Source organism: Cryptomeria japonica, chromosome 5, assembly GCF_030272615.1.
Source record: "Cryptomeria japonica chromosome 5, Sugi_1.0, whole genome shotgun sequence".
Classification (NCBI taxonomy): Eukaryota; Viridiplantae; Streptophyta; class Pinopsida; order Cupressales; family Cupressaceae; genus Cryptomeria; species Cryptomeria japonica.
In genome coordinates, this window is record NC_081409.1 from 624,674,024 (window position 1) to 624,746,112 (window position 72,089).

General features: G+C 36.3%; 1 protein-coding gene across 1 annotated transcript; it reads left to right on the forward strand.

The window, feature by feature from the left end:
* Positions 1-41,895: 41,895 nt before the first annotated feature.
* On the forward strand, positions 41,896-55,150 carry LOC131055055 (Golgi SNAP receptor complex member 1-1). The gene is made up of 5 exons (XM_057989678.2): positions 41,896-42,326; positions 53,202-53,429; positions 53,622-53,789; positions 54,574-54,687; positions 54,827-55,150. Exons 1-5 carry the CDS (start codon positions 42,288-42,290, stop codon positions 54,938-54,940), a joined length of 663 nt encoding a protein of 220 aa, XP_057845661.2. The 5' UTR covers positions 41,896-42,287; the 3' UTR covers positions 54,941-55,150.
* The last annotated feature ends 16,939 nt before the right edge of the window (positions 55,151-72,089 follow it).

The following is a 72,089-nucleotide window of genomic DNA, read 5'->3' on the forward strand; positions in this document are numbered from 1 at the left end:
CCATTTCTCCATCGCTTTCACTAGTTCCTATTTTCTAGGCCTAGTAGCTTTAAGAGCCCCTTTTAGCCCTACCTTCATGGTTTTTTCTCAATTGCTCATAAATCTTAAAAAAGACCCCCTAAAATATTTAGAGATCTAGATACCCTTTTGGACATTCTTTGAAATTCAGGGGGTGAGGTTTTTTAATACGTCCGTACAGGTACGGACCCCAAAATGGCATTTTTTAAAGGGTTTAAGGTTTAGAGTGTTCTCCAATAGGGTTTACTATTCTCCACACCATGTCACACCCCCATCATTTCTATGAGACTCTTATAGGATTATTTCTTCCATGCCAAACACTTGGCAAAAACACATTTGATCAGCCTTGCAAGCAAAAGTACACATAACAGTCAAGTTCCCTAGCGGGGCTATGGCAAAGCTCGCCTAGGGCTTGATAGAAAATTTCTCCAATGAAAATTACAAGGAAAAAAAATGAATACACACACTATAAATAGGATCCATGAATTGAATCCCAGAGCCCACTGAGAAAACACAATGGGATTTCAAGTTGGAGCCATTGCTAGGGTCTTAATCCCTTTGCTTAAGCCGAGAGCAGTGCAGTTCAAGAAAAAATTTAAACAAAGCACTAAACCAGCACAATGATGGAGTATAATCACTTTCAAAGAACAAAAAAAATGAATTCTAAACCACCATGAAAGAACAGTACTAAGATCAAACCATCTAGTATGGACTGCTATAGACAAAATTATAAGTTTTTATGCAAAATTTGGAAATTGCCTTCAAATATTATTCAAAATTTTCTCTTTGGATATTCCAACCCATTTACAATGATTTAAAAAGAATTATATATTCCTACTTTCTCATAACCAACCACCCATCGGTTCCTTAACCACCGATTTGATCATTTTTGAAAAGTTGCTCCAAAAGTTGCAAAAAGTTGTCCAGCAACAATGACAACTTTTGCTCCACCATGCATTTTTGAACCTTATACATTTTTATTCACTCTAAACACCCTAGGATGGTTCCCTAACATCAAACCAACATGTCCAAAATCCTTATGAGGCCTTACAAAGAGTTTTAGCCTATTTTGCAAAATGATGTCATTTTTGGCTTACAAAGGCACATTGGCCAAAACTGAGAAAACAAGCTAACCCTAGAGACAAAAAAACTAAAAATCACCCTAAGACACACATGTGGACCTACCAACAATCCATTATTCATTCATTGATCCTATTGAGGATCATGCATTCCAAAATTGTGAAAATTTAGCAAGAAATCAAGGTGCTCCTGCACCATACTCCCCTAATGAGAAAGAAGTCAAGTGACTCCTTTAGGAAACAAAGAGAGGGAAATTCCAAGCTTTCGAAAGTCTGCTTCAGGTACCCAATTGGCCTCAAATTCTGGAAGATGTTGCCACTTAACCAAATGCTCCATATAGGCGGTATGCCTAGTCTTCTTGAGGATTCTTGAATCCAACACCTTCTCGGCTTGGAGCATAGGTGGAGGGGGAAAATGTAGGTTTCAAAGTGATTGAAAAACCTCTGAGACTCTATTGCATTCCTCTAGTAGTGTGCCTTTGTATTGCACCAAGTCTGCAACATTAAAAATAGGAGACAAAGCTATGTCCCCGGGTAGATCAATTTTGTAGGCATTTTGCCCATACTTAGCCAAGACCTTACAAGGTCCAATCCTCCTCATTTGAAGTTTTCTAGGGACACCTTTATGAAGCCTTGATTTTCTTAAATGAACCATTACCAAGTCACCAATAGAAAATTGTACATCCCTCCTTTTTTCATCCACTTTGACCTTGATTCTTTCAGAGTTGTCTTGTAAAGCCTACCTAACTTGCTCATGAATCTCCTTCATGGATTGAGCCATGTCAAAAATATTCCCACTCTTTTTTTCCATACTCCCAATGTCTCTAAGCTCAAACACACCTCTTGGATGAAGCCCATAGACTACTTGAAAAGGACTCTTACCGGATGACCTATTCACATTGTCATTGTAAGCAAATTCAGCTTGATGGATGATCTGATCCCAAGCTTATCCATACTCCTTTGTCAAACATTTGAGAAGGTTCCCAAGTGTCTTATTTACCACCTCTATTTATCCATCTATTTGGGGATGGTAGGCTAAGCTAAAAGACAAGTTAGTACCCAATCTCTGCCATAAAGTTTTCCAAAAATGACTAATGAATTTTATATCTCTATCTGACAATATACTAATTGGTAAGCCATGAATCCTAATGACTTTCTTGAAAAAAAAAAAGAGAAATATGACTAGCATCATGAGTCACCTTACATGGAATGAAATCGGCCATTTTACTAAATCTATCTACCACAACATAGATGCTATCAAATCTAGATTTGGTCTTGGGTAACCCAACAATAAAATCCATACTTACAGACTCCCATGGTCAGTTTGGAATGGGTAATGGCTGAGAGAGTCCAGCATTAGAAGAGGTTCATTTTTCTCTTTGACAAACAACACATTGCTCAACATATTTTTTGATATCCCTTTGCATCTTTGGCCAATAGTAGAATCTTTGAACAAGTTCCAAAGTCTTAGTCAACCCAAAATGACCACTTAAGAAACCATTGTGCTTCTCTTGCATCAAGTTCTCACTCATGGAACCTCTTGGCACACAAAGTTGTCCTCCTTTAAATAAAAGACCATCTTGAAAAGTAAAATTTGTATATTCACCATGAAAGTGATTCCTAAACTCTTGACAAACCTTGTAGATGGTAGCAAAATCTTCATCATCTTGACATAGCCCTTTGAAACTATCAACTCCAATGCTCTTGAGTTTCACTTCTTGAATTGTTAGCAACCTTCTACTTAATGTGTCAACAACCTTATTACATTGACCTTTCTTATGCTTAATGGTAAAAGTATAGGATTGCATATACTCCACCCATTTGATATGCCTATGATTCAACATTTCTTGGGAGTTGAGAAAACTAAGAGCTTGGTTATCACTATAAACCACAAATTCTTTAGGTAATAAATAATGCCTCCATTTCCTAAGTGATTTAACAAGTGCATATAACTCCAAATTATAGGAAGAATACCTTTTCTTGGCTTCATTGATCTTTTCACTGAAAAATGCAACTAGTCTATTGTCTTGATTGAGGACTCCTCCAACTGCTATGTTGCTTGCATCACATTCTATGGTGAAGAGTTTGTCAAAACTTGGAAGAACAAGGACAGGTTGAGTATCCACCTTTGTCTTCAAGAGTTCAAATCCTTTTTGTTCCTCTTTTGTCCATTGAAACTTAGTCTTTACACCTCCTTTGATTGTATCAAGCATAGGTGCACATATCTCACTGAACCCCCTAATGAACTTCCTGTAAAATTGTACCAAAACATGAAAACTCCTCACTTCACTTGTTGTTTTAGGTGTAGGACAACTGATTATGGCTTCCACCTTCGAGGTATCCATCTTCAAATCACCATTTGAGATGGCAAACCCAAGATATACCAATTCTTGTTTCATGAAATCACATTTCTCCAAATTGATACTTAGCTGCTCATCACATAATTGCTTCAATACAATCTCTATATGCTTAAGGTTTTATTCTTTAAACTTACTAAAATTCAATATGTCATCTAAATAAACAATAACAAATTTACCAATGTAATCCTTGAGTACTTCATTCATGAGTCTCATGAATGTGGTAAGGGGCATTTGTGAGTCCAAATGGCATAACAAGCCATTCATAAAGTCCTTATGTGGTCTTGAATGCTATCTTCCATTCATCTCCCTCCTTGATTCTGATTTGGTGGTATCCACTCTTGAGGTCCATCTTGGTAAAATACTTAGCACCTCCTAAACAATCCATCAAATCTTAAATTCTTTGAATAGGAAACCTATACCCAATTGTAATCCGGTTAATGGCTCTTGAATTAGTGCAAAGTCTCCAAGTACCTCCCTTCTTTGCTGCCAAAATAGTAGAAACTGCACATGGGCTAATGCTCTTTCTTATCAAACCATTGTCCAATAGTTCTTGGATTTGTTTAGCCACTTCTTTATTCTACTCTGATGTCATTTTGTAGGCTACTTTATTAGGCAATGAGGCTCCAGGTATGAAGTCAATTTGATGACTTATGGCACGTTGAGGAGGCAAAGTAGCAGGTGTTCTATCACTTGTGATCTCCTTGAATTGATTTAGTATATGTTGCACTTCTTGTCCTTTTTTTTTTTCCTCTTTTGGTTTCACAACAAGTGTAAATCCCACTCCCTCTCCTTCCTTGAGAGTGTTTATGAACTCCTTCTCACCAACTAGTAGCACATTGGAATCTTTAGATCTTCTCTCTTATTGATCCCCTATGGACTAAATTTTTTAGGTAACTCCATCTGTTTGAAAGGTATAGGAGTTCTTTTCCCCATGGTGTATTTCTTTCCTATCAAATTGTCAAGGCCTACCTAGGAGTAGGTGGCATGTATCCATTGGCAAGATGTCACACAAGATCTTTTATTTGTAGCCTCTTATGGTGAACTCCACCCAAGTTTTCTCATTCACCAAAACATGTTGCCCCTTGTTGAGCCAAGTAACCCTATAAGGATCACTATGTGGAATTATTTGCAGGTTGAGTTTGCTTACTGCTTCTTCTAACACTATGTTATCAGTGGATCTTAAATCCACCACCACTCTACACACTTTACCCATGATCTTGCACTTTATCCTAAACAAGGCTCTTCTTTGACTAGGTTCCTCCTTAACCAGTTCTTTGATCAAAACTCTTCTCATCATGAGATTCTCTCCAACCTCAAAATCTAAACTTACTTCTGATGTCTTCACATTTGCTACATCTTCTTGAACACAACTTACTCTCCTCTCACCTCCTTGGGATTAAGAAGACTTCTCAGGGAATCTATAGATTGGGTGTCCAAGTTGATGGCAATTGTAGCACATCATTTTGGAGAAATAGGACCCTCTTCCAAATCCACTGGACCTTCATCTATTAGAGTTTCTAGATCCCCTTCCTCTATAGTTTCTCTTGCTATTTGAATCCCCACTTTGCTCTACCAACTTGGATTCCCCTTGGGATCTTTGGTCTACACCTCTTCCACCATAGCAACCTCTATGACCTCTACCATCCCCCTTGGGATCTTTGGTCTACACCTCTTCCACCATAGCAACCTCTATGACCTCTGCCATCTCTTCCCCTACCTCTGCCTCTATTGCTTTGCTCTTGCTTCTTTTTACTCTTCTCTTCCACCTTGAGTGCCAATTGATAGCACTTGTGGACAGTATTAGGACACAACACACTTAACTCTTCTTGGATATTCCACCATAAATTATTCAAGTACTTGGCAACCTTGATGCTTTCATCTTCCACCACCTTAGATCTCAAACACAACTTCTGAAATTCTTCAGTGTAGCTGCTCACATCTAGTTCTCTTTGTCTCAAATTTTGTCTCCTCTTGTGTAATTGAATTTCATAATCTTCAAGGATATAGGCTTCTCTCACTTTGGCTAGCATTCCTTTCCAAGTGGTAATTAGGTTCTTACCCTCCTTTTGTCTCTCCTAGTGTGTTTGTCACAAAATACAAAGAAACATGCGAATGATTTCCTTACTCAATTTGTCTAGGCATTTGAGAGGACAACAGGGCTCATATTCAGAATACAGTATTTGGAGGGAGTTTGGGAAGGATTCAGACCTATTTAGGAGAAGACTATTCCACGCCTCAAAGCATTGAAGAGGATTCCTAAGTCCACATTGGTTAGGGAAAATTTTGTGCACAATGGAGATAGATACGATTTCCATGGCTGGTATTGTTCATTAGCCATGAAGAAATCAACTTATGAGAGCATACAATTGAGTTGTGTAGAGATGGAAGGATCAATTCATGATATTTAGTAAAGGATCCTTGCCTCAATTGAGGAGTTATTGGGGGTTGATGTTAGTGAGGCCAGTGGTTTACACTTAGCAAAATTAAGAGCCAAAATGAAATTCATGTATTTCAATCACTTGGACTTTTTGAAGAAGAGTTAGACAGATGATTTGGTCTCTTTGTTGATTCATGTTCATAATTCGCACAAGCTTATGCCAGATTGGGAGAACACTTTGGATGCCTGCTTGGATGCATTGGACATGATTGATTTACAACTGGATACCTTACCCAACATTTCCATGGAGGAGTTAGATTCTATATTGGCTAGATTCTTGGAGTATACTAGGAGAGAGAGAGATGTAGGGAGGAATCTTCTAGAAGATTCCCTATTTGATGACTAGGTATCTTTCTATTGGGCCATATGTTGGTGGCTCCATTTTTTATGTAAACCCTAATTAGGACAACTCTAGGGTTCTATTGGCATGATCTTGGCCTTTGATTTAGTTTTAATCTTGGCCATCCATTTTGTATGAGACTCTATATATACCTCATTGCCTCTCATTTGTAAGAGAGAGTTTTTGTAGAATTGTTGGTATATGTTTCAGCTATTTGAATATAAATAATTGTTCGACTTGATGGTGATTTTGTCTTTCAAGTGTTGTTTTGCATTCAAGGTTCTCAATTCCTCCAAGTTAGATTAGAAAGTTAGATTAGAATTTTCTTTTAATGTTTGTTAGATTGAATGAAAGAATTGTTGAGTATATTTGTGTGGAATCTATGCATCCATATCACTAGCCTCTTGCTGATTGTAAGTGTGTCATGCATGGTTTACTAGAAATATATGCAAACTTAACTTCAATTATTACATATCCATTGTTATGCATCAACTTGGATGGTCTCAATGCTTGATGGTAATAGTTTGAAAATCTATGAAGTATACCTTAGATGATTGCACTAAGCTCGTGTCAAAATCTGTTCGACTTGATGGTGAGACCTTGCCCAGTTTGATTCCACTGAATTTGTTCATCATTTCCTACATTCCTAGGCTCAGAATAGATTTCCTGAACTCTATTCCCTTTTGCCATTTTTTTTAAGTAAGACTTGTTAGAACTGAGTCCAAAACTACATTGCCATATCCTAAGTTATCAGCACACCCATTCCATGTACATGATAAACAAAGTTAATTCGAACAATTGTGTAAGTCCTGAAGTGAAAACAACAATTCACATCGACCATTGAGTTACCCACTCATCAAGACCTGACTGTAGAAACCTTGGAATCATTTTAGTTGATCTTACCCTTAACATCTGAGGTGATTTTGTTCAAGATAGGGTAAAGTGCTTTGGTATTTTATTTTGAATGTTATGTGCATAAAACACACATCATCTTTTGGTGCTGGAAGGAGGGCCTCTTTTTGCAAACAATTTTGAAGATCATGTTCTTGAATGGTGTTGCCTGAAGAAGATTTTTTTAAGGTGAACAAAAGAGATATCATTTCATAGTTCAACACTCTTGCTTGGAGAAACCAAATTAGTCATGCTGAATTCAGACAAGTAAGAGTAGTGATAGATAGTGAATTCAGATCAAGCTCGTTACTTCAGTGAGAACCAGTCCACCAATCAACAAAGAATAAATTGGAACAGTTGAAGATTTCCAAGTCTAGTATGAATCACAATGGTGCTTCCTAATCCTGATAGAAGTAACAATCTTGATCTAGACGAACTTGAGTTTGAGCAGCCGAACCTGGGAGATGAAAGAAAGATCATATCCAGTTTGAACAATCTTGCCTGGGAAGTGAAAACAAGTGCACCACAATACATTGGAGTTTCTTTTGTGCTAGATGAAGAAGAAGAGATAGCTAAATGAATTGACGCACAAATTGAAGCACAAATTCAAAGGGATCTACTCACTCAAAGATTACAACAAATCCAGATTGATCCTAGATAGATCACGTTGGATCGCATCAATTCCTTTTCACCTGAGAGACTTCAGAGAATTCTAAGTTTAGCTCCAGGAGAACGAAGACATTGCGAGTTGGGCACTCCTCGTAGATCTAGATTTGGAAGGCGGGAGGCTTCACGAAGCTCTAACGTAGCAGATAGAAATAGATTGTTCAATCAAGAGAACGTGCAAGGAGGAGATAATATTTTTCAAAATCCTCCATTTCAAGAGGAAGAACAACAATTTCTAGAAGAAGACCAAGAGATGGCTCAGAATCAAAGTCCACCTCCAAACGGTGCTACCTGGTTGGTCACCAACCCGTCACCGCTTTCTTTTGATGACATACATGATATGTTGAAGAACCTGGACAATTTTTCATTCCAAGTACAATGCGAATGATTCGAACCAGATGACAAAAGATCATATCAAGATGTTTGAAGACCATTTGAGAAATAGCTGATTGAGTATGGAGATGTGGCTTGCATACTTTTTTCTTGTTCCTTGGGAGAAGAGGCATATCATTGGTTCATCCATTTACTTGCAGGATCCATCACCTCATGGGAAGCATTGAAGGATGCATTCATTGAAAAGTTTGGTATCCAAATTTCCCCATCGGAGTTGCATAGACAGTTTGTTGAATGTAAAAGACAAGAGAATGAACCTATTACTTCTTTCAACAATCGATTTCAGAAGGCCTATACAAGGTTGTAGACTCCTTATCTTATTCCAGATGCTTGAGAGATATATTATCATGCTCTATATCCACTTACAACAATGTTTGTGCAAACTAATCCCTCTTCGGCAAATTTGAATGAAGCATATGCAAAGGCCATAGAAGTTAGTAAAATATTGCATCAGAACCTTAGTGGACCTTTGCTCAATTTGGGTTTTCCCGTGGCCACAAATCAAATTTAGAATTTAAGTCAAGCTTTGGTGCATCATACGATGTATCCAGTAGTTCAACCATCTATTAGCATTGAACATAATTGATGATTAGATGAGAAGATAATCGGTAAAGTTGGTAAAGTTGATGGAGATTGTTGGCTAGATGATGATGATATAGTTGTAAGTTGTTTGATGACTTTATTTATGTTGCCATTGATTGCAACCATCTTTGTTGAGTCATCTAAGTCATCTAGGCCTACCGGCAAAGCCTGACCGGTAGAAGAATGTGTTAGACAACAAAATTGCTAAACCGGTTTACAACAAGGTAAGAAGGAACAGTGTGATGATCAAGACACCGATATGGACGACTGGTGGTGATTTAGATGTTGCGGTGTGGAATATATGTTTGTGGCATTGGCATCAGTCTGTGATTGCAATCGCATCAACAAATTCAGTATATTGAGTGAGTTATGATTGACTATCATAAACTCTGTGAAGAAGAATGTATACTGGTAACAGATTTAACCGGTAATGATTTATGGTTTGGCAGTGAATCTTATCATGTTCATTACTTAGTGATGATGTGTTAGAAACCATGTGTGATGATAAGATTGCATTTAAGTGCATACAAGGATCAGATTTCTTGGGAAACAATGAAGTGCAGCAGAATGTGACAAGGTTTTAATGGCTTATTAAATCGATGTGCGATGATGAGCGGTGATCATTCAACGGTGTAAATTGTTTTGAAATTTGTTGTAATGATCTGTAATGTATTTTGGTGGATTGTTTTTCCGTTCTTTTTGTAAATTCAATGTATTTTGAATGTTGTTAGGGTTTTGTAACTGACCTAGTTGAAAAGAGTATTCAGGTCGAGTTTGAGAAGAGATTGTGTGTCGGTGATTTGAGAAGAAAAATTTGTCGAACCAAATTTGAGTGTCTGTGTGTGTGTAGCAGAATTAAGCTAAAAAGGATCTGTACTATCAAGCAAGGAAGTGTTGTGATTAGCTCATTTTGCCCTATTCTTCCCTAACAGTTACAACAGTTGAAATCCCTTAACTAGGTAGACTTTAACAGGTCTTATATGTAAAATCCCTTCACCAGGTGGCTAATTAACTTGAGTTCTAAATCCTCTAGCAAGGTTACTCCTAACAAGGTAGAGCTCCTAATAGGGCTAATATTGTAAATCCCTTCACTGGGTGACTCCTAACAGGGTCTACTCTTAACTGGGCATATTGTTAAGCTCCTAACTGGGCTAGGCCTTTAATCGAGCATATTCCAAAATAGTGCAAATATTTTGTGGGTGCTAATTCCCACCATGGTTTTTCCCATTTGGGTTTCCACGTGAAAAATCTCTGTGGTCATGTGGTAATGCATTGTTGATGTGTGGATTTGAACTGTTTGAGTAGTTACCGGTACTAGTTTTTGAAGTATTATCTGAGTTGTTTAACTACTGATTCACCCCCCCCCCCTCTCAGTAGTTACTGGATCCTCATAATAACACCATCAAATCAGTTGGTACTCCATCCTGGAGCACCCATTCCTCAAGCTCCACAGATGCATCCAGTGTACCTACAAAATGTTGTGACATCCACGAGGACACAGGAGGAGAAGGAAGAAATGAAAGAGTTGATAGACCAAGTAAAGAAATTATCTATAGAGGTTACTCATTTGAGGAATCCGAACAATCAGCTCTACAGTATGCATAGAAATCACCAAGGTGGTAACCAAAACTGTCAGAGCAACAATCAAAATTATCAAAATAACAATCAAGGTTACAAAAGCAACAATCAGAATAATCAAAGTGGTAACAACCAAGGATATCGTGGAAATAATTAGAACTATCAGAAGAGAACGTGGAATACTGCACCCAACAATAGAAATGTGCCATCACCTCTTGACAATCTGCCAACTTTTGAATGAAACAAGTCGCTCAAGGATCAAATTTCAACATCAAGATTAAGATGCAAGGAAGACATCCTCAAGGGAACTTCATAGACAAATACAAGGTGATTACATAAGATGCATTCATTTACACAAAGGCTTGATCCATAACATCAACGACATGAAGGAAGTCATAAGAGAAGGAATTCCGAAGGAGAGAGATAGTGGTGACATCAAAGTTCATTCTAAGGCAAATTCAATACTTCAAAACTAAGATCTATACCTTGCACCTCAATGATTGAAGCATTCAAGAGGATATATTCATAAGAGTTAATCAAAGCTAGAAGATCATCATCATCATCGTGAAAGCCATATAATGTTGAGTATCAAGAAATATTCCTTCATGATGATCTATCAAGCCTACAAGTACAAGTTGAGGTGGAATCCTAGTCATTATCCCAGTCAGCACTCACCAATTAGAGAAGTTCCACATCAGCATGTCTTGATTCAATGAACTTGACTCATCCATGATGGCGCAAACTTGGAGGTACCTACCCTTTTCATCTATTGGTCATGCCAAAGTGTTGTAATTATTTCATTGGCCAAATTGAGTTTGTTTTAACAAACCCTAATTAGGGTTTTCATTATAAAATCTCGGTCATTGATCTCAAATTGATATGAGCCATTGAATTGTATTGAGAGCACTATAAAAGGCTCAAGTCTTTCATTTGTAAAGGTTAATAGTTAATAGCAAAAGAGAAATAGATAGTTTTTGAGGAATAGAATAATGAATAGCAATTAGAGTAGAAGTTAGATTAGAAGGCAAAGATTGTTGCCAAACCTTGTTGTAAAGAACAATTGATTTCATTGAAGTTATGGTGAATTTGATTTTTTACTTCAACAACTTGCATGATCTTTACTTTTCAATTTGTTTTCTTTTTATTAGATTGAATGGAGGAATTTGTTGAATGCATTTGTGTGGAATTGGTTTGGTCCATACCACTAGCCTCTTGCTGATTGTAAGTGTGTCTTGCATGGTCAACGGGAATGTTATGAACCTAACCTCAAATTGTTGTGTGTCCATTGTTTATGCATTAACTTGAATGGTGAGAAATGTTTGATGGTAACGATTTGAACATCTTTGAAATGTTCTTATAAGATTACATTGAGCTTGTGTCAAATTGTTCAAGTTGATGGTGAGACCTCGCCTAGTAGGATTCCATCTAATCATTCATCCATCTTCTTACATTCTAGGCCTTATAATATCAATAGACTCTCTCAACCCTTGTCTTTTTCCATTTTTTCAAACTTAAGCTAGTTTAGGACAAAAAGTATCACCAAATTGCAACATCAAATGATCAAGTTCCAACGATTCAAGCATTCAACAATTCAACATAAGTTCCTTTGTGATACCAACAATCATATCAACCAACAAAGCTTATCCACATGTCAAGATCTGACATTTATGAATCTTGGAGTTATCTCAAGTGATCCTTAAACCAATCTTCAGCATTTGGGAAGCTTTGTTCAAGAGAGGATAAGATACTTTTGGGTATTTTATTTTGTGTTTGCATGTGCATAAAAAACACATCAACAGGTTCCATCTAAACAAAGACTACTAACGACCTTCAAAGCTTCCTTTGTAATCTCATATGGTTTGTCTAGCCAAATACAATCATCATGAATTATGTTGAGTACAATCTTGACCACTTCTTCATCAATTAGCATTGGAAATTCACTCCAAATGTCCAAACCTTTATGCCCTAACTTGACAATTAACTGTAAATTTTGCCTAGAAATAGAGTCTTCAAGATTCTTGATTTTATCTGGAGTGTTCACCCTAGTCTACGATTTAATGTACTTCTTTGTAACAGACTTCCATACTTTGTAGCCAAGAGAAATTAGGTAACCTTGCATCTTCACTTTCCAGAAAGCATAGTCGGATCCATCGAACATAGGGATTGTCAATTTGTGCACCATCAAGATCTCCTCAAGCGGTTAAGCTCTTCTCCAAGGAACCAAAGCTCTGATACCGATTGTTGAACGACTAGAATACTGAGAAGTGGGGGGGGTGAATCAATATTCCCTAAAGATATTTTAAAACAATCTTGTAATTACTTCTTTGCAGATTTACTTCAATCAGATAAATATAAGTGATTAAATGAGCAGAAAAATAGAGATATCATCCACATCAACACACACAAAAGAGCACCAATTTTTTTTGCGTGGAAACCCCTTAGGGAAAAACCATGGAGAGGGTTAATTCTCAATATAATATAACTAGTTGTAGAATATTACAAGTGCTCACTGCCAAAAAGAAAAGGGCTCACTACCAAGAGGACTTATCACCCAAAAGAGAACAAACAAAATGAACTGCTAAGATTGCATCTTACACATGCATGAATTATGGTTCCAATTAAGCTCAGTGGATAGACTTCTTACACTTCACCTTCTCTTCAACTATCCACTTTAATCACATCTTATTACTGTGTCGCACTTCTATCTCTATATCTTGATTTTCTTCTATATCTCTATTGCATACATACATCTCCTTGTCTCATCAAAGGAATACATCTCATATATATACCAATTCATATATCAAGTTGAATATACATGCCTTACATGATGTTACAATATACATCATACATTTCACTTGCATAGGTCGGCCAAAGATATAACAAAAATTAAAGCCAACTAGGATATAGATGTTATATATAAATTTTAACCATATCCCAAAACCATAAGGTCAAAATCAATCAATTAAAGAAATACATATATCAAAACCAACTATTCTATTTTTGAGGAACATAGCAACTGATAGACTGAATTGCCCAACCAAGCATCCCACCTTCCGGAGATCTAAAACACATGAAATTTGGAGTATAGGTACCTTTGTTATATGTGTACTACCCAAACCACAAAACTGTATCTGCAATTGTGGAGCAACGCAAAGCAAAACATGATGGACATAAACACCAAAAAGCTAGAGTAGTAATAGAACAAGTCAACAGAAATGTGTTGACATCAATGACAACCGGTAGCCAAAACAACATTATTCTTCATCAACGACAACTGGTAGCCAATACAACATTCTCCTTCATCAATGACAAAGTTCCAACAAAAAAACCCTCCCATCGCCAAAAAATGTAATGTCCCCAATTTGGAGCTAAGGAAAAATTTAATAAAGAATGAGTGAATAATTAAAATAAGGCCAAAAAGCTCAAGTATTGTGCATTATATTTTAATTATTCATTATGACTTAAGTTGGGGCCATTTTTAAGTTATAAAATTACATCTCCTAGGCGACTTTACTTGGGGGCCATTTAATAATTGAAACAACTTATATTATTTACCTAAGTTGCTAATGAGGAATCTTCTAGAGGCATCAAAGATTTTTGGTAGTGACTGGGTTCTTATTTAAAGGGTTCGATTGAGGAATTGGATTCATTCTATTGATCATTTATTTATGAGTTTTCTCTATGCAAGAAGGTGTGTTTATGCTTTTTCCTCATGACAAAACCCCTGAGCCTGGAACTTGGATGCAACCCCAAGGTTCTAGTTCGAATCTATTTTAGTTTGTCATACCTTTGCTAGCTACAACTACAGTCTTATATTAGAGGAAGGAAGAGCCAAAAATCAGAATTCTTACACCAAGATTGAAGGGTTTCAAAGTGCAAATCAAACTTATTTCTCATATCAGAATCACACCTCACAAATCAGCATCCCATCTCATTTAGAAAGCTCAGGGAATCACAACATATCAAGGGATTGGGAATGTTAAAAAGGCAGATTGAAACCCACATCAAGTATGGTTTGATAACAACCCATAATTCGACCCATGTATGTAAAAACTCTATTTTTTTTTAGTCAATAAGAGCTCAGTAGTGTTGAACCTTTAGAAAGCACCTTGTTTATATAATCTTTTTGATTGCATGTACAAATTTACTTATGTTGAGAATTAAATCTGAGTTTAAAATTAGTAAAATCCATACTTTCTATCAAAAATCACTAGTTAGGATATTTCAATGGTATCAGAGTTGGTGATCTTCCCAGCCTGTTAGGGTTTCAGCGTTGCATGTCAATTTGGTGAATACCCAGATTAGTGCATTTCAATTTGGTGAACTTGCATGTTAGTTTGGAAACTACGTAGATCTTGCATTAGTTTGGAAACCACCTAGATCTTGCATGTCAGTTTAGTGAACTTGCATGTGAGTTTTGGCAACTACCTAGATCTTACATGTCAGTTTGGTGACTACCAAGATAGTTGCATGTGAAAATCTAAGCAGTTTTGGTTAGAGGATTTGTGTTGCATGTTAGATTTAATTGTTTGCATGCCAGTTTGAATCAATCTTATGCACTCTAGAGGAGCTAGTCTGCATAGATATTTCACTAGAAGTAGATCGGGTCATCAAGAAGAGGAAGCACTTGACATGTAGGATCCATTATTTGAAGGAATGGTTGAGTAACGAAATGATGGTATTGGGCAAGCCAATATTCAAGACGTGTTGGCTCAAATTGTAAAACAACAACAACAGATGATGCAAACCTTTATGCAGTTACAACAGCAACTCGTGGTTGCCATTGGGAACCTGCAAGTACAACAACCGCGGGTGCAAAATCAGAATGGAAATTGAAGTGATAATGAACGTGAAACACAAGGTGCATCTAATGTTGTTTGAACAACATCAACATGGTTTGATCACCCCATGAGACCTGTATTCCTTCCAAGGCTTGTAGAAGAAGAGGTGGCACCAGAGGTGGAAGAAGATGTAACCAACATCACTTGTGATGTTATGGTTGCATATAATGAATATATAATGCTTCGAGCTGATGTAAGGCAGCTAATGAATCTAAATCAATTTATGAACCAATGAAGAGATAAAGCCAGATTCTGCCTGAAAAGATAGGAGAGGAGACCTAGGGGCCAACCAAGCATGGCACTCCGCCTCAAGAATTTAAAGATGCGTTCAATAAGATCTCTCTACCAACCTTTGATGGAAGTGGAAAGATTAGTGCCCGGTCATGGATTCACAAGCTTGACACATTTTTGTCTTTGAAACCAATGGAAGAGGAGAAGGTGATCCAGTTTGCTACCATGCATCTTGAAGGCATAGCCTATGATTGGTGGCACCACATACTGGTTTCACAAGACCATGGATCGATACACTCGTATGAGGACTTTGTGAGAAAATTGATAGCCCGATTTGATAGAAAAGATGTGGAAGTCTATTATAGAGACCTAGCACAACTGAAGCAACTAGGACATGTGGAATCCTATATCAATGAGTTCTAGAATATAGCGGTAATGGTTCCAGATATGTCATAAAAATGAGGCACCATGCTATTTTTTGAAGGCCTAAGTGAAAATATAAGGGGTTTGGTCAAGGCGTATAAGTCTAATACCTTGCACGTTGACATTGGGTTGGCTCTTCATCTTGAGACCTCGTCATCTTTTCAGCCACACAAGAACTTTAGGAATAAGAAATTGGATGATGAATCAAATGAGAAGGCTCCCATTCTCTTAAGGTAGAAAAAGAGTCAAGAAATGAGTTAAGAAGAAAGAACCTTTGCTTTAATTGCAAATAACCTTGGGAACTAGGGCATAGATGTCTTGGTAAGGGCAAGGTTCATCTTATTGAGGTGATATCTGATGTGGACAACAATGAGGATAATTAGCATGATGACAGAACACGTGATACTTTTGCTTCCCTATCTGGTGGATCTAGAGATCATCTTTTCATGTTAAATGGGATTGTCAAAGGACAAAAAGTTGTGTATGGTAGACAACGGTGCTACACATAACTTTATTAATGAGGACTTTGTAGTCAGGGAAGGACTACAAGTAGATGACTTTTTCGGGTTCAACGTCATGTTGGCAGATGGATCTAAAATCAATTGCATAAGAAGAATACCAAGGTTGAGCATTCAATTAGATAATTTTACTTTTGAAGATAAGTACTATGTTGCTGGAATTGATGGGTCTGAAATAGTTTTGGGAGTACCATGGTTGAAGTCTCTTGGTAGGCACATCCAAGGTTTCAATAAAATGGAGCTTGAATTTACTTTTGAAGGTAAACAAATTGTGTTGAAAGCTACCCAAAGTGATAACCCAAAAGTTGGGGAAGCCAAGTGTTTGCAAGCTTACATGGATGATGAAAATACCATTGAGAGGTAGGGGAATAAATCAGAGTATCCTATTGATGACAGCAACAACATATCTCCTTCTATTCATGTCATGACATCCATGGTACATGGAGATAATAGAGATATAATATCTTCATGTGATGATACTTCATGCTTCGCAATGGGACTTGACAAAGGTATACACTCAGAGAAGTCCTCGGTAGCAAAAGAAATACATCATCATTTTACAACCTTAGTAGATTCATCTCTTGAATCGGCCCTTGGTGTAATCAGTATGCATGATCACATTATTGTTCCAGATTCATCTGACTATATGGATACATATGTGGGATCATATATGACCAATGTTCTTCAAGGAGAAGGGGCTGTAAATGTTGATATTGGCATACAGTTGAGTAATGATACCTGGAATGATGGTTTGGTTTTACAGACAGTAGATGTTTGGTCAAATTTGAGTGCACTTCAATAGTGGGATTATGGTAGTATGCTTCATAGTTTTGGGCATCATCATGTTTACCTTGGTTTAGAGCAGTGGAGATTTGAAGTGGAAGCACCAAGACTTATTTGGGATCTAGGTATTGCTTGGTGTTCCTGATCTGAATCAGATTTGGACCTTGTGATTGCTTGGGGCAAGCAATCTCGAGGTGTGAAGAATTGTAATGTCCCCAATTTGGAGCTAAGGCAAAATTTAATAAAGAATGAGAATAATTAAAATAAGGCCAAAAAGCTTAAGTATTGTGCATTATATTTTAAATATTCGTTATGACTTAAGTTCGGGCCATTTTTAAGTTATAAAGTTATCTCTCCTAGGTGACTTTACTTGGGGGCCATTTAATAATTGAAACAACTTATATTATTTGCCTAAGTTGCTAATGAGGAATCTTCTAGAAGCATCGAAGCTTTTTGGCTGTGGCTGGGTTATTATTTGAAGGGTTCGATTGAGGAATTGGATTCATTCTATTGATCATTTATTTATGAGTTTTCTCTCTGCAAGAAGGCATGTTTATGCTTTTTCCTTAGGACAAAACCCCTGAGCCTGGAACGTGGATGCAACCCCAAGGTTCTAGTTCGAATCTATTTCAATTTGTCATACCTTTGCCAGCTGCAACTACAGTCTCATATCGGAGGATGGAAGAGCCAAAAATCATAATTCATACACCAAGATTGAAGGGTTTCAAAGTGCAAATCAGGCATATTTCTCAGATCAGAATCGCACCTCACAAATCAACATCCCAACTCATTCAAAAATCTCAGGGAAACCGTTGTATTCACTGTTGCTCTCCAGTACACATGAGGTAGATTTGCTTCCATTAACATGGTTCTTGTTGCATCTAGAATAGTTCTATTCTTCCTTTCCACAACTCCATTTTGCTGGGGTGTCTCGAGTGCTGATAGTTGTCTTTTGATTCCATTCACTTCACAGAATGTATTAAATTCTCTAGATGTAAATTCTCCTCCTTGATTTGATCTCAAACATTTGATTTTCTTATCGGTTTCATTCTCTACCATTGCCTTGTATATCTTGAATCTTTCAAAAGCTTATGATTTCTATCTAAAAGTAACCCAACACATTCTAGAATAATAATCAATTATTAGCATAAAGTATCTATCTCCTTGTAGACTTATTGTTCTTGCTAGACCACATAAATCAATATGAATCTAATCAAGAATATCATTGGATTTCTCAATAATGCTCTTAAATGTTGTTCTAACTTGCTTTCCCATTTGACATTCCTTACATACCAGATTATGAGGTTTCACAATCTTAGGTAAATCCCTTACTGCCTTAGTTGAACTAATCTTTACAATGCAATCAAAATTCACATGACAAAGTCTCTTATGCCATAACCAACTTTCATCAATGTGTGCAATCAAACATGTCTTATCACGAGTATTCAAGTGAAAGATATTACCTTTAGTCTGATTACCGGTTGCAATCTCCAATCCAGTTTTGTTTATGATTTTGCATTTTCCATTCTTGAATTGTAATTAAAATCCTTTCTCCACTAACTGACCAACACTCAAAAGATTATGCTTTAAACCTTCTACATAATAAACATTGTTAGTATTATGCTTACCATCCAAAGATATATTGCCTCTTCCTTTGATTAAACAAGCTTTATCATCTCCAAACCTTACTAGGCCTCCATGAATTTCCTGAAATGATAAGAATTTTCTTTTGTCACCAATCATATGGTGCGAGCATCCACTATCTATTGTCCATTCATCCTTTTCTTCAATTTTTGTTGTCAGTGCCTTCTCTACTAGTTTGACAATAGGTGCCTATTGATCTTCTTTTATTGCAACAAAATCCCATCCATTATCTGTTGGATCTTCATCCGAATCATCTGTAACACCTTCATCTACATAGTAACATGACTTATCTCTATTTTTCTTAAATTTGTATCTCTGATATTCAAGGTTAGGCTTATATGTTCTTTTTGCTTCCTCCCTTAGTCTTGCATGTCTATCAAGACATCTAGAAGCCATATGACCAACTTTATTGCAATTAAAACATTTGAAAGGTGCTTTACCTTCATACTTACTTCATGTTGGACCTTTAGGCATGTTCCTTGAAAATAGTGCTTCAAGTTCTTCATTTTCTCTCCTCATATCTTCAAGTTCTTTTGCATAAAGTGCTTTCCAATTAGTTTTGTCAGATGATGATGATGTTGATGCTGATGATGATGCTTTGAAAGCTAAATCAGTCTTGACTATAGCAACAAGACCAAATTCCTCAAGCTCAAATGCTTAAAGTTTTCCAACCAAAGTATCTCTAGAAACTGAAGTATTAGGCATTGTTATCATTTCATTAATAGCAGCCACTTTCATTTTTTAAGCCGGTGGAAATGCTCTTAAAAATTTAGACACAATTTCATCTTCACTTAAGGATCCTCCACAACATTGTATTCCTAAAAAAATTTCATTAACTCTTTCCATAAATGTAGAAATTCTTTCATCTTTTTCCATTTTTAAATTTTCATATCTGACTCGGTAACATTAAAATTTTTATAATTTTGATAGTGGTATCTCCTTCATTTAGTGTTTCCAGTTTATCCCAAACAGCTTTAGCAGTAGATTGGTATGATAATCCCATGATTTTGTTGATTTGATAATGCGCTCAAAAGTGCTTCTCTTGCTTTGTAATGATTCTCCAAGTCCTTAGCCAATGTCGATGGACGAGGTTGATTTAGAGTAGGACCAACATAGCCATTCTTAGTAACATCCCATATATCTCTTCCAATGCAGTTCAGATGTGTTTCCATTCTGATCTTCCATATACCATAGTTAGTTCCATCAAGTTTCAGACTGTCCTTCCTGAAAATATTTGTTGCCATAGGATCTCCTAAAGCTATTAGGCTTCTGCAAAAAGAGGACTTAGCTCTGATACCAATTGTTAGGAACTAGGAAGGACAACTAAGAGGGGGGGGGTGTGAATTAGTTGTATATAATTTATAACCCAAATGCAAATTATCCTAAATTAAACTTAGTGCCAGTAAAATAGATTAACAGTTATAGCAGTACCGGTGTAACTTAATGCATAAAACAGAAAGAGAAACAACATCCACAACACATGACACATATATTTTGAAGTGGAAACCCAGTGAGGGAAAAACCACGTTGGGAAACCTTACCCATAATCAGATGATACTATTGCAGATAGTAAGTGTATACAAATGGGGTCTACACATGCAGAAAGGTCAACTGCCTAGAGCTCACTGCTCAATCACAAAATAGGAGTCACACTAACTACAATTGGATGGTTAAATCCAATGATAATGTATTGCTCAAAATAGCATCTACAATGCTGGATTTAGTACTGGTTTAAGCTCTGAACATGAGTGCCAAACACCTTCATAACCTTCCTTCAACCTTCAAATAATGTCTGCATGATTCACACAAGGATTTGCTTATTTTTGCTCTTCAATATTTGAACACACTCATACCATAATCCTATATCCCAATCTTCAATAAGATCTTACAATCACATATACAAAACCTAAGACCAAATGTATAGGTCATCTCACTAAAGATATTACAATTAAATCAATTACAAATAAGTCTTGATGTGATACAACATGTCGGCTTAATGCATTTACCACATTATCCAATCAATAAACCATCTCCATAACGTGTCGTGTTGATCTGGAATAGATATCATGTATTGGTCCATAACCTAGACCTATATGTTGGTAAAGGCAAATCTATCAACCCGATTAGACCAATAAGCAAAACACCCATTCCAAACTTCCAATCCATGTCTTCGACATAACCAAATGATCTCCAAGTGATAACAAGTCATCATCGTTGTTGGTGAACAATATATCCTGTTGGTGAACATATACTAGTGACTGTGCATAAGTCACTAACCATACTAGTGAACACAATGTAGACCTCCAAGAAGACAAGTGTTGACATCAATGACAAAACCAATACAACACATGATGAAGTCATCCATAATACCAACAACCAGCTCTTTGATTGACTTTTGGAACATACCATTGAGTCTTCTGAGTCTTGTGGACCATGTTCTTGTCTTCACCATCCTAGGGGACAAACTACAATTTAGTGCTTGACTTATTCTCCTTTACAAACAATCCTCCAGGTCTTCCTTGACAACTAGTAACACCTTTACTTCTCAAGTTATAATTGCTCTTAACTTGAGAAATTGTTGCTACTGTAAGCTCTCTAATTTCCTCTTCGATGGGTCTTCTCAAGCTCACCTCCCTAGATTGGGTATCGGTTGTATTTACTCTGAGGTTGTGAATATCTTCATCATATAAAAAGACCTCTTGGTGCTCTCTCTTACTCCATTCCCTCTGTCTATTAACATCAAGGTCTGCCCCATCTTCTTTAGAAGAAACATATCATGTATCTTCACTAAAAGCCTTGATGGAAAGCATGTTCACCATGTGATTAGACTCATAGTTGTCTTATCATCAGCTAGCGTATATTTCATTTGATTTCTCCATGGCTTTAGCAATGGCACATTGTGTTTGGACATGTGGTAAATTACATACAACGCACCATGGATTTTCTTCAGCAATATTTGCACCTGGTTTCTTTAAAGGGTTAGGAGTCTTATTGTTATTTCAAGGTCTTAAATTGTTTCTTTGGGGGTTTCCATCCTTCCGGTTTGTATAATAGGGCATGTCATGCAATCTTGGCCTATCATGTCTCGGATAACTAGGTTTGTCTTGAGATAATCCCTTCTCATTTCTAGCAATCTTGTAATTTAGATCTTTTATTGCACTCATAACTTTATCAATCTTGTCTTCTTTCTTATGTTGCCTTCTACATGATGTACCTTAAGGTTTTGCAAAATCCTAATAGCATCCCTCCTCGCTACCTTACTAGAAGCTTTTCTAATGTTCTCAATAGTGAGGGCGCCCTTGAATGCTTCACTCAAATTTGGGGGAGTCCTAGGTCTTAGCTCATAACCAACCTTTGGATCAAATGAATTATAATAGTAAACCAAACACATAGGGTCAGTTGGCTTCAAAAGAGGTGGTATCTTATTGTATAATTTGATAAATCTATTGTTGAAACACATCACTTCTTTACTTTGCCCCTTTTTTATATTTGTGATCTCATGCATAGCAAATTTGGGATTAGAATGGTCACCATATTGATCCTTGATACAGTCTCTTGAAGTCATAGAAACACCTTGTAGATACATTTGGAAAACTTATATATCATTCCTAGGCATCATCAATAAGTGAGTGCATAAAGAGTTTCATGAACACATCTTTGTGTTCCACTTCAAATTTATCCATAACATTTTGGAATACTCTAATACGCTCTTCACCAGTTACTGCATTATTTCCTGAAAAACTTAGGCAATGCATACCTCAACTCATTATTGATTACATTTGGGTAACCCTGAATCCTTATGAAATCAATTTGCATATATCGGTCTAATTGCATTGGTCTTCTAGCAAATGGATTCAATGGTGAGTTCAAGACTTGATGTTGTTGTTACAAGTTCCCTTGGAGATTAAAGGGATTTGCATTTCCTTGGTTGAAGTGATGCTAAGGGGCCTAGTTGTATTGCCGCTATTGATTTTTCATTTGTTGTTGATGTTGTAAATATTACAAATATTGTTGGTAAACATTTTACCCCCATAGGGTTCATTGGAGGATATTGCAGTGGAGGAAGAAATTGTCCATAACCAGGTCTATTAAAAGGATTATGCATGTTTTGTTGTTGTCCAACCCCTACATGGCTAGTAGCAATATACTAACTACCCATGATAGGTATATTCAAACTTGCGGAAACACATAACACATTGGTGGCTATAGTAATTTGAGGAGCTAACATAGGTACAATACTCATTGCAACACATGACACATTTATTTGGGAGCTTGACTGAGCATTGCTTGTTGGTTGTGAAGTAATAATGCTTACCATTGGAGTTGATGGAGAGGTACTTGCAACTGTAGAGGTGGGTATGTTTGAAACATTTGATATAGAATGCATTGGTGTAGGTGGTACTATGGGGTTAGAGATTGAGGCACTTGACATTATAGGACCTCTAATTGTCCTAGTGGTATTGTATCCACTAGACAAAGGTGGTAGAGACATGGTTGACTAGGAAGATAAACTAAGTATTTCCTTCGCCATTGCTTCCCTTTCTCTCGTGAGCTGCAATATGAATTTTTATGCTCTCATTTGCTCCAGTTCTTATTGTAACTCTTGCTCTGTAGGCTCTCTAGACACGGTCCTAGATGTGGAACATGTGTTGGCATCAAAAAACTAAACTAAGCATGTGACTTGGGAACCAAGATGACTCATTGACAATGAGGTAGTCACAACTACCTCTGAATTCAACCTATTCTGGGCATTTGCCAATTGTTCAACATACCTAGCTTCACATTCCCTCGGAATCCTAACATTTTCAATATTTGCATATAATTTATCCCAGACCATCTTTGCTTGAATAGGGTCCATATAAAATGGGTCAGAAGGATTTCTACCAGCCATTGGAAAGGTTTGACGAAAATAAAGGTTCTCTCTAGGTGATGAGTCTTCACCACTAGTATTGTCTATCCCATGTATGGGTGTGTGTGAATAACTAAAGTAATTTTCAGAAATCCCTTTTCCCTTCTGATAACTTTGTAACTGTAGTCTACCCTCTAAGCTATCTAATGGAATTTCATAACTACATTTTACCAAATATGAAGTAGACAAAGATTCCGAGGTACCTTTATTTTTCACCTTCCACCCACTAATACAAAAAAAATAATATATGACTAAAAAAACTACTAAAAATTGCATATAAATGACTAATCTTGGTCACATGACCATTACTAGTTTAAAAATGACTAGAATTTGGTCATTTTTACTTGTTGTGACTAAAAGTTTAAATAATTTCTCCCCATTAAAAAAAACTTCCAGCCACAACCCTAGTGGGTTGTCAAATGAATCTCATCCATTAGATTGTTTTAATCTCTACCATTGGATCTTAGGGCTCAATGGAAAACCCTATATTCTACTTGATAGAAAGAAAAGAATTTCTAACCCTATTCTCTTGCACATTTGTTCAATCTCTCTAACCCTAGTGTGTACACACACACACACACACACACACACACACACACACATATATATGTATATGTGTGTGTGTGTGTGTGTGTATACATATACATATACATATATGTATATGTACACACACACACACATATTATTTCCCCCCTTTTCCTTGATAACTCTTGTTTAAAAAAAAATACATTTTCAATTGTCTCAAATAAATAAAACTTAAATAATTTCTCTCCCCATTAAAAAAACCTTTTAGTCACAACCCTAATGGATTGTGCAATGAATCTCATCTATTAGACTGTTTTAATCTTCGTCGTTGGATCTTAGGGCTCAATAGAAAACCCTAACTTCTATTATGATATAAATAAAAGAATGTCTAACCCTATTCTCTCATTTCCACGTTTGCTCCACGTTTGTTCAAGCTCTCTAACCCTAGCCTCCTCCATGGAAGCCATTATTGTAGGTTGATTTTCTTTTCTTTCCCTCTTGTTTTCGTAGAGATAACTCTTGATCTAATGCATATTTTCCTTATTTTTTTGTAGATGTCTCAAGTGTGGACTCGGAAAGAGTGGCGAGCATGAAAAATTCATTGTTGCAGGTTGATTTCTTTTATTTCCCTCTTGTTTTCACAAAGATTGTTGGCAAGAGACACTACACAGGTCATCCGGTGTTGTCATTGATGGAAACTCAAGTCAATTATCCCATATGTAGTGATTGATTTCCTATACCGGAAGTCACTTTGAAGATTTGGTTAAGTCTGGTGAGTTAGAATAGAGCATCCGATAGAATATAGTATTTTGGTTGGAATTTCATTTATGTTGAATATTTTCTGTTGCAGAGCTAGAGGAAGATAGTTAGTTGTCTGGAGTACCTTATTCCAGAATCTTAGCCTCTGGTGATGATTGTCGTGTGAGTTAGAAGATATACTGTACAAGTTTTTGGGTTGAACAGTGTGGTATGGACATCTTGGATAGTTGATCATTGTGTGGAATTAATGGAGTAATTTTGGTGATTGTTGTTGTGATCGAGGATGTTTACATGACATGTAGAAGACCTAATTTCATGTTGCGAATATGTAAGACCAGTGGATATGATAATTTTGGATATTAGTGTGTGTGTGGAAATTACTTATGATTGATTGTGCGTAGTTTCACTTGGAAAGTTAAGGATTTATGCTATGGAATATCACACAATAGTGGGATAGAGCAGTGTAAGAGAGAAGTGTGAGATTAAGTGTTTGTGCTTAACCGGAACTATACTTTAGCATTTGTAGATGTTGTTTTTCAGTTCAGACATTCCAATTGTCTTTTGTAAAAAATATTATAAGATAGTGAGTCTTCCTAGGGTTGTAGCCCTTGATATTTCAAGAAGTGAGCTCTAGGCAGTGTTCCTGAATGCATGCACATTCCCAATGTAATATTTTTATACTTCTACAGAGTATATTTATATTGCGAGTCTCATCCCCACCATGGTTTTTCCCTTGACCGGGTTTTCCACGTATAAAAATCTTGGTGTTATGGTGGCATGAATATTTGCTCTATGTGTTTGCATCTCTCTCTTGTTGATTTGCTTTAAGTGCTTGAAGGATCAATTTAATAAGGTTAAAAATTGTAAAACATTGATCCCCCCCCTCTCAGTGTTTCTTGATTCTAACAAGTGGTATCAGAGCTAGGTCACATGTTCAAACCCCTCGCTTGCGCTGGGGGGATTGTTGCAAGGTGTTTGTCCTTGGTCTCCTTATGTTGTGCAACACAATGCTCGGGTTTGTGACATGGCTTAACTGGCTCCTATGGATTCTATAAGTCTAGTGGTTGTATCAGGCATTAACAGGGCAATCTTTTGGTGCAACAAAAACCACACTTGTAACAGAGATAACCCTTGATCTAATCCATCTTTTCCTTTCTTTTTTTGCAAATATCTTAGGTGTGGACTGGGAAAGAGTGGCGGACATGAAAATTCCATAGGGTTTCTTTTCTTTTTAATTTGCAGGATTTAATATATATATATATTTAGAGTGAGGGGTTTGAAACTCATCCCTCCCCCCTTTTTGGCCCTACCATGAGGACCTACGACCTCCATGGAGGTCGCAACCCCCATGGTTGTGGGTGTTGTGGCTCCTATGAAGGTTGCAACCCCCACAGGAAGTGGGTGTTGCAGCCCCCATGGAGGTTGCAACCCCCACAACTTGTGGGTGTTGTGGCCTCTTGGGGTCGTAGTCCCCCTCGGGATGTCAACACTTTATCGGACTACATTGTTAGTCACACACTAAGAGAGGGCAACTCTGTTGCTGACATGTTAGCAAATATGGGCTGCGATGGCGTTTCAGTGGAGTCGGTCGCAATTCCTACTAAACTGTCTTCTTTTCCCCAATTGCTTGAATTAGTACAAAAGGAAAGTACAACACTCTTATCATAAGCTACTTCTTATTAAATACTCGCATGTAAGCATTTAATCAGTGCTTATGAACAAGAAGGTTGATAGGACACTTGTATTTATGCTTTTAAATGCATTTTGTAGATGGCATGTATGGAACTTTAGTGCAAAGTACTTGGGGATTTCCATAACGTCACTTAACACGGGGAAAAACAGACTTAGGCCTCTCACACATCCCCTTGACTACATTATGGTCACAAAGTTAATGCAAGAATTGCAAACATGATCCTAAAGTCCAATCATTTATTGCACTTTGAGATGGTACTTTTTGTTTATAAATGGAACCAACTTGCTCTTATACACACAACTCTCAGCGGAAATTTTCAAAATTTAAATTTTTGAAGTATCTCAGTGCTCTGCAATATGGAGAACCGCTCTTGCAGAGGATGCAGGCAAATACACTAGGAGTATATGCCATGGAATGACGGGGTTTTAGTGCAAATTTCAGAACCTTCGACGACTTTTCATGGACACATCAATGACAGGGACCTTGACCAACTTTTTCTTCTACACAATCCACAATTGAGAAGAGTTGTCAAAGACTTCATTGGTGAGGAGATGTTATCCCCTTAAGCCAAAAGGATTATGTATCCCTATCAACTTCTCAGTTCCTTTTTGTCAAATGCTTTGGATCTCTTGCAATCTATTCCTCTGCTTGAATTAGTGTTCTTCAAATTGGTAAGACAAGATGTGCTTGCTCCAACCTCGTTCCATGAAGCCCTGGCAAAATATAATCTATGGTAGGGGTCGACTCTCCTTGGGGGCCTCTTTCCACATCACTTTATTCAATCTAGCCATGCTTACATGGTACTCTATGACTGAATAAAACATGCCCTCGAACGACAAAACTTTCGCCATGTGAAGAACGACTTGCATCAATTCGATAGACAATTGGATGACCACATTGTGCACAGAGTCAAAATTAAAGTTGGGGCTCTAATGGAGATCCTAGAAATAGACAATGTTGACCCCTGTGTGCCAATTTCACAACCTATATAAAGGGGTCGGGCTACAGATAGGGTTCTAGACCTCAACGTACTGGTGTAGGATGAAGCCATGGGATGGACTACCCCATTTATGCCTACCTTCGATGCCCCTATAATTCAGACCCAGGAAGACGCTGCCATGGTCAAGTAAAGTTATTCTGGCTTTGTTTTTTGCTACTCAGAATATGCTCCTTTTTTACGGCTGGAAAATCTAATGGCAACCAGTACAACCCAAATTTTTTTGACTGCCCCTTGCTTTCCAGTGTTGGCTCTTGCGTTTATTTCTACTGGTATATTAGAACTGGTAGAGGAGTCATCCTCTTAGCTTGTTGGCTAGCACTGGCATTGGAGGCTTTTCTTTTTTATGAACCGGTTATGAGGACAATAGACCGGTATCAAAGTACCAGTACAACATAACCGGAAACTGGTCATGGCAGCTCTTCAGTGTTCCGACAACCATATTCCCGCTTCTCAATCTCCACGGCAACCGGTTGTGGGGGTTGGATTTTTATGGTTTCCTCTGGTCTCATCCCGACCTATTACTCCAATTTTGGCCCCTAAGAGGCTCATTCTACAGGCAGTCCCTATCTATCTCTCCGGATTCGGGGGGCTTCTTCTCATAGCCTCCTTCCCCTTTTTTCATTGTATCTGAGCAAGGATATAGGGTTTTCTTCCTGATTCTTTCCCTATTGAGCTCTTGAATCAGTTTTCTTATATATATATATATATATATATCAGTGGCTTGCCACTTTTGCCAAAAATAAAAAAATAAAAAATTATATATATTATAATATATAATATATATGATATTTATATTTTATATATATATGATATTTATTTTATATTATATATATATATATATATATATATATATAGAGAGAGAGAGAGAGAGAGAGAGAGAGAGAGAGAGAGAGAGAGAGAGAGAGAGAGAGAGAGAGAGAGAGAGAGAGCAAAATGTTTTTTTCTTTTACTTGCAGCAGATAAAATTGTGTGTGTGTGTGTGTGTGTTGTAAATTTACCTATGAGTTTGGCAATATAAACATCCATATGCATATAAATATAACTTCATATTCAACCAGTTTTTTTTTTAAACTCTAAATTTAATGAAAATCAGTGAATAAAAATATAACTAAATATACTAAATTTAATGACAATATAACTAAATATACTACCAATGGATGAAAGTGAATGAAACTGACTAAACATACCACCAATTGATAGCAATTAATAATTGCAATGACTAAATAAATGACCAATTAACAACAATCAATGACTAAATATACTACCAAATTGATCAATCAAAACAACCAATAAATGACTAAAAATGGTTTAGTCATAAATCTGGTCGCATTATAAATGATTGACAATAAACTAATAATGGTCACGAGACCAAGATTAATCATTTATATGTAATTTTTAGTAGTTTTTGTAGTCATTTATTGTTGGTTTTGTACTAGCGTAGGGTTACACTTTCTCCATTCAAAATTTTAATTTATGAATCACTTAGGTTATATTTTAAACTACTATTTGAAGACTACTTGAAACATTGCAAATTATTTATTCTTCATTTTAGGGGATAAAAGAAATTTCATAATTTGTTGGAGTAATAATTGCTTTGGTAAACAAGCCAAGTGATGAAGCACAAACATGTCAAATGAATGGTTAATATAATGCCTCCAAATATAGATAATCATAGGATGTCATAACTACATAATAAGCTTTACTCAACACTCATGTCTTCAATTAGTAAACTTCCCCTCACTCATAGATTTTCTATTTAGCTTGATTAAGCTTCAATGAGGTTACAATTGTCCTTCAAGGCTATGTATCATGAGTAAAGTGTAGGCTACATCCTTGATTTTGTGGCATAGTGTGATGAGTTACCATGTTTGTAGTTTATTTGAAGATAATTTTTTTTTTTTGCATTGTCTTCTTAATCCTTGCAATATGAGACATGACATATGCATGTGAGCACACACCGATGTAAGACAAAATTGAATTGAGGATGTGTTTATCTTGTGATATGAACTTCCTATCAATGTTATAATACCTTCATGACAAGATTTAATTATTTGTGACATTTTATTAAAATGTCATAGAATTTATATGTGTGCCTTTTTTCATTTATAGGTTGTAAACTATGAGGGAATACTTATCCCTTATATTCACTTCACAAGCAATTGTCATTCAAGTCATGTAGATCACGTCAAAAATTGAGTTTATTTACTTTGCAATTAAAATTTATAGAACTAATAGAAACTAGTGAAAAATTATTTTTATTTAGCATAGTGGAGATCATTTTATACAATGTATATGATAGTTGATAATCAACCAACCACACAATAATTGCATATACAATTAATAACCAACCACACAACAATGCAATTAATGGTGGCTGACTATTGGAAGGAGGGTAAGTGGGTGAATCTTTCTATTGTTAATCCTTCTTTTACTCACTTGCAGCTTTCCCTAAATTCTTTTGGTTTGGAGGATGGTGTGGAAGATGAGCTTATTTGGAAATTCACTCCTAATGGGAAGTTTTATGTTGCTTTTGTGAATTGTTGTAATGAACTCCATGTTTCTTGGTGTTTTAAGGTGTGGATCAAGGACCTCTCTCCTAAGGTCAATATGTTTTTTTGGCTCCTATTTCTTAATAAAATCTTAACTATGAACAATCTTGTTAAGAGAGGCTTTTCTATCCCAAATAGATGCTACTTGTGTATGAGAGATACTAAATCTATTGATCATTTGTTTTTACACTGCTCTTACACTTCTGAGATTTGGGGTCTGGTGCTTTAGAAATGGGGTCTTACTGGACTCTCTCGGGGGCAATAAAGGAGTTTGTTCACCAATGGAACCCGCCCTCAATAAATCTTCTCCCAAAGAAGCTATGGTCCTTTGTGTTTCCTCACATGGTGTGGGATTTATGGAAAGAACATAATAATCGTATCTTCAAGAATATCCATCTCCCTCCTTATATTCTCTTCAAGAAAAATTCTATAGCCATCTATGATAATCTCTCGACTATTAAAGCTCCAATGTTCTTTTTCAAAGTGGAATCCTTAAGGAGTATGAAGCCAATGTTGTCAAGGATTGGGATTTTGGTCAAACCTAAGGTCAATCCTAGGGACAATATTAGTTGGAACTTTCCACCCCAAGGATGGGTGAAAATCATTTTTGATGGTGCGGCTAGCGGGAACCTTGGTCAAGCTGGTTGTGGAGGGGTGATACGGGATCACTATGGCAACTTCATTTTTGCTACTACTCTCCCTCTTGGAAAACATACTAATAATGTTGCAGAAGCTATAGGATCCTATCATGGCTTAAAAATTTCTAAAAAAAACAACTTTAAGCTTCTTTGGGTCGAGGGGGACTCAAAGAATATTATCAACTACCTAAAGGGCAAATCTACTCCAACTTGGAATGTTGATATGGATGAAGAAGGCAAAATATATTATTAAAACCTTTTATAGATGCATTATTGTTCATGTATACAGACAAGCCAATGTGGTGGCCAACTTCCTTGCCAATAGAGGAGTGACGTGTAAAGCTCATCTTAGATGGACCCATGGTGATAGGGCAGACTCAGAATTTGCTATGCATTTGTTCTATGAGCGAAGTCAGGGGAGTAAATTTAATGATAACTTGTGCCATAATGACTCTGAGTGTTTCTAGAGTTATTGATACCTTCCTTTTTGAGACAGGTGGCCAGAGAGGACATGAGAATCGATGCAAACTTATTTCGCATGCTTTGTGGGCGATTTTAAACATTTTCTGGAGTCTTGCTTTCACTCTGAAAATTATTTGTAGAGAGTGTTACAGAGAGCAAGATAGAATGGGTGGTGCGAGAAAAAGAATTGAGCCACCTAACTATGTGTAGTTGAATAATGAAAAGAAGATATGACAGATTTTGGAGAAAGGGCGGTTCACTCCCTACATTGAGAGGCTACAAGGACATAATCAAGATGTCACAAACTATTTTGCTCAGAACTGGAAGGATGGAATGATTTTTCTCCATGGTTGGAAGGTCATGGTTGATGAAGCCCTTATTGCACAAGTCACAGGGTTATCTATGGAGGGTATGAAGTATTACATAGACAAAGTGTATACTGAGAAAGCTATGCAAAATTTCCCCAAGAAGGAGGCAGAACAAGCCAAAATTGTTAAAAAAATGGCCAGTTACTATGACATTGTGGTCATTAAGTCTATCTAGTAGAAGCTTCTTAAGGTAATCATGAATTACCTTACTTTGGATGGTCATTATACTAGAGTGTATGGTCATCACTTTGTTATATTGAATCATTTTCACCATGGTGTGAAGATGTCTTTCCCTTTCTATCCCATGTCTGCTCTTAGGGTTAATTTTAGTGACCACTGCAAGAACCCTTCCAAGTTTCCCATCTTGCACGAAGGCCCACTAGTCCTTATTGATGCCCATTTTCGTGCTCTTCCTCCCCTTGATGATTATATCCATATTGTTTCCAAGAATGATGAGACTAGTGCAGGTGACTTTGACAATGAAGCCTTTGGGTCTGGGTCTGAAGAGAATTCCCCTCCCCTGAAAAAAGATAAAATTGAAAAACCATCGAGTTCAAAACCTAAGGTGAGGAAGGGTATCAAAGGGCAAAAGAACATTGTTATGTCCTCCTCCTCTACTTCTGCTAAGAATGGCTCCCCCTCTTCTAGCGAGAAGGCAGAAGATGGTAAGGACCCTGAATGCCCCAATGTCCCGACCTCTCCTTCTTCCAATAAGGAGATAGGTAATGTGGGCGTGGTTGGTATTGAAGACCTTCATCCCAAAAGTGTTGAGCTTAATGATAAGAGGGAGGATTATGATACTGTGTTGGGCATGGCTCGTGAACATGCTATTGACACTTTCAACATGTTCAAATGGTTGTTCCATGAACTTAAGGGGATAAGGATCAACCAAAGAGCCCTGGGAAGCAAAATGGAAGCGATCCCTACCGGTTCTACACAAGGTAATCAGAATAATGAGGGGAATTGGATGGAGGCTGAGAAGAAGTCAGCTATGGATTGCATTAATAAGATGGGTGAAGGGGTTGACCAACTGAAGAAAAGGCTGGAGGCTCACATTACCTGTGTTGAGGAAGGCTATAACAAGATCCTGGACACCCTCAATACTATTATGGAAAGCAGTCACAAAATTCTCAAACAGTCTGCGATTGTTATAAATACTATGGTGAATAGTCTGGAGCAACCGGATATGGTTGTTGTTATTATTGGGTATGATGCTAAGGCGACTCAAGGTGGAGAAGGACCTTGCAAAAGGACCCATGGAAATATGAAGAAAAAGGCGGCTATATAGAATGTGGATTACAAAGCTATGAAGATTATTGTTAATACACTGAGTGTCCTTGAGGCCGAGGTTGCTGAGACCCTCAAAAACCTTATGTAACTGGGTTTGTGTTGTTTTTTGTTTTCTAGTTGTTGGCTTTGTCTGTGTATGGGTTTGGTCTCCTTACTGTCTTTTTGTGCTCAACTGGGCTTTTGTTGTCTCTTTGGTTGTTGTTTCTTATGCTTATCCATGCAGCCCATTTTGTTTTGGATTTTAATATCTGATTTTGTACCTCTTAGAATCATTTTGTAAAGGGTTTCGGGGCCCCTTCAAAACCTATTTTTGTCTTAATCCAAAACCACACAACAATGTAATACTAATTATATGCTAGCATTACGCCAACAAGAACCTCCTTGTAATGTATATAGAGGGAGAGAGACTTATATTTAGTTATAATTAAATATAAGTATAAACACATGCATCCATACATGGAAACAATTGTGGATATATAATATAAGTATAATAGTCCCTCCTTACTATCTTAGTTTGAATAGAATATTTAATGGATTTGTGTGAAAAGATTTTAGTATTGTGTTGATTGTTAGCTACAATTTATTCTCATGTTTACAATTTTTTGACAGTGGTTTAGGCTTGTAATTCTATTAGGGTTAGGGTTGGAGTTAAGCTTGGGGTTACTGTTCAATTTATCTTGGGATAGCTATAAGATTCAATTAGGATAAGGTTTTGGTTTAGGTAAGGCTAAACGTTAAATTGTATTTTCATTTGAATTAAGGTAAGAGTTCAATTAAATACTAATTATGGTTATTCCATTAGAGTTATACTTCAATTAACACTACATATCAATTAAAGTTATGTTTAGGGTTTAATTGAAAACTTAAAGTTAAATTAGGATTGGATTTACATATAGAGTTTGAGTTAGGCTTCACATAAGCTTCAATTTAGGTTAAATAAAATAACTAAAATAATATAAAATAGACACCTTGAGAATGATATCTCTCGACGTCTTCTATATAGATTATTATAGATATAGGCATGCTAGTTTCTAAATGCTTTGTTAGTTTTGAGTATAGTAAATGCTTGTTTTAAAATAAATAAAGTAAACTATGTCAATGTTCTATAAATATCAAAGTGAAACTATTTTATTTGCAAGGATAAAATAATGAAAGTAATTTTAATCGACTATAAATAAAATAAAATTTATGTGCTTTTTTTGGAAGTTAATTATATATTTTGGAAAATATTTCACTTTAAAAAAATATAAGAAATTGAATTATTCATTAGAAAGGCAATATTTAATGTAATAAGTGATGCAAATATAGTTATTAAAATATTGACTCAAAACTTATTTAGACAATTGAAACATAAATATTTTCAAAATAAATGCATTTTTTTAAAGTTGTTTATGCTTTATAATCGGAGTATTTGAAGATTTTATTTTTATATTTCCACAAGTGCTTTCCTAGAACCGTTTCAAATAAGTATCCTTGAGAATGTTTGTGGAGGTATGTATGGGGAAATCCTCTTAAGAAAGCTATCTTTTTTAGAATAATAAGAATATTCTTTCAAATTAACAGTTTATATTCAACTATAAAATAGATTTGCTCTCAAAACACACAATTGAATGTGAAGGAAGGAAGCATGGGGTTTGGGTTATTGATTAATAAAAAATAAAGCTTTAGATCGTTTTCAACTTTTATTTTATTAGTGATGTTGGTATTATAGATAAAAACACATATAACTAAAACTAATCTCAAACAAGATAACAACTTTTATTTTCCTACTAAAGAAATGAACATGATATAGATCTTAAGCTAATGCCATAAACTAAAAGGATCTAAACTAATGTAAAGAAATCATATATTCTAAATTAATTAAAATTAATTTATTCTAATATACATATGAATAGTAGATTAATGGTAGCAAGGTTGTGTTAATATTGAAATCCCTTTTGTTCTAGTTTTTCCTTTTTATCGTCGTAAATTGTAACCCTAATCCAATTTACACCTCATGTTTGTGCTTCTACTTTAATGTGTCCTACCTCTATCCCCTCTCTAGGTCCAGTTTAACCCTATTCTCCAACTTTGATGTCATGAACACACTTTGGTGGGTCCCATCATGGGATGCCCTCTCCCCTTTCTCTTTGTTTTGGTCATGTTTGTAGAAGGACCAGGGTGTGGGATGTCTTGGTCTAGACCAAGGGGCCTCAAAATGCTCTGGTCCCTCTCAAATGTGACCAATTTGATGTGGGGCAAGTTTTATATTTTCTTGATGGCATTTGATCCTCAAGGCTACACATGAGTATTAGAGGTCGGCCTAATTGGTAATTTACCTAGGGAAAGCTAAATAAAGATACCCCATCAATTCATTTTGACATCAATCATATACCCTATTATTCATGCATCTGTGAAGCATTTATTATCAAGCATTTTCAGAGATTCAAGGCTTCATATTCATCATTCAAGCATTGTGGAGAAAACTTACATAAATCTTCATAGAAGCATGTGTGTGTGATTAGGGTTTTTTTATGTCCATGTGTTTTTCATGGCATTACATTCAACATTGTGATTACATTCAAAGAGAATTGCATCATCATCAACAATTGCAAATCTAAGGTATATCTCCTTAACATTTATTTCAGTATTTGCATTATTTCATTCAAGGTTGATTCATAAATCAAGGTTTGACTTAGGCAAACCCTATCCCCAACGTCTTTCCCTTTCTTTTTGTGTGTAGGAAATAGGTGTAGGAGTTGTACTCATTAAATTTTGGTAGTGTTAATAGTGATAAACAGGTTCAACATTCAAAGACAAAAATTTTGGAGGACCAGGGTGGATTTGTGCTACCTGGTTTCAAAAAGTCAGGCCAAACTTCTAAGAATAGGTTCAAAACATCTTATTTTTCCCAAATCTTAGTTGGTGGCTCTATGGGACATCTGTAGCTTACTATTTCTACCAATTTACCTCGATTATCCCACATTTCACCTTGATTTCACAACTACACTTCAAATTCAACTAAGAAAGAGGATAACCAATCACTGACCAATGAATCCAATCAGAGTCTCTTCTCTTTCCCCATCAAGATTGAGCCTAGATCTATTGGGTTCACTCCTCTTTCATTGTAGTGGTGTTAGTTGGGTTATTTAGTATATTTACTTGGTAAAACCCTAATTCCCAATTTCCACACCTTTACATTTTGGTGAACTCGACATCTTTCATGCTTGATTATGATTTGTGGTATTAGATCTGATTTGTAGGATTTTTAAAAATAAATTTTGCTCTCATAGATCATAAAAACATAAATTTAGTGGTTAATTTCATAAAAGCTCTAATTTAATTTACTAATTTTGGCTTGTGGGTTGCACAATTTTTCACTTATATTTTTAGATTTGATTTTAGGCACTCATAATAGAATTTATTAAATTTGATTTATTTTCTATTTCACATATGACTATGTTTATTTTTAGTTACATTTATCACAATCATGTGTTGGATAATGGCTTCTTTCATTTTACATTACTTCTTTTCATTCATAGTACTCTTGCATATTGCATCTTTAGGGTTTCCAAGATATTTCCTACTTTGAAATCATATCTAAAATCTTTTATCCATGTAATATGTTGTTTCATGATGAAATTTTTAAGAACATGCATTACGTGTGTAAATCACATAAAGACTTTTGTAGATAATGATAATCCTAGAGATGACATTGACAAAGTTAACATTTGTACCTCTACTAGGGTATCTAATGTGAATGAGGAAAGAGTCAATATTCCTATAAATGATCTCTCCAATGGAGATAAATCATTGAAGAGTAACATGAAACCATCCTCTTCTCATAGGCATACTCTAGTGCAGGGAGGGCAAGATCAAAATGTTGTCTTATCAATCTCTTTAGATCCTCCTTATGCTCCTAGAGCTTATCTTAGTCAACAAAGTATTTGTGGAGAACACGATGTTATGGATTTTATTCAAGATCTATCGCCTCATATAACATTAAGCAAATATGAAACCTAGGATGATAAGGACCTTCCTTCCCAACCTATAAAAGAGGATATGAATAATGATGATAGAAAGAAGAAATTCCCTACAAAGGATATTCCTTCTTCATCTAATTCTCCCTTTGATCCTTCCATGTGCCCTTACATTACAAATTTTAAAGAAATTTGTGATAATAGTCCTTCTTCTTCACAATTGAAACATTCTTATAGGAGTTCTTATAACATAATCTCAAAAAAAGGTTATAGTGGACAAGGACTTGGAAAATATGAACAAGGAATCAAAGTCCCTATAAACCCTCCTTCACAAGCTAATACAGAAGGTCTAGGACATCCTCATCATTTACCTATGGATGATCTCCTTAGGGTGCAAAGGTTTAATAAGTATAATGTAAGAGGTGTATATCCTTATATACAACCTCCTTATATGCTTTGGGGGTATTGATCTTTCCTATGCTTTATAAGGATCCACTTTTTATTTGTTGAGTGCTATTTTTTTATGATACAATATCATTCCATGTGTGAAGTTGTTTGTTTTATCAAGGATTCTCTCTTATGCAAGAGGTGTATATCCTTATATACAACCTCTTCTTCACTTAGAAATGTATATCTATTCTAAACAAACCCTTCACTTTGGGTCAAAAATGTGTCATCCTTCATCAATCATCTCTTCCACCTAGCAATAGGAGGAAGGTATACATTCTTGTTCCCTTTCCTCTCTTTTGGCTAATGATGTTATTTTTGGTCAAAAATCTCCTCTTGGAGGTAAATATATTTGAACAAATATCTCTTCTCCTCCAAGGATTCCCTTTACACTTATTGCAAGATATCTTTTTATCAACTATCTTATCCTTGCTTCTAAGAGTAATGCCTCTTTAGCTCAGATTTACAAACATTGTTGCCTAAAAGGATATCTCCTTGGTGTTTAAGGTGTGTGTCCTTGTTTCTAGATTCCTTAAGACATAAACATAGGATTATGTTTATGTCTTAAGGGGGGCATTTCATATCGCCCTCTTTGTACTATATTTTTACATGTCTTACATGGGGTGTTCATACTAGAAACTAGACAAAACAAAGTCTTAAACAAGATGCTTCATGTTTGAAACCAGACACAACATTTTTATATGTCTTATACAAGATACACATTCTTGAAACCAAACAAAACAAATTTTTATATGAGATGTTCCCAAAACCAGGGCATATATTTCTTATATGAGGTACACATTCTCGAAACCCGACACTTTTGTATTTTCATTTCATGTCTTATGTAGGTTGTTGCATGCTAGAAACCAAACAAAACAAAGTCTTATACGAGATGCTTAAATCCTAAAACCAAACAATGACATATGTAGTTGGATGAGTGGAACTAGCAAAACACAACTAGACTATTTTGACTCTCCTCCCCAACATGGATCACCTAGCAAAACACAACTTGCTAGCCCATGACATCCATGCCCTCTCTCTTTTGTTTCCCCATGAGCTCATAGCTTTGATATTTGTGGATCACGGTTCATTTCTCTTTTTATGTGATCACTTGTGTACTTGTGATAGCATTAGAGAATGATATTAGTGACTGAGAAATCTTGATTATCGAGGTCTCTTCAACTAGTTGAATTGGAGCCTTTCTGTGTTGTGTGCCTTTTGTTTTTGTTTGCCTTTTTGTCTTTATCTTGTTTTAATGTGTGTCCTTGCATAAGATTGTGTTAGTTAAGATCCTAAGATTGGGGGCTTGGCTCCTCAAAATTAGTGATGTCTTATCTATTTGTGATCTCACTCTTTATTGTTCTTCTATCTCATCATTCTACTTTGTACCACGAGTATTTGCATAGGCTCATACTCTCATTAAAGTGGGGTTAAATGTAGTGTTGTAAATTGTAACCGGTCTAATTTACACCTCTTGTTTGTGCTCTTACTTTAGAGTGTCCTACCTTCATCCCCTCTCCAAGTCCGGTTTGACCTTGTTCTCCATCTTCGATATTTTGAACACCCTTTGGTGGGTCCCATTATGGGATACCCTTCTCCTTTTCTCTTTGTTTTGGTCCTGTTTGTAGAAGGACCAGGGCACGGGATGCCCTTGTCTAGACTAGGACACCCCAAAATGCCCTGGTTCCTCTCAAACAAGCCCCAATTTGAAATGGGGCAAGTTCTATATCTCCCCAATGGCATTTGATCCCCGAGGCTGCATATGATTGTTAGAGGTTGGCCTAATTGGTAATTTACCTAGGGAAACCTATATAAAGACAACCCATAAACTCATTTTGACATCAATCATATACCCCATTATTCGTGCATCTATGAAGCATTCATTATCAAGCATTTTTAGAGATTCAAGGCTTCATATTCATCATTCAAGCATTGTGGAACAAAGTTGCATCAATCTTCATGTAAGCATGGGTGTGTGATTAGGTTTTTTCATGTCCATGTGTTTGTCATTACATTCAACATCTTGATTACATTCAAAGGGCATTGCATCATCATCACAATTGCAAATCCGAGGTATATCTCCTTAACATTTATTTTAGTATTTTCATTATTTCATTCTAGGTTGATTCATAAACCAAGGTTTGACTTAGGCAAACCCCTATCCCTAACATCTTTCTGTTTCTTTCTGTGTGCAAGAGTTGTTCTCGAGAATTTCGGCAATGTTGACAGTGGCGAATAGGTTAAGCTTTCAATGACAAAAAATTTGGAGGACCAAGGTAGTTATGTTCTACTTGGTCCTGAAAAATTAGGCTGAACTTTTGAGAACAGGTTCTAAACATCTTATTTTTCCAAGATCTTAGTTGGTGGCTCCGTGAGACATCCGTAGCTTACTATTTCTATCAATTTACCTCAATTATCCCACATTTTGCCCTAATTTCACAACTACACTTCAAATTCAACTAAGAAAGAGGATAACCAATCACCAACCGGTGAGTCCAATTAGAATATCAGTCTCTTTTCCCATCAATATTGAGCCTAGATCTATTGGGTTCACTCCTCTTTCGATGTAGTGGTGTTAATTGGGTTATTTAGTGGATTTACTTGGTGAAACCCTAATTCCCAATTTCCATACATTACATCCTTTCATGTGCATAATTGTCCAATAATGTATCTCTAGGGTAAGGATTGACAAAATAGGGAATTAAGGTAATGGAAAGAAAGATGATCGAATATTCTTGACAATAATGTGTGTAGAGAACTTGTAGTTGAGTTTTGAGTTGCTCGTAGAAATCTCAACCCACTAAAAAAATGCTAAAATTTGCATGCTTTTTAGGAAGATTGTTATTTGGGATATGAAGGTGATAAATTGTACAAACATAAATTAGAAAGGGATGAAGACAACATAAAAGAGAAACTCTATTTTTGGAAGTAAGTCACTAGTTCATGCAAATCATTAGTTTACACAAAATTATTAATTCATACAAAATTGCTAGTTCTAGTAGTTACAAAAATTCATTGCAGTAGAAGTGTTTTTGTCACTCGCTAAAAGGGGAAATTTCATCAAAATACAAATTTTCTTCTCAAACAATACAAAAACATGAGAAAATAGTAGATGATAAATGAACAAAACTAAATATATCTAGAAGGTCCTAAACGATTTTAACTTGGAGGCACAAGTTAGCTACCACATCATTGCTTTTAGATGTCATAATGGCATTTTAGGATATACATAATCACTATACATGCTATGTTGGGCTATATATTCTTGGGAGGTAAAGGCCTACATATTTTTCTTGGACCACAATATGATCTTAAAGGATTGGCCAAGATTACCTTCCAAGTTCACCTAGAGTTGTCATGCTTTTCAAGTGGAAATCTTGTCCTCAATTTAGAAAGATTAAAATTCAACATTTTTCTTGAATGCTTATGTTGATCAAGATTCTCTTTGTATACCAAATCAATTATCATTTACAATACTCTTTTAGTAGGTTCAATTTCAGGTGAACAAAGTGGTATTCTAAGTGGTTCATTTACATGCGCTTCTTAATCACTAAGGTAATGCTCCTTGCACTATGGTAAAGGGTTCTATCTAGCTCACCTTTGAGTGCTCACACTAAATCTTTAATATGGGGCTGAAGGAGAAGACAATATAACTCACATCAACATTCATAGGAAAATGTTATGAGCTCTTTGCTTCCTCCTACAAGCCACATTGGTTGGTCTTTGCCCCCTTTAAGGTAATACAATGAATTCTACATTTGGCACTTGAGGTTTCTCCTCCTCTCAAGATAATGGATGCTTAGTCTATTGAACATTGCCTTGCACATGGTATTATTGGTTGAGAGCCCCTTCTAGATGGTCATTGGAGACCCAACCTTGATGATTAGGATTGTCCACTTGTTGCAAGATTTATTACTTTAGTTATTTAGTGTTTAAATATTTTTGTAATTGCAATTATATCTACTTGAACTTGCTTTTGTTTCCTAAGCTTATTTTATGCCTAATTTAATACTTAGGTTAGTCATTGGATGTGATTCCATGTCACTAATTTTTTAAATCATTTGTAAATTATTTTTAATTTAAATTAATATACACATAATTATTATAAAATATAAATTCAAAGTGAAAGTATTTAAAACTAAATAATTTATGAGATTAAGATTTGTAGAAAATTTAAGGTTAACAAAATTTTCAAGTAATTGGTCCTCCATCTAGATTCATAGACTCTTCGAAGCTCTATCTATTTAAACTCTGGAGGGTGACCTTGTATTTTTTTTTTGTTTTTTTAGTGAATAATGTATTTTAATGGTAATGATCTCTATTCATGTAAAATTTTGACTATAGATCTTGCTGTTGTGTCTAGTCTCATACAAAATGATTAATTTGTTTCACTCTCAAATTTTATTCTATACTTAACTAGTTTGTCACTAATGTATTTTAATGATAATCTATTCATCGTAAAATTTTGACTATAGATCTTGCTGTTGTGTCTACCCTCATACAAAACGATTAATTTGTTTCACTCTCAAATTTTATTCTATACTTAACTATTTTGTCACTATAGGCTGTAATTCAATTCCCATGCGTAATGACTAAACTGTGGAAGAAGTCTCCTGAGTGGAATCTATCATTACGAGGAACTAAATTGAAGTGGACAATTTCTGATTAAATTTCAGCGGCTCTAGACTTGAATTGCTTTGAATTGATATTTAAATCAGGGATCACTTGCTTCATAGACGGAGTACGGAGGAAGAAATCTTTGCATTTGACGATTGGGGTGATAGATCGGCTGTACAAACACTGTATCTGCTGAATTAAATCATCCAAATCTACCTAATTTATTTCAAAATAACGGGAATTATTAAAGAGGATTTTGACACAGCATTTGGCTGAGGTTTAATAGCATGGATTTGCCCGGCACCTGGGACGATCTTCGTAAGCAGGTTCATGTTCAATTTATATTTTTCATTTTTTCAGATTAGGGTTATTTATTTTCTCATTTTCAAATATTTGGAAATGGTTTTAGTCAGTTATAATCAAAGATTGGTTGCGTTCTTTTGAAACTGGGTGTCGATTGAATTAATCATCTAAACGAGCGGATACAGATGAATTCACCTGCACGACAGTATTGTCGTTTCGCGTGAATTTTCTTGGCTGTGTGTTGTTTTGAATATTTGTCCGGATCTAGGGCAGTACACTTTTTAAAGCTGAAACTTCTTGGGGACAGCTTGGCTTTTGCAAGTGTTAGATGTTTTTAGAAAATTGATGCATTTCATATATGGTTGGGTTTTTTATGCAGCCAATTTTGAATATTTTTGCTTGGTAGATCTGTCTGCCGTGTGATTGATCATTCATGCATCAATACGGACACCACTTAATGTTGAGAGCATTCCTGCTGGGTAATGTATTTCATTTTTATCAATGCCTCATCTTTCAGCCAGATAACATCCCATCAAACTATCCACATACAATTGTTATGGAGTCGAATATTGTAAGAATTTAGGTTTTAGGTTGTCCTGTTTGCGGTGACTGAATTGTTAGAGGAGTCTAATCTATTGCATTTCAGGATTGGCGTCCAACGCATTGAATCTCACCTCTGGATGCATCTTCAGGCACAATCAAATTAAAACCAATGCACATTTAAATGGTGGGATTTCTTGCCAGCGTAGTCACCGTGAGACATAGAATACACAATTTGGGGATGGGGACGTTTTGCAATAGTTTATGAGAGTATATTAATAAGGGTATAGCACACCACTGTACTACGTTTAAATATGGTCATCAGGATAAGGATATAGGGCCAGTCTATATCCGGAGCGTGAGTTTCCTTGTGACCATGCTTAGAAGCTTATTTATCTCTGACTGTCTTATGATCCCACACAGTCTATGTTGATTCCTATTCTAAAATAGTGAATTGAAAGGGAGAAGGATTGTTTTGTTGTTTTTACTTTTGTTGTTAAGCATAAAGGGAAACGATACATGAACTATACATTGCCAAAATTTGACACCAAATTCATATTTTAGTGGAATATCTGGCATCAAAATTCACTTTGACTTGCACTAAGCTTCATATGGTAGTGACTGAATCAATTAACTGGGCACATGAGAATAGCAAGACAAATGATATTTAAGCTCAGGTCACTTGTTCTCTAGCTTCATTTGGTAGTGGCTAGTTTAATTAGCTGGCAGGATAATCAATGGGGAGGTGGGGGGTATTGGGGAAGACATGTGGGCGTTGGACTTGGGTAATCATCATAGCTTTGGCTCATGTCTTATCTCACCAAAAATATAGCATGTTGGGTTGACAATTTGACTCTATCTGTTGGAGATGGCAATGAATTTTATTTGATAGATATCATGTAGGTCTGTGTCCTTGCATTGGCAGGGATTTCATGCCTCAATGCTTTTTTTCCCTCCAGCTTGGTTCAGGATAACTTGTGACAGCACAAGAAAATTGAGACTTTTGAGAACTTTTTCAAGCATAAAATTTGGCAGCTCGGAAAGAAAGTCACATAAGTCAAACTCTTGAGTTGATTTAAGAACTCAACTGTTTTCTTTTTTTCCCTAGAATTAATAACTTCGTCTGGAGTTTATTGACACTTTTTCTTATTGATGGAACCAAAAATTTGCTGTTAGTTTGGAATGCTCAGTTCGATAGTTACAACGCACTGGGTTCAAACATTGTTAAGCATGAAGGTACAGATTGTGATATTTCTCTGATGTCAATAAAATTAATTTTCTCCAGTTTTAGATGGTTTTGAATGGATTTGTTTGGCAAAGGAAAGCTTCAATGTAATGAAGATTGAACAGATATTTACACATATGCACTGGATTCCAAGTTGTAAAACATTTCTGGTTTTTTATAATATACATTTTACAGATTTTCCACAACATTTGAAGCATTTTCTTGATTATGGGTGCCAATTATTCTTCTCAAAAGATTGAAAGGAACACTTGAGTTGGGCAATTCCAATAAATCATTTAGTCTGTTGGGAATTATTGTAAGCAAATCATACTACTGACTTTTGATAGGAATTATTTGTGCTTCTGTTGTTTTCTATTTCACTAAATCATTAATAACTGTCATTAGGGTCAAAATATGTAGGCCTGGTTATAGCTTATGGATAATATCTGACAGTACGTACCAGTTGAAGAAATCAAGTGAGTGAAAAGTTGAAAACAGATTTTTTTAGTTTCCAGGAAACCTGTGCAGCTTTTCACGGGCACATTATTTGTCTCTACTGTATACATGTATGATGTAGTTAGACATGCATGCTAACATTTCAAAAGGAAATCTGAATCCAAGCAATTGCTGGTGAAGTTATATAGGGATTCAAGAGGATAGGCATAATTTACAAATAACCTGCTGAATCTTCTCCACTTTTTCACTGTAAAATATTGAGTTTCAAGATGGATGGAAAATGTTACTTCTTTTTTGTGTTCACGCGTTAAAATAGTGGAGCTAGGTAAATCTCATCTGGTTGTCATTTGATGTGCAAAGCATGACTGCCATGGATGAATCTTGGAAAAGCAGCTGTAAAGTTGAAAATTTTGGTTGGAATTAATTTTATAGCATAGGCTGTTAGGAAAGCCATATAGTTATCATGTACTATAGTTCTGAGTCTCTGACCCTGCTGATAAATATCCAGCACCAGTAATAATGTTTTATAATTGCCATTTTATATTCTTATTAGCTTATAAAATTAATTTTTTTTTTATACGTGGAATTCCGAGTGTGAGGACACATTTAACATATATGCACTAAAACAAATGCTTTAGTTGTTTATATCATTCATAGTTACAAGGTATTCTTAAAAGTATGTGAATATATGCATATCTTTTAGTTTGGTGTACGAACATAAAATTTTTATCAATTACTTTAAATAGGTTAATTAACATGAGCATTTCTAATATAGGCTCTTGATCTGAATGCTTGTTCCTTTTGTTTAATTTAAATAACAAGATTCTCTAAAACAGAGATGTAATAAGAAAAAATACACTGACATTGAGAGTTCTATACCAGTCAAAATGAAAATAAAAACTCAATGCAACGTCCCAAGCCTACTATTATTGTGAAAAATTACAGAAATCTGAATCTACTCTATTACATTGATGATGCATGACAAAAGCAATGTAGTCACCTTAGTCAAAACTGCCCTGGAATTGGAAAAATCAGATGTTTCACATGTATCTTGCTATTTGCTAAACTGTGATTGATAATGGTCATTGTTGAAAATCCTCACATAAATTTTGAAGTGAACTGCTGACTTTGGATCATAAAATACTTTGACATGAAACCTTAAAGCACTGGGTAATGATCAGATGTATTTGTTTCCAGAATGTACAACAAGGAAATGTTTTGTGAAGGATTTTTTTTATTTTCTTTTTGATGTTGCTCCTATCGTGTTATGTAAACAATTGATGGATGTGGGGGTTGCAAGAATCAGTCGATTTCACTGGAACACAAACTCTATCAAGTCTTTCTTTTTTAATTGTGCACTCTTGGACTTGTCCTGGTATAAGGATGAGGACTGTCCTTATGATTCTCTGCCATTGACAACATATCCTTTTATGTTCTTCCTTGTTCATTAGAAATTAATCATCAAATGTTTCAAAAAACCACTTATGAGATTAATAGATAATGATTTGCTGACTGCTAATGGCTAGTGAAAATTCACTGGTAGTTTTATATCCAAACAGTACGATTGGACTTCAAACTTGATAGATGATGTGTCTAGATGTCAGAGAATCCCTAGATGCAGTTTGGGGAGAAACAGAAAGGTCAGATGGGTTTTTGACTCACTAATGGTAAGTATTGGAATGAAATGGCACTGATGCCCACCTGATAAGTAGGCAGTTGGAGTATGGATGCTATGATTCCATTATGATATGAGATTGGTCTGAAATTTGATAGGGAGCTTCCCACATTCTGATCCATTGAGACACCAAAAGTCAGTTTAAAATTTGTTTGTTTGATATTTTAAATGCCCCAAAAGAGTCTGCTGTATCCTGGCTATATCATGGATATATGGTGTCCAAATGAGTTGATTTTTGATATGCAGAAAGTAGAAATCATAATCTACTTGCTTACCTATTTGCAGCCAAAAAAATGGACATTTGACATATCAAAAGGTATCTACCTAGTGATTGGCAGGTTAATCCCTGCTGTTGGAAGTTGTTCTGATCCTAGTGGTTTTGACTGCGAGCTGGAAATTTTGTTTGAGCAAACCTACAGTTTTGTGGGGTACACCTCCAAAGGAAGTTGAACATTCACCCATAGCAGTCCAAAATGTTAGGATGCAATGGGTAAATAATTTAGATTATGAAACATCTGGAAGATGAAGAGAAGTTCAAACATCAACTTGAGCATGTGAATACACCCTTTTGAATGTGAGAAACATTGGATTCAATCTGATTAATCTATTCATTGGGGCATTGCATGGATCATATATCGAAAACACATGATTTGGCAGACCTAATTTTGACCATGATTTAGTGACTTGGCAAAACCCATCAAATGGAAAAACCACTAAAATTCAAAACTCGTCTTATATAAGTTTCTCCTGTAGCCTCCTTGAGTACCCATGAGTACTTGTCATGAATTTATCTATAAAACTCATTGGAACTCGCTTGTGAGTAAATGGGCAAGTTTCTTGGCTGTAAAGAAGATCTTGTGACTACTAAAAGTGTTTTGAAACTACGGTAAGGATCTTTTTTGCATTAGAGAAGAAGTATAATGCAGTACCTTCCAGTTCAATTGTTGAGGCATCCGTAAAGGTTTCATGCTCCAATAGAGCTTCTTTTGTATAAATTCTTTTGTAGTCATTGTTAAGAAAACCATATAGGTTGATCAAACCATTTCCCACATAACCCCATGAGAGAAAAGCATGAGAGAAAAGCATGCATGCAAGCTTATATAACAACCATATGCAAAGATCAAAGACATATCACAAGATAATGCAAGATATACCTTGGGAAAAATTCAACCTCCAGAACTATCCACACTCAATGTATTATTCAGCAATGAAACATTACAGTACACGCTCCCCCAATTTATCCTCCATGTGTCCAAACATGTATCCACACATGACATGCCATGCTTCACATATGCACTCTTCGAAAGAAGCTCAATACAATGACAGTCAAGCCAAAAAAACCACTACAACTAACTGCTATCACTAAACATGTGCTTGCTTTTATAGAATGAAGTTCACACAAATACAACTAAGTGGTAAGGTAAAACCATGTGCCTCAAAACCATGAGTACACAAAACCATTTATCTAAACATTTACTTTATGGTAGTAAGTTTTCCAAAATTTAAATACTTTTCAATGTGCAACCTACACATAAAATATCTAAACCAATGTTACAAGTGGACCCAAATAAATATTAATGTAGCTCACCTCCTAAGGATGCATCACAAATAAATATTTATTTTACATAATTACAATAATCAATGTTATGCAAGGTATACAACATCTGTTCCCAATAGTCGCAAGGACGAATCTATCATGACTTTTCATGTTGAATGAGATAATGTAATATCTAGGAAGCCTGGTTGACCCCTCAACAGTCCTGGCTGGGTTTTGATCTTGGTTGGGTCTAAGATTTGGAGCTGAGCCTGAAACAAAAAGAAATTCCGAACTTGTTTATAATTGGCAAGATTATAAAAATTGACATGTGTCATGAAGGTCTCTGCAGCCTTAAAGGCCTTAATTTGGTCTTTTTTAAAAAGAAGAAACTAAAAATTGTTTTTGGGTGTTATGGTAAATCGATGTATTAAACAAAGGAGACGAAGGCTCCTTAAATAGATTTACAAAGACGATGTTTCTAAATGAAACATTCGTTAATTGAAGACGAAAATAGAAACTAACTAAACTAAACAAGATGACCATTATATAACATCACATTATTTTAATACCTTCCCTTAATGGTCATCATATGAACTACCCTACAGAAGACAATTTGCAAGTCTTTTTGATCATAAATGCAAAGAAGGCTGCCCCTTCACCTCAGAACACTCTACTGCTGTTGAGACCCTCCCTAGATCTGTAGAATGTTAATGGTCAAGCTAACAAAAAACCTTCCAACTTGATGTTAGGAAAACAAAAAAATTGTCCCTCCCTTAGCTAGAGACACTGAGAATAGCTTGTCAAACTGAAACCACGATTTTGAGGAAAAATTGGCAAACCCGAACTACTTCAAAAAAATAGCCACGATTTTGTGGAAAAAATCGGCAAGCCCTTGTGCAGACCGTTGCCCTAGCAACTCTATGTGCAATCCCAAAATAGTTGCAAGAGACCAAACACGATTTTTTAGGAGAAAAATTGATCAAAACCCGTAGATAATTTTTAGGAAAAAATCGTGAAAACCCAGACATTGAAACATTTGCGAGTAGTTGGCACAAAATCCGAGACATAGATCAGCATGCAAAACCTCATTTTTGAGGTAAAATAGTAAAACCCTTCCAAAAATTTTTAAGGAGAAAAAATTATAAAAACCCACCACTAATTTTTCATGGACAATAATTAGAAAACCTAGCAAAAATTAGAGATTCCCGTTGAGGAGAAACCCTTTCACAGAAAATCGACACAAAACGTGTTGTAGAGACAACACAAACGGTTGAAATCTAGAAACGCAGAGAGTTTTGCATAAAAAAAAAAGAGCTGTGGACATAGATGAAGAACACCAGACGATAGAAACAAAAATGGCTGAAGACACTTTCTCGGGCCTAGAAAACACGAAGAAAGTAAGGAAAAAAACCTTCGATTAGAACAAACGCGAGCCATCACTTCTAAAAGTGCAAATAGAAAAAATGAGCTGCAATAGGTCGCACGGGCCGCAAAAACACAAACGTGACTCCATGAGAGAGCTTGGATAAAAAAATGCGCGAGTTGTAGGAAGAAAATTGAACAACTGGCAACTTGAGAGGGGCGGGTGAATGAGTATTCCTTGAATATCTATTAAAACAATCTTGTAATTACTTTGCAGATTTACTTCAATTAGATAAATATAAGTGATCAAATGAGAAGGAAAACAGAGATATCATCCACATCAACACACACAAGAGAACACTATAATTTTTGCGTGGAAACCCGTTAGGGAAAAACCACAGAGAGGGTTAACTCTCAATATAATATAACTAGTTATAGAATATTACAAGTGCTTACTGCAAGGCTCATTGCCAAAAAGAAAAGGGCTCATTGCCAAGAGGGCTTACCACCTAGAAGAGAACAAACAAAATGAACTGCTAAGATTGCATCTTACATATGCATGAATTACGATTCCAATTAAGCTCAGTGGACAATCTTCTTACACTTCATCTGTTCTTCAACTATCCGCTTCAATCACATTTGATTATTGTGTTGCACTTCTATCTCTGTATCTTGATTTCCTTCAATATCTCTTTCGCATACATACATCTCCCTGTCTCATCAAAGGAATGCATCTCATATATATACTGATTTATATATCAAGTCGGCCATACATGCCTTACAGGCTATTACAATATACATCATGCGTTTCACTTGCAAAGGTCGGCCAAAGATAACAAAAATTAAAGCCAACTAGGATATACATGTTATCCTTTAAGTTTGACCATGTCCCAAAACCGCAAGGTCAGAACCAATCAATAAAAAAAATGCGGATATCAAAACCAACTATTCTGTTCTGGAGGAACAAAGCAATTGATAGACTAAATTGCCGAACCAAGCATCTCACCTTTCGGAGATCTAAAACATGTGAAATCTGGAATACAGGTATATCTGATATATATTTGTACTACTGAAACTGCAAAACCATATCTGCAAGTGCAGAGCAATGCAAAGCAAAACACGATGGACATAATCACTAAAATTTTGGAGCAGCGACATAACAAGTCAACAAAAATATGATGACATCAACGATAACAGGTAGCCAACACAACATTCTCCTTCATCAATGACAAAACTCTAACAATCTCTTCCTTTGTCATTGATAGCAACATGTATTAAAAAAGAAACTGCCATACAATACATTGACTTCACAAAAAACTCAAAACTTCACAAAGCTTCGCATCTCTATAAATTCTTTCTTCTTCATACTTCTACAATCTCTCCTTCTATAATCTCTCTCCCTTAAGCTAAACATCTCATTTTCTCATTCTCTCCCCCTTTGCCCTCCATCAAGGGCAAAGGATATCAAAAGGATATCTATGCACATTTTAAAAAAATGAAAGTCTTAGTTACCTCTTTGTGGAAAAATCTCCTTTTTTTTCTTTGATTTCTGGGAGAAAAGAGTTCCAAGAATTAATAGCAGATGTCAATGCCGTGCATTGACAATTGCATTGCACAAGCAGGTCAATGACACCAATCAAGTCATTTGGGACCGGTAGGTTCAACTCTGTTTTCTTTGGATCTTCTAGTAGACGATTATAATGATCCATTTTAGTTTCAATAATCCCATAACCATCTAGAATTTTTTGCAAAAGTCATCTCTCTGTCTTTGTACCGAGGACAATTCCAATTGTACAAAGTTAATCTTCTTTCTCAATGCACCATCCTTTTCATTAAAAATATTGAAGGACTCAGCTAAACTGTTCATTTCAGATTCAAGGGAGTCAATCTTTGCCTTGTGATTTACTGTGGCAGCAGGCCACCTAATATAGTCTCTCTGCTCTAATTTCAATATGATCATAAAGAACAAAAATTGAAAGGTAGGCTTGATATAGCCCCATTTCAATATGATCATTGAATGATTGGAGAACAATTGCATATGCAAGTAATCTATTTAAATGGTAAATACTACAAATGACACATTACAGTAATATCTTGTCCATGTTATTATTGCATGACTTTATTCTTTTAATATGTGAATAAACCATGGGCGATTGTTGATTCCATACTAGTTGCACCTGTGGTGATTGTATTTAAGCTAAGTACACAAGCAAAATTGGATATATACTATATTATCTCAGTTTGAAACTGTTTATAACTTGAACTTATCTGGGGATAACAAATTTCCGTTAAAAGAGCAGTTTTGTTAAAGCATGGGACATGCCATCAGGTTTAGCTGCCAAAGCTGCACTGAAATCAGGTACATAAGTTGTCAGTCACTGGTGTTGCTGAGCTTTTTGGTACTGATGCTTTGAGATTATAATTGCTGCTAGTTGCTTGTGACTGTTGCTACTATTGAGCTAACTTGGAAGAGAAAATTGTTGCCCTCAAAAACCTGGCATCGTTTTCCTAATCATCAGCCTGTTTTCTCTTGGTCCAATTGTTCATTCTCCTCTTTCAAGCTTTCATCTAATTTTCCTTTTTTTCCTTGATTGTACCTGGTATCCTTCATTTCTTTACAGTGGCAATTGCATTGGTAAGAATCACCAGCCACAATTCATGCTGTCTCTTTTAAAGATATCTTCAATGTCTTGCTCGTACTCCTTATAGTTATAGTTTCATGTTCCTCCCAGGCCCTCTTTTCATTCTTGCACAGCTTCTCCAAAATTATTATTGCACAACTTCTCCAAAACTAAAAGTATTAAAAATAGAAGCCGACTCCCAGATTATCCTGTATTATCTCAGCATCCGTTAATCTAAGTCATTCCTCCATAGAGCCACAGGCTACTGTTCTAGCTGAAAATAAAATGCTTTTTTAACATTCAGTCCCTCCCAAAAATTCTGAATGTATTCATGCATCTCTTATTCGTCCAACTTTTTTGTCTATTTCTTGAGTCATCAATTAAAATTTTAAATGTTACAACCTCAAAGCTTGTTTTTTCTCATTTTGTTAAGTAGGGTTTTGTATTTTGAATTTTCTAAATTAGGATTTAAAAATACATTCAAGTTGCATAAATAACTTTAATGTAAACAAATTAATGTTTTGTTAGAGTGTGCATAGGAGTTTGTGAGCTCATGAAAATATTAGTGTGTAGCATAATTTGAGCAAAATACACATTTTGCATGTTTAAGAAATAATAGAATTATAGGACTTTAATTTGTTTTTCTAAATATTTTAGAAACATAAGTTTATAATAAAATTTGCATGTTCTTTATTTGTGCTGCCCATTCCATGGACGTTAATGTTGATGAGCAAGTAGTCAAGGCATTGAATTTGTTTCCATTTATCTTTAGGAGATAACCTTCAACCTAAATATTAATATATTCTCCCAGCACCCGCTGACGTTGGTGGCCAGATTGAGTTATGAATGCTTTTCTGGTTTTACAATATCTTTGATCCTCTCAATTTTTGGCTGTAGTTTCAAGCCTTCTAGTTGTTTCTGTAATTTTCTTATTTTCTTCTGTATATCGGGTCTTTGTAGCAGCCATTTGGCTCCTTTTTGATATTAATATAATTACTTAATTTTGGTAAGGAAATAATATCTCACTGTCAAATTTTTTTGCAAGTTTTGTGTTTCGTTGAAATCAAACTTAAATTTGAAAGAGGTGAGTTAGTGTAATACTAACCTGGTAAATCCCTCTTTACAAATTGTGCTGTCAAATACCGTTGCTTATTTGATTTGAATTCGGTTACTGTTTATAATTATAAATACTGATTCAAATGATTACATGTGCCTGCATTTATCCATGTTGTATCATATCCAAAAGCTCTGGGAAACCGCTGTATCAGTACTATCATATGACATATTGTATCAGTAACTTAGTTGAAGGCCTATTAGATATCCACTTTTGAAGGTCTTCTTTATGAAGCATGCAAAAAACCAATTTAGCTTCAATGAATTAATTAAGCTATATGCTATCTGGTATATTGATAGGATTAAAATACAGTTTGAATGCCAACCATAAAATAATTGTTTTTTCACTAATTTATAAACTATTTACAGGCAAGAAAATTAGAAGGGCAACTGGATGAAAAGTTGTCATCTTATAGAAGGCTGATTAACACCAAAATTGAGGGTTCTGAGCAAGATCATGAAGCTGGAATAGAGAGATTGCTTCAACAACTACAGAATGTTAATGCACAGATGCAAGTTTGGGTATCATCAGGAAGTTCAGACATTCTTTCTCATACTCTTACTAGGCACCGGGAAATCCTGCATGACCTTAGTCAGGTTGATTTCAATCATGTTCTTGCATGCTGAACTACACTTAGTAACCAATAAAGAATCTAAATGTACTTCTTGATGGCTTTGGTACTGCCTTTAAACAAAACCATGGAATTTATTTTATGCAACATTTGTACCTCAGATGTTTTGCCAGTTTTGCTGGATTTATAAAAATATATATTTTCATCTTCTGTGCAGGAATTCACCAGGCTTCGCTCAAGCTTCAAAGCCAGACGGGAACATGAAGCATTGCTACAAAACTTCGGTGCACGTGTTCATTCAAATGGTGATCTTGAAAGCAATAGCGATTCAGCAGAACAAGCACTTCTAAAGGAGCAAGCCATTCTGCAAAGGAATACTGGACAGGTGTGAAACATTTTGCTATCATGTCAATTGAAATTAGGTATTTAGTGAGACGTTAAATATTTATTTATTTTAAAGATAAAGGTTAGAAAAACTTGTCTAAATTCTTAACATCTAAAGTGTTTTGCTTTTTGGATGTTTTCATTCTGCCACTTTTGTAAATGGTGTCCTATGCAAAGAATAAAGAAAATTGGTGTCACAAATTGAGAAAGCATTTGCAGGATGATATATATTATATATTATCTATAAACATCCTTTGGTCTTCGATTGTAATTAAATCTCCAATCATGGCTCCTTTATCTTTAGTAGCAGTCAATAAAAATCATTTATAATATAGCTCATTTTGTGATACTAAGTTATAAAAGTAAAGGTTAATTTGTAAAAGTAGCTTTCTAGGTGTAATTTCCCCTTTTGGGATATTCCTAAATTTCTCCCTGAAACCACAACTACAATTAAAAATAAGGAATGTATACATTTTAGAATATAAATTTACCAATTGAAATGCCCTTTATAAGAGAATTCCTTGTCTAGGTCTTGCACACAATATTAGTTACTAGAAATTGACATTAAATCATAAGCCAATATAACATCTATTTTGACTAAGCATTAATATGCATCATGATATCATACAAACATTATTCATATTATAATCTAATTAAGGCAATAAACATTCCAATGTGGATTCCTATAATGATCTCAATCTTATTCATATTATTTGATAGTCTTTGCTGTGATGCTTCTCAATCTTATGAAACCTTATGACATCTATTTTCATTTTCTTATGCAGATAGACAACGTGGTCCTCCAGGCCCAAGCTACTCTTGGTGCACTTGTGTTTCAGCGGTCCACCTTTGGAAATATTAGCTCAAAACTAAGCAATGTCAGCGGTCGCTTACCCTCAGTAAGTAAAGTCAACTTTCTGCTTTTCCTGAATGGCATAGTAAAACATGTTTTATCCCTTCCGTTATTCTAGATTTTCTCTTTACTCATATCCATATAAAGAATAACATTCTTTATTTTCACATTCTGTAATTGCATAGGTGAACCATGTTCTATCAGCAATCCGTCGCAGAAAATCTATGGACACAATAATTCTTTCTCTTGTAGCATCTGCTTGCACTGTATTTATTTTGCTCTACTGGCTTTCAAAGTAAGCGATGTCTTACAATTTCAAAAAGAGAAGGTATGCTTCAGATGCAGGAAGGTTCATGCTTCCAGAATAGCATTTATCAAATATGTTGTCTCCAATTTTTGGCTTTCTGCTAGCTTAGTCAATTTGTCAAAATGAGGTCCATATGGTGCATGTTCATATTAATATTTTTTGAAACGAATGGTTTTAATACCACATTTTTTTTCATTTTTCACCTTCGTTGATATGATCTCCTCAAGAAACCCCCATATAATTGTTGAAATTGCAACATTTATATGAAGGTTAGTTTACCATGATACAGATATCTTAAATGCAGCTACTTTGTCTTCAGAAAGTCTTTGTATCATGCTGCACACAATTGGCTTTCTAGGCAGGACTCATGTATGTATGAATAGGACTCATACAATTATATTTAGACTATATGGTATATACAGGAAACGCCTTGCATCCATAAAACCATCTTGGGGCAACACTTCAGGTCATGAAATGCCGGACTCATGTTATCTTTCAAATTATGATTGAGCCAGATAGTCTATTCTCTTTTCCATTTGATCATTAATTCATCTTTTTCAATATAACCCTGAGTTTGGACATAATTCGGTTTCTTCAAATACATTTCTGCTACTTTTTTGTAATCTATAATTCTCTTCTATCATCAATTATCCTGCCATTTTAGTAAAGTCGGTATAAATTGATCATTGAATTATTTCTCAGCAATATTCTTAATACAACCATGATCCACATTACATTTCAGATAACTGTTGTTTCAATTAATCCAAAAAAAGGAACCATATTGCAGTGTAGTCAATAAAATATATTTAATTCTTTCCTGATGATGGATCATAGAGTTGATCCGAAACATTGGGCATTAAAATTTTACACACTTAAATCTAGAAGAATAAGCTTGAACATTATGGACTCTGGAAATTTAATTATTACATATTGAATTCTTGTAAATGTAACATGACTGACTAAATCTAAAGTTCGTTTCATAGTTATTGTATGAAGAAATTCAACCATCGTTAGCTCTACATATTCTATGCAGCAAAATTGGCTAGTAATCTCAGCAGACGTCAGAGAGAACATAATAAAAAGCACATAGCTGCCATATTGTGATTAAGCTATTAGTTTATTTGTATGAAGCAAGCTAATAAGTTTGAGTATATTGTACTAATCCATAGCACCTTTTTTTTCACCATAGTTACTAGGTCATTTTATTTGGGGAAATTTGGCATCTGTTGTTTAGTAACTGAAAGATCTGGATAAAAGCGGGAAAATCTTTCTGGTCCAAAAATCTGGAACAGACTGGATTTGGTAACAATGCTTTTTATTGTGCTTATCTGCATTGTGTGTTTGGATGAAAATGGGTGAAAATATTTGCATATCAACACACAAATTTATTCGATATTATATTTGTTTGACATAATTTCTTTTTAGTTGTCTATGGAATATATTTTTGTGACCTTGGGGACGAAGGATTACATTATGGAAACATACCATGAAATATTTATGGTAATACTGGACAGATTTATGGTTTGAAGGTTCACAATTTGTGGCGTAAATATAATAAATAGCATTGACTACAAATCTTTTTTTTTTTTGAAGTCACCGATCATAATAATTAAAATTTACACACATACATAACAAATATAAGCATATTTGAGTGGTCTGAAATATTATTACAGGTGGGCACTAAATGTTTTATTTTTGCATTATATAGTACGTAAAACCACCAGATCAATGTACTTTTGGGGCATTATTAAAATCTATATGTGGGTACACAGTCTCCACCATTTGATAATAAGATACATTTTACCTAATCAAGTTTCTTTGTTTTGTCTATTCTATGTTGTTTATCATTTGTATATCTGTATTCTTTTTCAATAAATAGGTAAATAATAAATTAATGCAAATGTTTTTGATAAAAAAAACAGCCAAAACTAGGGGGCTGACCCGGAATGCACAAGTAGTCTCAGAGAGAGCATAACAAGCACATACACAGCTGCCAAACGGCGGTCAGCCAATCCCTATCTTAATCATCAAAAACATAAACCATCTGCAGCTATAGAATAACCCAAGACTGATAACAATCTCGTCCATGTGGCAACTTAAACATTAGGTAACCAAAAAGAAACTAACAATAAACCATCTGTCTTTAAAAGTAAGCATATTGTTCAAACTGTAATAACTAAAGAAAGTAAAGAGAGTCTTAACAAGCCTCATAGGGCTGATAATGAAATTAAACATAACAGGGATCCAACCGAGATCTTGAAACGAGAATAAGAACAAAAAAGGAAAGCAACACCTATTAATAATCTTTTCCAGCTCCCGTGTGTTGGGAGAGCAGTAGCCCGGTCCAATGTTCAGCAAGGAATTCAAATAGTTCCTTCGTACTATCACCTACCAACTTGCCCTGGTTCACTTTTTCCTGGTGCAGAAGGCACATGGTAGTAGTCGAGGAGTGCATAACTTTTAAGGGCAAATTTTGCAATTTTGTTGACATGGGAATCCAGATATTTTTTACACCATTTAGATCCTCGGAGATAGCTTTACAATCTGCACATTGTACCACCTCCTCCTTCTCACCTCCATCAACAACAGTTTGGCCGCCTTCAGACTTCCTCCCATCCTCCTTAGAGATCTGATTATGAGGGGGGGAAGTGGCAGATGAAGGGGAGGTGTTCTTAGTGTCATCCTTCACAGTCACAGAGTTAGGGGCGTTGATATCCGACTTAGAAGACTCTGAGCCTTTTGTGGCTTCCATGTCATCCTCAGCCTTATCACTTTCCTCCTCGGAGTCTTCTTCACCGTCTTTGACATGATTCTTCCTCACAACAATTTGTTTCATACGGGGTTTACTAACAAATCTATTGGACCTCCTAGGGGTCACACCGTCTTCCACGTCTGACTCCACTAATAGGACCTTGGGTTCTTTCCTGGGTTTTTTGGAGGAAGCTTTGGCTGCAAAAGGATTACATTTGTTTTTCTCCCCAATTTTAAGGGGGGGAAATCAGAGGGGCGTGGTTAGGGGATTGACAGGGCGTATTAGGCTTTTTCGAGGTCTTTTTACTTCCTTTTTTAGTACCAATAGAGGGGCTTGGGTAGGATGGGATGGGCTGGACAAAGATGGGTTTAGGCGGACACAGGGCTCGATGGAAATTGTAGAGACGAAACATTAAACTTTGGTGAATGATGGTGAAATTGATGTCCTGACTCATGCATTGACATACCTCTTTAACCGTGGATTCCAAAGCATGAAGTAAAAAGAATGGAAAGGAAATAGTATCATGGTTGTGAAAATGATTAAGCAATGGGAAATGGTAGTAATGGAAAATCCCATATCTTCTCTCAAGGGTAAAATATTTCATGATAATTTTACACACATGGTCCCACAGATAAGGTAGGCATTCTCTATTGAAGCCCCCACACAACTTAACTGGCTTCTCACCTTTTTTGTAGAATCTGTTCATACTGGTTTCATTTGTGACCTTGCTGGTCTTCTTCCACTTCCTTCCTTCAGTAGATAGTCCTGTGGCCTGGGCAATGACATCCTCATTAATTTCAAACAAAATATCCCCCACGACTTTCCTGTCTTTCTAGTTGTTGACAAACTGCATGGAGAGGTTTTCGTCGAACCCAGTCATGGCTTCCATGAACGGAACAATGCTCCTTTCCTTGACATACATCCACACACAAGGGTCATTGCGGAAGCAGTCATCAACAATGTCCGGCTCAACCCGGACTAAATCCCCCCCCCCATATCAGCTTCTTCTAGAGTGATGTTGGTAAGCAATGCGTAACTGGTAATGGACTTGCAGAGGGAGAAACCTGAGTGATAGGTAAGAATGATCAACATAATTTTAGCCGAAGTGTGGTAGAAACTGCAATAATTATCATTTATGGTGCTTCCCAAGGCATGCATTTGTCAGCTCCGATAAGCATGCGAAAGGACACCTCTTATCTCGTATGCCAACTTGCAAATATCTTTATTATGTAAAAGTCTCAAGTTTCGGTTATAGCAACAAGTGTTGTACTTGCTATGGTCTATCAAATTAATGATTAAAAGTTGGAGTTGCAATCTGTCGGTAACACAATTATAGGTGGCCAGACACATCATCGCTAGGTCAAAGCGGTGAAGAAAATGGGGACCACCGACAACCACCTTGGCATATCTTGCCCAATTCAAATTTGAAATTCCCCCCTCCATCTTGTCATCATAGAAGGGCCAATACTTCCGCCTGTAAAACAAGACATAGCAAATCATTGGTTAGTAATGAAATTTTGATCTCTCCCTATGAGGGATTTTTGTCTGTCAGAAAGCGATGCTAGGTGTCTCCAGCACCTCATACCTTTCATCTCAAGGCCCGCCGCAACTAGGGAGTCTGCCACCGAATTTTCCTCTCTATAAATATGTTGAATTTGAAATTCCTCTAGCCAAACAATTATAGACCATATGTACTTGATAATGATGCTAATCATCTAGCTAATCCCAGAAATACCTTTAGTCGCCTCAATAATTAGCTTAGAATCCCCTTCAATAATCAGTCTTTTAGTGTTAATATCGAGAGCCAATTTAATCCCCTAGAAGAGCGCTAAGGCTTCGACCATGTTACTCGAGGCAGAGCCAAAATTCCCAGCATAGGCTAGAACCAGATTGCCCAAGCTATCCCTTATAAGTCCACCTCCTTCCGCAACTCCACTGCGAGCGATGCCATCAAAGTTAAGTTTAAACCATGAGGGGGACGAGGCCGGCCATCTAGTGTTGAGCCTCTCCATCCTTTTAGAATTGTCATATCGGAGGAAGTCGTCAGGCAGATTCCATATCCTAACCCAATTACAATCCATCTCCAAAGGGGCAGATTGCAGTTTTTTCCATTTACAGACCAAAGTGTTCCCCTTGAGAAGCTTTTCCATTATGCCAACCACAATGTCAACAAAGTTATTGGTATCTCAGAAGATCCAATTGTTCCTTTCCTTCCAGATATTCCAACAGATATGAGGAGGGATGAGTTTCCAAAACTGTCTAATTGGAGGGTAAGTAGACGGGCACTTCTAGTTGATGATAAACTGCTGCAAGTCTTCTAAGAAGGTCCACGTGATGTTGAATTTCTGTAATGCCCCGCCAGGAACCCCGAAGGAAAACCCACAACAAGGGTGAAACGATTTTTTTTTTAAAGTATAAACATAGTAAGTGCATAACACACAACATGCACGATAACACAAGCGAAAGACTTACACCTTAATTCCTTAAAGGTTACCAATGAAGAATTAAGACCACAAGATAAATTCCACAATACAATAATCCAATAATCCAATAATCCAATAATCCTTCATTAACTCAATGATCACAAGAAGCCATATGCAAATATAGATACACCATTGAAAGATTGAAATGATACAATATAATTCCACTTCAATAAGCATTTACACGTATCATAAAGGAAACTGATAAACACATCCCATACATAGGATTACATTGCTCTTCCAATACATAACTTCTCAATATACATATAAAGTTACAACTGAACCAATTACAAGTTTACAAAAGATCATGATACAATGACCACAAGGGTCTCCAAATAACAATAATCCCCAAACATGAGATGAAGCATGAGCCACGAACCACAGAAACACCTGTGAAGCCAATCCTCGTATGAAGGTACAAATCCGAACATTCGATGGGAAGTGGCACTACCGCCCGACCATGTAATTCCCAAAATGGAATCACCCCACCATGCTAGGAGATAGTTGAGGACCCCAAAACAAGCATAAGCATGACATGGTCGACAAAACAATATGACTCCATGACAACACAATATGACTCCACAAAATCTAGGTGACTCAACATTACAAATACACAAGTGAACCAAATGAGAGGGTGTCATTGCATAGCTTGATGGTTACATGGTTGGCCTCCATAGGTCCCGACTCACTGTCTTGGTAACCTTTCGAGTACCTCCGGCTCCAACTAAGTCTCATGCGGACCCTACCAGCCTTTTGTGAAGACAAGGTGGTCGGTTTGCCATTCCAGGCCTTCTCACTACATTATGAGCCTCAGTACAAGCACTCACCTATGCGCGAGGCACAATATCTTATTAATGTTATGAAACTACCCACCTAATCAATTAATTAGATCATCACTTATTATCTGACTTTCGATGGGTTATCTTGCCATCCACTTAGGGCGCGGCCCCCACTGGAAAGCCACTCTCTCAAAGGACACTTAACAAACATGGTCACTCCTCGAGGACCCTATGGCGAAACAGACAACTATAACACCACTATCAGAAACAAGTGGTCAAACAAGGACATACTGACTCTTGGCTGACCATAAGACAAAGACACTACATGGTTAAGACAACGAAACCAACATATATCACTTGGTCAAAGGTACCAAATACGCCACCACAGGACGATTGAACCACAGACCAAAAATAACACAATATACACTCTTTGCAAGAAAAGCTAATTCACTAAGTTCGCACTTAGACAATCTCTGAGAAAATCAACATCATAAGCGCTTGCAACATCATTGATTGAAAATTAAATAAAACACTCTTTTCCAACATTTGCATCTATTCAATTTCCGAATCCACATTCCATCAAGAAAGAAATTCACATCAAACATCCAACCGGTTATAACATGAATTCCTAACAGGCATTTAATTCATTTCCAGAATATATCCAGATTTACCAATTTGAATCACTAATTCATGCCTTAATTTCCATAGATAAATTTATTAAACCATATAATAAAAATCACACGAAAAATCACTATTTTCATTTAACACTAAAACTTCTGACCCGCATGGTGAGACAAGTCCACCACAGGAACGGTAAAGTCCACTGGAAAACACAAAAACACATGCTTCCAAAGCATTCTAAAACCAATAAACCACAAAATCGCTTAACACAAGAAACGATTCATTTCCAGATTATTTCACGGACACACATACACAGTGCCAAATCCAAAAATTCAAAGGAATATTTACCAGCAAGGCAAATGGTGAAATAAAACACCCTGGAAGCAATAGCTAACCAATACTTGGCAATTTAGATACTAGGATGCACACAACAAACCAAATCTAATTCATTCTTTTCCAAAAAGAGAGGTAAATCAAGAAGTTGATTTTCAAGAACAAAACATACAACAAATAGAGAAATGAACCATTTCTTTCCTATAAGCAAACATAGGATCTAAGATTCACAAAATCAACATCCACAGACATTCCTTCTTCCATTCCAATCATTCCACAAGAATTTACAAGGAAATTTGCATATTTTCAACACACAGGAAGCAACTGAAAAATTCAAAATCAAATATAAAACAAGAATAGATTATCCAACCTGGAAGCAAACTAGCAAGCACAATGAAGGAAGATCCCAATCCTTGCAAACCAATTCGAATTCCAGCTCCTCCTTCCAGAATAGTATTCCAAATTTCTCTCCATAAATTCTTGCCCCTGCTCTTCCCGTGAATCTCCAAACATATATGGAAAAATAAATTTTTAACCTAAACTTTCTAGGTTGAAAGTCATTTCATCCAATCAGATTTAAATATTTTTAAAGTTAAAACAATCAGATTTACCTTTATCCAAAAACAATTCTTTTTCAACAAATAAAAAGCATGGGTCAAATGGAAAAGTAAAAAGACAAGTTTTTATTAATTTCTATTTCCAAAAATACTTTCTCTCAACATAAGCCTTTAACATTAAAATGGCTAGGCAATTATTTATTTCCACAAAATATATCAATGCCACTCTACACAATAAAATAAGCCATTTAACCATTTAATCTAACAAATCATTAATTAATAAATCAATAATCACAGAGCATAATAATTAACTAATTACGCCAACATAAGATAGCATCATCCATTTAATTAAATAACTATTTAAATAAACAGAAACACGCAAAACAAAGAATGATCAAATGACGACTCTCAAATGACCAAACCAAAGCACTATGACTCGCATACCGGCCAGACAAAAAAGACAACCGACTGACAACACTCACACAAGTGTAACTGCGGGTCAAGTTAGGGTACAACAACTATCTCCTCCACTCCCATCGGACATATAAGGCATGCTCAGACCTGTGAAACCAGGTGGAGTCGATATCCCGTATCTACCCGGTACTAGTACATGTAATGTCCTACACCAAAAGAATCCATACGTGCATATAGACAAATATTCACACATACACACACACACACACACTCACACACACACACACATATACAGACACGACACGCACACTGATGAAGGAGAATCGTGACGTTCCCAGTCTCACCGGAGTGAGTGAAGGAAAATCATCCCCTCACATCCCAATACACTTGAAAACACGCAACATATAAATAACGCATCACAATATAAGGTAAAAGTGTCAGTCCATGATAATGATGTATAAAATAACATTAAACATAAGCACTGAGATACTGCATAAAATCATACACCATAGATCCAGATAAAGCATGAAATAACATCGCATAACATCTAAACCAATATACAAAAATGTTCCACTTAACAGTCACTGAAGTAAATCAAAACATACAAAAGAGGCTGATCGAGGAGGGGTACTACAATTTCTGTAAAACTTTGTACTAGACCATAGAAGCGAAGGGACAATGAATAAAGAGATGATTTATGCTTTCCTCAGCAAAATTACACATAACATACCAACTAGCTAACAGGAAGCCTCTCCTCTTAAGTTTATCAATGGTTAGGATCTTCCCATGCAGAGCCGTCCCCCAGAAAAAGTTTATTTTTGGGATAAGCTGAGAATTCCAAACTTTCCTCCAACTGTAGCAGTCATTGGTATGAGTGATCAGGAGATTGTAGGCCGACTTAACACTGAAAGACCCGAAGGGATTCTTAGCCCAAACAAACTTGTCAGCATGAGGGGAACGGGGAATCCTGAACTCCTCAAGAAGAGATTGTAATTCCCCCGCCAAATGGCCCCAATGAGTGTTCTCTCCCAGACCATCAACGAGCCTCAACCAACAACGACAGGGGGATATGTAATTCACCACTAGAGGACCAAGCGAGATCTTGAGGGTTCCCATGAGGCAACTGGAGCGGGAAAAGGCCACGGGTCTATCGCCAATCTAGTTGTCCTCCTAGAATCTGATCTTCTCGCCATTGCCCAACTGCGATTTTAGACCTCCCTTAAGCAACTTCCGATTTTTGACAATATTGTTCCATATTTTTTAGCTTGGAGGGAGCTCCTGAGAAGATAAAAGGGAAGAGAAGGGGGTGTGATTGAAATACTTAGACCGCATAATTTTACACCAATCAACTCTGTCCTTCACAAAATACCATCCAATTTTAGTCAGCAAAGCCTTTTTCAGGTCTGAAATTTTTCTGATCCCTAGGCCTCCCATGTACTTAGGTTCGCACACCACCTCCTAGTTGACTAGGCTGAGTCTAGCCTTTTCCTCCATACCTGTCCACATAAAAATTCTTTGGATTTTCGTAAGTTTCTCAACCATAGCAATGGAGATCTTAAATAGCGATAGAAAATAGATCAGGATACCTTGAAGAGAAGCCGACAAAAGCTGGAGTTTACCAGCGCTGCTCAAAGTTTTTCCAGTCCAGCCAACACGTTTCCTCTGCATTCTTTCCAAGATAAACTCCCAGAATTGGGGGGTGACCTCCTTAATCGTGAGGGGAAGACCTAGGTTGGAATCGGGTAGATTAGCAGCACAACGTCCAAGAATTTGGATAAGTTTACTTTGGAGATTCCTATCCGTGTTGAAAAAATAAATTTTGCTCTTATTATAATTGATAAGTTGTCCTAAGGCCAAGGCGTACTCCTCCAACAAGTGTTTCTATTCTTTAGCTTCAATAATAGACGACTAGCCAACAAGGTGGTGTCGTCAACAAATTGCTGCATAACCACCGAAGGCAGGGTAGAAGCCACTTTCACCCCCGAGATTCTTCTATTCCTGATTCAGTGGGAGAAGTTCTTGCTCAAATCTTCTGCCACCATAATAAACAAATAAGGTGAAAGAGGGCCCCCTGCCTTAGGCCCTTCCCAACCTTGAAGAATCCCCAAGGGGTGCCGTTGACAATCACCGAGTAGTGAACACTTTCCACAACCACCTTGAAAACATTGAGGAATCTTCCCTGGAATCCCATCTTGGATAGAACAACATACAGGAAATTCCAGTTAACTTTATCATAAGCCTTAGAGATATCAAGTTTGAAAGCCATACCTGGGTTGTGACTTTTCTCCATGGAGTGGATGACCTCATGGGTAGTTATGACCGTGTCAAGGATCTGCTTGCCCAAAATAAAACACCTTTGAGAGGGGCTAATACATCTATCAAGAAGGGGTTTGATTTTAATGACAACAACTTTAGAAAAGATCTTGTAAATCGAATTGCACAGGCTGATAGGGCGATAGTCAGTTATAAACTTAGGATCTAGAACTTTGGGAACCAATACAATGAAAGTGTTATTCAATTTCTTTAGAAGGTTCCCAGTGCGAATGAAGTCCTTGGTAGCTTTTATTAAGTCATACTTCACAATTTCCCAGAACACTTGAAAGAAGGCTGGGGGGAAGCCGTCGGGGCCTGGGGCCTTAAAGCCAACCATCGCTAAAACCACCTCTTTGAATTCTTCTTTAGACACTTGGCACATTAGCAGCTCATTGTCAGCATCATTCAGGACTTGAGGGATAAGATTGAGAAGCTGATCACTTACCTCAGTAGGTTCGCTCACCCTGTCATTAGTGTAAGCATTAGTAAAGAAAAGAGGAGCCCATTGTCCAATCTCATTATTCCCCACCAATTCTTCATTTCTGTCATTGAATATAGACCGGATAGTGTTTCTTCTTTTGTGCTTTGAAGCAGATCTGTGAAAGAAGGAGGTGTTCATATACCCCTCAGTTAACCACTAGATTTTGGATCTTTGCTTCCAAAAGATCTCTTCAAGGCTCATGATTTCTTTCCACTTTTGTCTCCAACATTCCTCCTCTTTGTGGATATCCATTGAGGTGGCCCCCTCAACAATGATTCTCTGGAGGTGGTCCAGTTTGGTTTCAACCTCCTTCTTTCTCTTAAAAATATCACCAAAGGAAGATTTATTCCAAGCCTCGACTTCCCTTTTGATTATCTCCATCTTCTTAGAGATTCTAAACATAGCAGAACCTTGAACAGGGGAGTTCCACCAATTTTGTATGCACCGTTTGAAATCCGAGTAAGAGTGCCACATAATCTCATACCTAAAGGCTATGGGGTCTGAGACCGGTCTATCAACCCAAGAAAGGAGGATCGGGGAATGGTTTGAGATAGTGCGAGGGAGATTCAAGAGTGAGGAATTGCTGCCAAGGTCCCACTTAGCAGAGATCAGGAACCTATCCAACTTGACCTGAATCAGATTAGATCCTTTTCTATTGTTAGACTAGGTGAAGGGATTCCCTTGAAGGTCTAGATCTAATAACTCATTTTTTCTAATAAAGTCAACAAAGTCAAGCATGCTATCACTGTAATTAGTTAGACCACCTAGCTTCTCCGAGGGATAAAGAGGTGTGTTAAAGTCACTGGCTAACATGAACATTGCCTCCCTATTATTAGCCATGAAGATAGAGATTTCCTCCCAAATCAAAGCCCGACCATTTCTAGTATTAGGAGCATATATGTTGAAAACGTACCAGGAGAAGTTATTCAGAGTGAACCTTGTAGCAAGAAAGTTGTGAGAAAGGCCAACAACATACCCATCCAGCTTGCTCTTATTCTAGAGAGTCACAACTCCACCTGAAGCTCCTTCCGCCTCACTATAATAAAAGACAACACCAGACCATATATTGTCTACAAGAGAAGCAAAGTTTTGGTAGGTCATTTTCACCTCCTGGATTAGAATAATATCAACCTTATGGTTACTATGCATTGCTTAAGAGCATATTGCTTCTGAGGGCTGTTTAGGCCCCTTAAGTTCCATGAAAGGAACTTCATTTCTTGCCTTTTTGAGATGTCTCCAGAGTTAATTGCCGTCCACTAGCAATTTCTCTGGCCATTACCTTAGTTCTGAGGGTCCTCTCAGAGGGTCTGCCTGGTTCAGAGTCATTGCCAACATTTGCCTTTTTATTCCCTCTAGTTTTTCTTTTTGGTTCTTGCCAATCCTCTATCACTTTATCCACAGACAAATCCGAGGCAAATCAACTACCTTAGGAGAAAAAGGTTACAATGATATCCCCAGTAGATCCAGTAGCTGTAGAAGAGGAGGTCGGATCCAGGACGTTCACTGTGGGAGGCGTGGGGCCAACCCCTACACACCTACACTCCTCCCGTTTTCCCCCATAGTATTGGGATTCAGTTGTTTGAGCACATTTGGAGTAGACTCATTGTGCCCTTTCTTCTCTCTGAAGCACTCCTTAGCTTTCAGTTCTTTTTGTTCACCTTCCTCTAGGAGATCTCTCCCTCTTCTAAGACTGGATCCAAGCAGCTCCCCGAGGAGGGAGGTGCCGTTTTGGGGTCAGGGGTCTTCATCATATTAATAATACCCTCCAAGAAGGGGTAGCCCTCCTCAATATGAAATTGAGTATCGTCATTTTCCTTCGAGTCCTTGACCCGATCCTCAATTTTGTCAATAACCGGGGGACTGGGGGGAACATTCTAAGTTGTCTCCTCATTGACAATTCCCGGGGAGGACAACTTCTTTTGTTTTTCCTCCAGAGGCAGAGGGGTCGAGCAGTTAGCTTTCACATGACCATGTTTTCCACACCCTTGGCAATAAAGGGAGGCGTTCTCATAGACAATAGCTTGTGTCCATTTACCCCATTTAGATTTGAGAGCTATGAAGTTAGGGAGGGGGTTGTTAACAACCACATTCACACATAGGCGAGCATAAATGAGTCTGGACTTCTACATCGTCACATTGTCAACAGCAACGAACTAACCAAAAGAGTTGCCAATCCATCTAAAAATGGTGTCGTCCCAGAATTCCAAAGGGAGGCTAGGGAGTCTAATCCAGACTGAGACAAGTATGAGGAGATCAACACTAGGGTTAAACCTCGAATTCCACTTAGAGAGGGATAAGCAATGTTTGCCGTAAGACCATGAACCAAAATAATGTAAATAAAGTCTTCTTCAGCAGTGAATCTGAATAAAAAGAGCCCACCCGACATCCCAGAGATAGAGACACTCCCTCATAGTTTCCATCTCGAACTAGCCCATCTTCTGACCATATCAATCGTGGGTCTGAAGGCCAAGAATTTCCCCACTAAGCAGAGGTGTAGGGAGGAGGCGATATTATCCATAATACTGGCGGAGAGACAAATCTCAAGACCATCCTCTCTAGTAGTGACCTTTGGTAGCTGATTCGATGCCCCCAACTTAGTATTTCCAACAAGAGCACCTTACCATGTGCTCGCTTGAGCCTCCCCAGGCAGAGGCCCCACATCATCAGTCTTGGGATCCTTGCTAAGAGAATCTAAGTTAGAAGTCTCATGTGGAATCTTCACATGGGAGGGGACCTCGTGCAGAGCCGCATTACAAGCCTCCACAACAGAATCACCACTCGAGGGAGCCCACCCAACACTCTGAGAGCACAACACGAGTGCCAAATCCGAACACATCCGCAGGTTAGTAGGGCGGTTGGGGGGGGGGGGGGGGTGGTTAGGTTCCGGGGAGGACGGGCCCTCCGCCGCGGAAACGACAACCATTGCAAAAATTCAAACTTGCAGTGAGCGAGAAAGTTGCAACGCTCTATTTAATGCAAATGTTAATTGCCCAAATGATAGTGATTTAACTAAACAATTAATTTTCCCAACTTTTAAATCTTATAAATATAAGCGCATGAGCCATTGTATTATGCAATAATTGGGACATCATCATGATGATTTCAGGAAGTAGCATTTTAGATAAGGAAACATCTGAATTTAATAAGTTTTTTTTTTATAATAAAAGTTCATTTAATGGCCTGGTTTGGCATTATGATGTGGTTGTGATTATATTATATGAAGCAAGTTTAATTTTAGTTCTTAATCATAATGAGCTTTGAAGTACTCAATTTTTTGAGCAACAGATTAGTTAATAAATATTGTATTTGGATATTTAGGTAATGGATTTAGAGGGTTCATCACAACTCTTGTGTGTACTGTAAATATAAGGAGAGGATTTAGTAGTTATGGCTTTGATTTTTATAAATTTCAAGTTTTTAAATGTTTAACTGAATTCTATATGTCATAAATCTCTAAATGATAAGTTGAATTTTGAAGATAAAAATTAGTCATTTTTATTGTTTAGGTATTAGTTTAAATTTATTGTATAGGGTTTTGGATATCAATTATATAGCCATGTTAGTTATAGATCTTTGTCAATTTCTTTTATTACTTAAAAATTTGAGATTCAAGCATGTATATAAAGACATGTATTTTTTATTGCTTTATGTGTCACCTTATGATTGATTGTTTCCTTTAAATTTATATATATATGAAATAAACACTTTTTATCTATTTTTTATATACAAAAATAAAAACTACAAATACTAAGCCAATTTTTTATTTTCAAATATCATAACTATTATTAAGTATACATGGCTGCTAAATCCTTTCTCCCAACAATGCAAATTTTCTTATTTTTATTGTATAAAGGGTTCAAGTTTGATTGGTGGAAGTTTTCTTTCTTTGTTGTAGTAGTTTTGATCTAGAAATAATATATATTTGTCATTTTTCTAAAATTTGTTGTCAAGGAAAAAGTAAGATTATTGTGTTTAATGTGAGTATGGTAAATGTTTAGGTGCCATCCCATTTGCTTTTTGTTTTTTTGATACATAAATGTGGCAAAGGTTCCAATCTCAGTTATCAAATGTGCCCTTAGCACAAGTTGTTTGTGGCCTTTTTGGCTTGTCTTTGTATAGGTTCAACACCCTTGTTTTGCTACTTTAAATATAAAAACCACTCAAAATTTGTAGATTATCCTACCACAAGTCGCTCTTACCCGTGACTCGAATATTTTAACTCCTCAATTTCTATTGCGCCAAGCCCGTTCTTATCCTTTAGGATGCCAAATCTTGCCTATGCTTGAGCATTTCGATGGTCCTCATCGAATGTAGTCCAAATCTTGAATATGTAAATAATAAAAATAAATATATTTAGTAGAATTAGATGATTGCAAATATTTTTTTGGGTAAAGATTAAAAAGGGGTTTCTTAAAGGGGCCTTAATTTTTTCAACAATTAAATAGTAGTGAATAATAAAGCATAACATAAAGTTGTAACAAAATAGTAGTGACCAAAATATAGGTTGGAGGGATTCAAACAACAAGATTCCACTGAGTTTAAGCTAATTGTTGCCTCCCCCTCATCCTTAAAAAAATTTAGGTTTGTTTTCACAAATTCCACATCTTGTCTTGTAGGGCCCCTCTTCTCTTTGTTTGTTGATTGCACATTATAGAACTAGGGTCCACCCACTCTAGAAGAGCCTAAGAATTAAGATTGTTCTATAGCATTTTACTATTGATTTAACAATAGGGTCCACCCACTCTAGAAGAGCCTAAGATTTAAGATTGTTCTATAGCATTTTAATATTGGTTTAACAATTTTGTATGGTAGAGCTACTAACATCTACCAACTTTTTAGGGTAAATTTAATGTTCTATGGCTCCTTGTCCACAATCCTTAGCCTCCTGCAATTTTCATATCTCCTCAAAAGTATTTCATTTTTTTTTATTCAATTTAATATCCTCTTGTTACAAGGTCTCATCATTGAATTGTCAGTTAAGTAGGGAGATTTTGTTCAACTTATTAACATTTAGAAGGAACAATCTCAAGATGTGATGGATGCTTCTTTAGTGCTGCAAACCTTATCACTTGAGAGTTTCACCATAAAGGCCACCTCTCTAATACTCAAAGACGAAAGATAGGAAAAACAAGCTTTCCACTTATGAAAGCTTGAAATTAGTAGTCAGGTCCCCAATTCCAACAACCTTATCATTACTTATTGTTAGTCACACTCTTCAAAGTTGGAATTTTACCTATAAAATCTTCCTTGTCACTCATAGGACCAATAGATCTAGCCTCTACAATAGGGGAAAATCTTATTAAATAAGGGGATTTTCATCCTCTTTCTAAAATTTGGCTTGATAGGAGATTAATTAGGCCTTACCTTTAGAAGGGACAAGGAAGGGAAAAGAGTTGATTTTAGTACATGGTTAACCCAAAGAACAATGAATAACTAAATTGTAATTGGAGGGTAGAGACACCATAGTTTACCTCAAACATAGAGCACTCTAGACATGAAAGAAGAGAAGCCATAAAATTGACAAGGGCACTATAATGAAAGCGATTCAAAAGGCTAAGGTGAAAGGAAAAAATGGACTAAAAGCAACCTTCAAGGGTTATCTACCAAATAATTTGGAGAGAAATACAATCTTAAGGGTTTAGAGGGGAGTCCCTAGCAAAGGTTGATTAAAGTCTTTTTAGCTTTACCCTTGAGAAAGGATTGTGGAAGCTCAACTTTGTTTCTTCTATAATTGTATCACTATTTTCCCTCTATGGGCATGCTTGTAACCTAAGCAATCAACTCTTCAATAATTTCCAACTCAATCCCCTTGACCTTCACTATGCTTAACTTCCAACTTTTAGCAAATTCTTTAGACATTGTTAGACCATTCCCCTTACTCTCTTTAAGAAGTTAGAGAACCCCCCTTTCATCGAAATATGCCAAACAATGACATTCTTTTATTCACACCATTACAAGTTCAACTCTATTCTTGTCACCCCTTAATGAGAAACCTCAATGCTTTATTTTTTTTACCAGGCATGAGGGTAATTTTGCTTAAAATGCAATGGTACCACCATAATACAACATATGATAAGGAAAAACTGAAACCTTCTCAAAGCATGGAGAATCCTTGATCAAAACACCATGATATAACTAATAAATTTAACAATTTATCTTGCCCTCTCTAGGAATGACAAGCAAAAAGAGAAAGATTAAGGAATTTCATCAAGAATCAATTTAATTGTAGCCAAAGGGACTCTACCCATCCTTTTCCACTTTCATTGCCCCCATATTAGCAAAAAAGTTCACAACACTATTTCCCTCAGTGAATGGATGGTCAAATTTGAATTCAAGGAAGGGATTTTATAGGTTTAAGGCATCAAGGATGATGTTTTTGATAGACTAACATGGGTTATGGTATTTAGAAAG

Coding starts and splice junctions, on each gene's coding strand:
- LOC131055055 (XM_057989678.2), top strand. CDS start 42,288: ATGGATTTGCCCGGCACCTGGGACGATCTTCGTAAGCAG. Junction 53,790..54,573: donor TGCAAAGGAATACTGGACAG/GTGTGAAACATT, acceptor TTTCTTATGCAG/ATAGACAACGTGGTCCTCCA. Junction 54,688..54,826: donor TCAGCGGTCGCTTACCCTCA/GTAAGTAAAGTC, acceptor GTAATTGCATAG/GTGAACCATGTTCTATCAGC.